Below are 50969 nucleotides of genomic sequence, written 5' to 3' on the forward strand. Positions count from 1 at the left end.
GTGACGCAGCCAAGAAAGTTTGTAGGGTGGGATTTTAAAAGAAAGACATGATCAGAAGGCAGAAAAAGGAGCCTGAGGATGGTAGAATTAGAAATGCAGAAGGATGAGGGACTATGGTGTTCCTGATGAACACCTAGACAAAAAATCATGTGAAATTTTGGGAAGACTGAAAGTCTGACAGATTAAAAGTGTGAGATCACTGGAGTGGTACAATAAGAGAGAGGGAGGTGGAGGCAAGAGCCCCATTGGCAGGCCTGGCACTGATCCGTTTGATAAATATTTTGGTGCTTTTGTGCTAGATGTCTTCCTGGAAAAAGTGATATATAGTTGCTGCCTTTGTGGCATGAGGCTATTTTAAAGTTAGTTTAAGAGCTATTTTGGTTTTGTGCATTACTTTGGGGGCAACGTCGTAGACATATTAGGGAGGGTAGAATGCAGATACAGAGTTTATTTTTGTGTATGGTGTTAAAGGATATTCTAATATCAGTTTTTACATGCAGCTGTCTTGTTTTCTCAGCACCATTTATTGAACAGATAGATTGTATTTTTTCTATTAGATAGTTGTTGTTGTTGTTTTTCCAGAGCTTTTGGCCGTTTTATTTTATTTTTGGGTTTATTTATTTTTACTTGGAGGACAATTGCTTACAGTTTTGAATTGGTTTCTACCAAACATTGGGCTTCCCTTGTTGCTCAGCTAGTAAAGAATCTGCCTGAAATGCTAGAGACCTGGGTTTGATCCCTGGGTTGGGAAGATGCCCTGGAGAAGGGAAAGGCTACCCTTTCAACAGAAAATTGGATTAAAGATTTACTGAACATGGCCCCTCCCATGAGAACAAGACAGTTTCCCCCATGGTCAGTCTCTCCCATGAGGAAGCTTCCATAAGCCTCTTATTCTTATCCATCAGAGGGCAGACAGAATGAAAATCACAATCACAGAAAACTAATCAAACTGATCACACAGACCAAAACCTCGTCTAATTCAATGAAACTATGAGCCATGCTGTGTAGGGCCACTCAGGACAGATGGGTCATGATGGAGAGTTCTGACAAAGTGTGGTCCACTGGAGAAGGGAATGGCAAATCAGTTCATATTCTTGCCTTGAGAACCGCATGAACAGTATGAAGAGGCAAAAAGATATGACTCTGAAAGATTAACTCCCCAGGTCAGTAGGTGCCCAATATGCTACTGGAGAAAAGTAGAGAAAAAACTCCAGAAAGAATGAAGACAGAGCCAAAGCAAAAACAACACCCAGTTGTGGATGTGACTGGTGATGGAAGTAAAGTCCAATGCTGTAAAGAACAATATTGCATAGGTACCTGGAATGTTAGGTCCATGAATTAAGGCAAATTGGAAGTGGTCAAACAGGAGATGGCAAGAGTGAACATCAACATTTTAGGAATCAGCAAACTAAAATGGACAGGAATGGGTGAATTTAATTCAGATGACCATTATATCCACTACTTTGGGCAAGAATTCCTTAGAAGAAATGGAGTAGCCCTCATAGTCAATGAAAGAGCCCAAAATGCAGTACTTGGATGCAATTTCAAAAATGATAGATGATCTCTCTTCATTTCCAAGGCAAACCATTCAATATCACAGTAATCCAAGTCTATGCCCCAACCAGTAATGTGAAGAAGGTGATGCTGAACAGCTCTATGAAGACCCAAAAGAGCTTCTAGAACTAACACCGAAAAAAGATATCCTTTTCATCTTAGGGAACTGGAATGCAAAAGTAGGAAGTCAAGAAACACCTGGAGTAACAGGCAAGTTTGGCTTTGGAGTACAAGATGAAGCAGGGCAAAGGCTAACAGAGTTTTGCCAAGAGATCAAACTGGTCATAGCAAACACCCTCTTCCTACAACACAGGAGACAACTCTACACATGGACATCACCCAGATGATCAATACCGAAATCAGAATGTGTATATTCTTTGCAGCTGAAGATGGAGAAGCTCTATCAGCAAAAACAAGACTGGGAGCTGACTGTGGCTCAGATCATGAACTCCTTATTGAAAAGTTCAGACTTAAATTGAAGAAAGTAGGGAAAAACACTAGACCATTCAGTATGACCTAAATCAAATCCCTTATGATTATACAGTGGAAATGACAAATAGATTCAGGGGACTAGATCTGATAGACAGAGTGCCTGAAGAACTATGGACAGAGGTTTGTGACGTTTTGCAGGAGACAGTGATCAAGACCATCACCAAGAAAAAGAAGTGCCCCAAACCAAAATAGCTGTTTGAGGAGGCCTTACAAATCACTGTGAAAAGAAAAGAAGCAAAAGGCAAAGGAAAAAAGGAAAGATATACCCCTCTGAATGCAGAGTTCCAAAGAATAGAAAGGAGAGATAAGGAAGCCTTCCTCATGATCAGTACATAGAAATGACTGATGCTGGGAAAGACTGAAGGCAGGAGAAGGGGATGACAGTGGAATAGATGGTTGAATGGCATCACTGACTCGATGGACATGAGTTTGAACAACCTCCGGGGTTTGATGGTGGACAGGGAAGCCTGGTGTGCTGCAGTCCATGGAGTCTCAAAGAGTCGGACATGACTGAGCAACTGAACTAAACTGAACTGAACTACCAAACACTAATCATCCATAGGTTTACCCATATCCCCTCCCACTTGAACATCTGTCCCACCACACTCCTCTAGGTTGTTATCAAGCCCCAGTTTGAGTTCCCTGAGTCATACAGCAAATTCTTGTTGGTTATCCATTTTATATATGGTAATGTATGTTTTCATGTTCCTTTTTCATACCTCCCAACCTCTCCTTCTCCCTCAACCAGCCATGTCCATAATTCTGTTCTCTATGTGTGTGCCATTGGATAGTCTTATGTGCCATCTATGTTTTAGGTTAATTGACCATAGGGAGGTGAGTTTATCTTTGGGCTTTCTTTCCTGTTCCATTGATCTGTATTTCTGTTTTTGGTTAACACCATATACAAAAATAAACTCAAAATGAATTAAAGGGCCACATGTAGAGCTGGATGCTATAAATCTCTTAGAGGAAACACAGAAATAACACTCTTTGGCATAAATTGCAACAATTGATTTTAGGAGCAGTCTCCTCCTGTAATGGAAATAAAAATAGACAAATGAGACCTAATTAAACTCAAAAAGTTTTGCACAGTGAAGGAACCATAAACAGATTGAAAAGAAATCCCACAGAAGGGGAGAAAATATTTGCAAATGATGAGACTGACAAGGGTTTAATCTGTAAAATTTACAAATGGATCATGAGGCTCAATACAAAAAAACACAAACCCAACTAAAAATACATAGAAGACCTATAGACATTTCTCCAAAGAAGACATAGAGATAGACAAGAGGCACATCTAAAGATTCCTAACATTGCTAATTATTAGAGAAATGCAAGTCAAATGTAATATCAAATACATTGTCAAATATCAATAAGATATTACCTCACACCAATCAGAGTGGCCATCATCAAAAAATCTACAAACAATAAATTCTGGAGAAGGTGTTCACTTTTGGCAAAATGTGAATTGGTAAGCCACCATGGGGAATCTCCAAAGTATGGAGATTCCTTAAAAAACTAAAAATAGAGCTATCATATAATCTAGCAATCTACTCCTTAGAATATATCCAGAGAAAAAGATGGTTCAAAAGATTCCATGTACCCCAGGCTTCATTGTAGTGCTGTTTACAATAGCCAGGACATGGAAGTAACTTACCTACATGTCCCCTGAGAGATGAATGGATAAAGAAGATGTGATACTTATATACAATGGAATATTTCTCAGCCATTAAGAAGAGTGAAATAATGCCATTTACAGCAACATTGGTGGACCTAGAGAGTATCACGAGAAAGATAAATATATGATATAGCTTATATGTGAAATCTGAAAATCTGATACAAATGAAATTACTTACAAAACAGAAACAGATTCACAGAGTTAAAAAAAGAATTTTTGATTACCGGGGGTAAGGTTAAGTTGAGGAGAGAGAGAGATTGGGAGTTTGGGATTGACATGTATATACTACTGTATGTAAAATAGAAAACCAACAAGGACACTGTATAGCACAGGGAATTCTGCACAATATTCTGTAATATCCTAAATGGGAAAAGAGTTTGAAAAAGAATGAAAGTGAAAGTGAAGTCGCTCAGTCGTGTCCGACTCTTTGCGACCCCCTGGACCGTAGCCCACCAGGCTTCTCCGTCCATGGGATTCTCCAGGCAAGAACAACTGGAGTGGGCTACCATTTCTTTCTCCAGGGGATCTTCCCAACCCAGGGATCAAACCTGGGTCTCCCGCATTGGAGGCAGACGCTTTAACCTCTGAGCCACCAGGGAAGCCCAGCTGTATGTAAAATGTGCAACTGAATCATTTTTCTGTACACTTGAAACTAACACAATATTGTAAATCAGTTATGGTCCAGTACAAAATTAAATTAAAAAAGACACAGAGACAAGGTAGGGAGCATCTGTATCCAGGAGATGATGATGGATGCTGAACTGAGGCAGCATCACTAACAGTGAGATGGGGAGAGACAAAGACGAGATGGGGAGATGTCTGTGACAGGACCTGTTAACTGATGGGAGGCAAAATGTGCGGAAATTGGCAGGTCAAGGTTTGGCTTCCTGGTCTCCAAGGTTTGGCTTCCTGGTCTCCAATATGAATGCCTGGGTGGTAAGATATTTCTTTCTCTGAGAAAAATAAGTTCAGAAGAAGGTGTGGGTGAAGATAATATTTATGTTTTATGGAATTGTTTCATTGCCTCATAAAAATTGACAAACCTTTATCCAAAAAGCTCTCTAAACTACCCACATTTTAAATATTGTCTTAAAATGTGTGTTTGTGAGTATGTATGTATGTGTGACGTTCATGGTGTGGAGCAAAGGTTGGAGATGGAATTGGCATTCAATAGCAGGATTTCCTCTGATGACCTTATCCCTTGACTTTAGATTCTCTGGAATCTGGAGAGCCCTGTTTTCCTTTCTAGGAAAAAAAGTTTGATTAAGGGTCCAAATATATTTGAGAAACTGCTGTGTATGAATTTACATTTGGAGAAAAGCACAGGATTTTTGTTGCTACTTCCAAGTTCAATCAGATATTCAAATTATGGAATGAGTGATGGCGCTACTTGCATATCACAACATTCCTACTTTTCAGTTTCTCATATGACTCTGTCACAATTTTGTGTAAATGCCCTCCCTTATTTCCTATACTGTGTGAGGACAGATAGCAGGACACACAGTATTTAGCACTTTGCTTATATTCCCCTTGAGGTCAGACATACCACAAATTAATGTGTGGGTCATCACATAGTTTAGTAAGGAAAATAGAGCACTGAGATCATAATTCATATAGTTGTTTTGCCAAAAAATGTTACTTGAATTGAGGTATAATGGGCTATTGTAGTACTAAAGCTATAGGACCACTTAATGTTGCATTTACAATCTTTCACAAAGACTACATATTTTTCATGTGTCAGTCCTATGTGGTGAGCAAGGCCACCACACGACAACCCTGAGATTTTGCTTTGCTAAACTCCAGTGATGCCATTAATACATGATTTAAATGGATCCCTTTGGAGTCATATATGTGATGGTCCTAGATAAAAATTGAGATTATAAGGAAACAGAAGACAGAAATAGAGGGAAATGGAGTCAATCCAAGGGATGAAGCCATGCTCAGAAGTAGTGGGCAATGGTAGGAAAGCTCACTGGAAATGCAGACAAGGATTTGTCAGGAAATCCAGCATGGAAAATGACTGCAACTATGCCTGCAGAAGGGAGAATGGATGTTGATGAGATGAACACAAATCTTATCTACAGCGGGGAAGGAAGGGAAAGACAGTAGGAGTTTGGTGTCCAGGAAACTGTCTGTATATCAATTTCTTTGTCACCATAATTTTGTGCAACAATAGTGTTGACTGTGATCACTATGAAATCAATTTATTGAGTGGTATTATCTCTTTATCATCTGAGCCATATCTCTCTGGTATATAAGCATGGAAGAATATTGTTCTTCCATGTCTATAATGAACTGTGTTCCAGAGTTCTATCTGATTGGGTACCAATGTCTCTTACTTACTCACAACACACTCCAATTCCATTGTGTGTGTGTTTGTGTGTGTGTGTGTGTGTGTGTGTGTGTGTTAGTCGCTCAGTTGTGTCCAGCTTTTTGCAACCCCATAGACTATAGCCTGCCAGACTCCTCTGTCCATGAAATTCTCCAGGCAAAAATACTGGAGTAGGTAGCCATTCCCTTCTCCAGAGGATTTTCCTGACCCAGGGATTGAACCCCGGTCTCCCTCATTGCAGGCAGATTCTCTACTGTCTGAGCCATCAGGGAAGCCCAAATTCCATTAGTATTATCAATTTTGGCTCTCTTGTTTGGTTTGATGGTTAAATCCCAATCCTATTCATTTTAAGATACGCTTATACTTGAGTTGGATTTCCCGGTAGCTCAGACTGTAAAGAATCTGCCTGCAATGCAGGAGACCTGGGTTCGATCCCTGGGTCAGTAAGATCCCCTGGAGAAGGGAAAGGCTACCCACTCTAGTATTCTGGCCTGGAGAATTCCATGGACAGAGGAGCCTGGCAGGCTACAGTCCATGGGGTCGCAAACAGTCGGACATGACTGAGTGACTAGCACTTCATACTTTAATTGCAGCTTTCCTCTTTCTCTTCCTCTAATTCAAGCCAGACTTATGCCATTGACTTTAAGTAGGGGAGGATGGAGTATAATACCTCAGTCTCAATATCTTCTCTCTTTTCCTAGAGGTATTCTGCTTGGGTCTTGGTGAGGATGAATAGGAGAGGCCTCCTCATGAGCCTGTCCTACTATTGTGTAGTTTCAGATGTCACTCAGTGGTAGGTGTTCCAAATGTTCCCTAGCAGTTTCTTTGATGGATCCTATAAAGCTCTTCTCTTTACACAGTTTCTTGACATGGGAGATCCCAGGTGGATTAAGCCTGGTCACAATCTACAATTCTACTCAATAAGAAACTCTATACTCCTTGATGTATCAAACATGCACAAAATACTTGATGCCTTCCACCTTCTCTCTCCTGTCCATTTCGTCCATGTCAGAGCATCAGGAGCCCTTCCAGAGGCTCAGCAATGTTGATGTTAGTGGATTACCCTCCTGACTTATGTGGCTTCCTGAGATTTACACTTCATTCAGGAGTGTCTTTTCAGAACACTGCACTTCTCCAGAAGAACAACCTCTTTCTTTCTTGCCTTATCTTCTTGTATTGGGTGGTGTTTAGAGTAGTAGAATTAGTGGGTGGTTGTCATGTTTGGCTTAGTACCTCTCACTTTCTGTAAGGAGATGTGGCTTGCAGTATTCTAAGCTTGTAAGCTGGTGTACATGATAATTTTTGTTCTCTGTTTTGGGCCTGTATAGTTGATTTTTGGAAACGATATCCTGATGGGTAGCAAATACTCCCTTGTTCTTGTAGTAAAGGTCATACTGAGTGCAAAACCTTGTGCTCCTAGAAATCTGGATATGAATGGAAGATCAGTGGTATGCATAGTGAGGATTTTACTTGCTTGTAGACTTGATAAGTATCATGAGAGATACAATTACTGAATGAAACCTCAGACCCCTTTGAAAACTTATAATTATTTGTGTCTTGTGATTTGTTTAATATCTGTCTTTCTGTGAGACTCTAACTTCCATGAAGACTTAGGGTAGTATTTTCATTCGCCATTCTACTCACAGCATTTAGCTGCAAAGTGTTGATAAATCATAGGAATTTAATATCCTGATGGGCAATTTGCCCTCAGTGCTGAGATACCTGAATTTAGGGTATGGCAGTACAAACCTTCTCGGCATGAGAGCTGCTATGAATTGAACACTAAGTATGTGCAGAAATGAGGCCGAGAACTGCCATTATCTTAAGATTCATACAACACTTGCGGGAGACCTGGGTTTGATCTGTGGGTTGGGAAGATCCCTTGGAGAAGGGAACGGCTACTCACTCCAGTATTCTGGCCTGGAGAATTCCATGGACAGATGAGTCTGGCAGGCTATAGTGCATGGGGTTGCAAAGAGCTGGGCATGACTGAGCGACTTTCACTTTCTCTTTTCCGATGGTGGACATTAGTATTTTCACAGATTTTTGCAGATGAGAAAATTAAAGCATAGTTTCTGTTGCTTTTATATCAATCTCTAATTACAAAGAACTGTTTTAAAGTTTTATTTTTTATCAGTTCATTATGTAGAGAGAATTTAAACTATAAAATAGCTCTGAAATATTTACAGAAAATTTACAATTGTACTACAGATTAAATCTCTTTGGACCACATATTACTTTTCCCAATTTCTACTCCTTTGCTCTGCTCTACTTCAGAATTAAAATCTTGAAAGAATTGTGTGCATACAGTTTCTGGATTTATTCACTTCCTGTTTTTCTTTAGCAAGATTTCTCTTATTATGGTCACTAATAACTGTATTGTTATATTCATTAGCCACATTTTAGCATTAATCAGAAATGCTTGACTGCTCCTTCCTACTTGAATCATTCTTATCTTTTCTTGATCTCACACACTTGAGTTTCTCATTTGTATTCATAAGCTCTTTCTGTTTCCCCCCCTGGCAATTTATGCTTTTCTATTCAATATCAAAACTATTTGTGTCATTTGGAAATTGATAACATTTCTTAAATTGTTTATTACTGAATAACAAGGTTTATTACTGAATTTGCAAAGAAGCAATACAAAAGGCTTACAGAATATGGACGTAAATAGATAAGTGGGCTCAGTACAACATACCTTCATGGTTCCTGGGAGTGGGCCAGAAGTTTTGCAGTCCATGAAGCTGCTTTGAAGGGAGTAATCTACCAGGTCACAGGGGCTCAGAGCTTCCGGTTTCCTTCAGTTTTCTTAAGGACACATTAAGGACAGGGTCCACTTACTACCACATAAGGAAATTCCTTGCTGTGCAACAGATCATCATTACATACTTCGCTGTTTGAATTTGCTTTGCTGAGGCAACTTGGAGAAGATAGAAGTACATTTCACAGAATCTGTATGGTTTGGGTAGAGTTGGTGACAAGAGACATTTGCTTGAAAGTTCAAAGATCTAAAAAGAGCTGCCATAACTATTTGAAGCTGAGGTGATAGGAGGCAATAAGAAAGATGGAAATGGGCTGGTGTCCTTACTCTTCCCTACTCCGTGTCCAACTCCTCTTCTTTAGTGCTGGCTTTGCCGACCCATCATGATCCCAGACCCACAATGAGATACTTGGCAAAAGTCTTACAGGGGTGGTAGCAGAGCAGAGGCAAAGACTTCTATAGCAAACAGCAAACTTCTACAGTTCCTGGCCTTGCTTAACTTCCAACATCCAACACCAAGAGCTAACTCCAGTGTTTCAGGGAGGTTTGTTACTAATATTTATATTAAGGTTTTTTTTTTCTTTTTTTTCTGATTCTACAGTTCTTTGTTCAGTTCTTTGGTGTCCCAGTTAACCTCTATAATAAATTCTCAATTCCATAATGTTAACAGTGGTTCTGATACCCAGATGGAACACCGACTAATACTGTTATTGGTTGTTTCAGTAATTTGATTTATGGACCAAACTAGTTGAAGACTTGGTGGCTAAAACAACTACCTATTTATCTCCTCCATTGCTGGGGTCCAGCCCCAGCAGGATCCAGGGGAACTCTCAGGATGAACAGCATCAGTGAGAGAGATGACATGGGTCTTATAATGGACTGGGACCTAGTGGTCCGGGGTAAAAAATAAAAATAAAAAATGAAGAGAAAGAATAAGAGAGAGAGAAAGAGGCTTATATTCCTTGGTTTACACAGAAAGCCAATAAAGCCCCTGACACAGGACTTGCTCTGTTCACGGAGGCCTCAGGTGCCCTCTCAGTGGGGTGAAGACGCAGAGCGCCTTCCCGATCGGGTCTTAGAAGCCCAGGCAAAAAAGTGAACTCAGAGGGCCTCTGTGCTCCAGGGATTCAGCCTGAAAAAAGGGAAAGAGAAAGAGAAAGAAAGATACAGAGACCAGAGCTCTGGTGAAGTGGGATCTGCAGCTTTATTTTCAAAAGGAATTTTTATACTCTGAGTTACACATTTCTCAAAGTAAAAGATACAGAGTCAGCTCAACATTCCATCAATTTCACCTTTATCGAAACCAGGACATTTTCAGTACACCTTTTCATAAACAAAGGTCTTCTGTTATGTCTGGCCCTGTGGCCGGTTAACATTTCATGACTCTTTTCTGATAAAGGTTGATCAGACAGAAAACTTGTTTTCCCTTAAAGTGTTTTTTCTTTATTTCTCACAGCCTCAGAAAGTACTAAATAATGTTACATTCTCATGGAGCAGAGGTGCAGTGGGTCACAACAAAGAAAGAACTTATTAGCTCAAAGGTCTGATGTGGTTAATACCAAGGCTACTACTTGTTTTTCTTACATTCCAACTACATTAACTAATGCACTCCCAGGTGCACAATGGATAAGGGATATGAGAACTTGGCAGCAAGCATTGGCCCAATAATGAAGCCCTTTGCCAGTACTATTCTAATAATTTTTCATCCCTCAAAGGGCTCTGCACTCATTAGGACTTTTAGAATGCTTAGGCTTCCCCTGCCTTTCATGGTTGGGGAGCTGTGAGCAATTATGTGCATTAGTTGCAAGGGTATGGATAAACCTGCCAAGCAAGCTAAAATGCTAACAGAGGGGTTGGAATTGAAATACTCCTTTCAAGCCCAGGAGACCTAAGTTGATTTTTTTCAGAGAAAGTTGGCCGGGGATAGCCCTCTGTTAATGTCAGCATTTCATGCAAAGATGGGCTTGATAAAGGACAGAAATGGTATGGATCTAACAGAAGCAGAAGATATCAAGAAGAGGTGGCAAGAGTACACAGAAGAACTGTACAAAAAAGATCTTCACGACCCAGATGGTGTGATCACTCACCTAGAGCCAGACATTCTGGAATGTGAAGTCAAGCAGGCCTTAGAAAGCATCACTACAAACAAAGCTAGTGGAGATGATGGAATTCCAGTGGAGCTATTTCAAATCCTGAAAGATGATGCTGTGAAAGTGCTGCACTCAATATGCCAGCAAATTGGGAAAACTCAGCAGTGGCCACAGGACTGGAAAAGGTCAGTTTTCATTCCAATCCCAAAGAAAGGCAATGCCAAAGAATGCTCATACTACCACACAATTGCACTCATTTCACATGCTAGTAAAGTAATGCTCAAAATTCTCCAAGCCAGGCTTCAGCAATATGTGAACCGTGAACTTCCAGATGTTCAAGCTGGTTTTAGAAAAGGCAGAGGAACCAGAGATTAAATTGCCAACATCTGCTGGATCGTGGAAAAAGCAAGAGAGTTCCAGAAAAACATCTATTTCTGCTTTCTTGACTATGCCAAAGCCTTTGACTGTGTGGATCACAATAAACTGTGGGAAATTATGAAAGAGATGGGACTACCAGACCACCTGACCTGCCTCTTCAGAAACCTGTATGTAGATCGGGAAGCAACAGTTAGAACTGGACATGGAACAACACACTGGTTCCAAATAGGAAAAGGAGTACGTCAAGGCTGTATATTATCACCCTGCTTATTTAACCTATATGCAGAGTACATCATGAGAAATGCTGGGCTGGAAGAAACACAAGCTGGAATCAAGATTGCCGGGAGAAATATCAATCACCTCAGATATGCAGATGACACCACCCTTATGGCAGAAAGTGAAGAGGAACTCAAAAGCCTCTTGATGAAAGTGAAAGTGGAGGGTGAAAAAGTCGGCTTAAAGCTCAACATTCAGAAAACGAAGATCATGGCATCCGGTCCCATCACTTCATGGGAAATAGATGGAGAAACAGTAGAAATAGTGTCAGACTTTCTTTTTTTGGGCTCCAAAATCACTGCAGATGGTGACTGCAGCCAAGAAATTAAAAGACACTTACTCCTTGGAAGGAAAGTTATGTCCAACCTAGATAGCATATTCAAAAGCAGAGACATTACTTTGCCAACAAAGGTTTGTCTAGTCAAGGCTATGGTTTTTCCTGTGGTCATGTATGGATGTGAGAGTTGGACTGTGAAGAAGGCTGAGCACCAAAGAATTGATGCTTTTGAACTGTGGTGTTGGAGAAGACTCTTGAGAGTCCCTTGGACTGCAAGGAGATCCAACCAGTCCATTCTGAAGGAGATCAGCCCTGGGATTTCTTTGGAAGGACTGATGCTAAAGCTGAAACTCCAGTACTTTGGCCACCTCATGCGAAGAGTTGACTCATTGGAAAAGACTCTGATGCTGGGAGGGATTGGGGGCAGGAGGAGAAGGGGATGACAGAGGATGAGATGGCTGGATGGCATCACTGACTCGATGGACGTGAGTCTGAGTGAACTCCAGGAGTTGGTGATGGACAGGGAGGCCTGGTGTGCTGCGATTCATGGGGTCGCGAAGAGTCGGACACGACTGAGTGACTGAACTGAACTGAACTGAACTGAATGTCAGAAGAGTTGGTGAAAGGCATAATATAGTAAACAGTAGACAGACAGACTTTGGTTTCAGGGTAGATGCTCGAGCAGATCCAGGGAGTCCCTTGAATCCTGATCTGCCTTGCCTGTCAGGTCTCTTCCGCATGACCTTGTCATGGGTGGGATCTCCTGTGCTGGCTCCTGGCACTCCATAATTGTGTTGGCTTACTGATCTTAAAGGGGATGTTCTTTTGCTAGTTATGCTTGAAGTCTAATGACTGCAAATAGAATAATCTTGAGGTATGACTGGGAAGCAGGGATAGTTAGGCCTCTTTCATTCTCTGTATAGTCTTGGAAACTCTGCAGTGATCTCTGTCACTATAACTGAATTTTGTAAATGACAGAGTTATCAAGAAGACAAAGAATGTAGTGTCCATCATTTCTGCTGCTTTCTAATTTTTAAATAAGTCATTGGGACCATCTTATACCCTAATGTGGGAGGCAACTACATAAGGCCATGGACAATAGGAGCTGTGGCTCTTTGGAAAATCCTTTTGGAGACTAGCAACCATACTTTACTGTTAAATCTGCAGCAGTCCCGACTCACTTCATAGTTCCTTTGAGCTGTGCTATTCTGAGTTCCATTTTATTGTAGTGGCATCAGACACTATGGTTTGGGTCTCACCATTTACCCATGCTGTATTAGGTCGCTCTGACCTGTAACATCAGCCAACACCAGGTAGCATGCATTATAACATGGGAAAGTGGTTCCCTCAGCTCTGGCTGAGCAGCTGAGATGGTAAATGGATACCATCTCTTGGTCCTACAAGCTTGGACTGACCTCTCCAGGTGGGTCGTTAGCCTGTGACACTGCCAACTGCCCATCTGTAGGGGCAGCAGCCAGTTGGATGGCTGCTGTGGTGGGTTTTCTCTTCAGGAATCCTGTAGTCATTTGAACCTTTGTGGTTGATAATGGGCTACTCTTCCCCACTTAGGGCTGCCTCTCTTCCTTTACTGGGGTAGCTTAGAATTTTTTCCTGTATCTAGATTTCCTACCAGATAATGATGGCCCCAAGGTTTCATTTCTATACCTGGTACATTTTATAAATAAACTATTAGATCAAAACAATGTTATAGGAATGTAATGGAAATCCCATGTAGAGCCTTTATACTGCAGATTTTCTCACTACGTTATCGTGTACTATAGTCAGGGCTAGCTTTGTGGGATGAGACTAGTACATTTGCATGGTGTCTCATGCTTAGAAGGTCCAAGTACTTGGTTTAATGCTTTGCTCTTACCATCTTAAAATCCTTATAAATTATTGAGCAGGAGCTCTTCATTTTCATTTTTTACTGAGTCTATAAATTTTGTAGCTTATTCAGAATATAAAAATGGTAATCATTTTGTTGTTTTTCTGATTCTTACCAATTTATAATCAGTTACTGATATAGTTCTGGAAATAGATCTAAATCAAAGCCTGACCTGTAAGTGGAGAACCTTCAACTAAGACCCATCAGAGCAAAGCTGTTGCCCCAGAGAATCAGGGAGAGTACTAACCAGGCTGGTAGGCTTTGCCTTCATGGCTATTGGGTTGATAGGTTGGAAGGACATAGGGAAAGTCTGGCTGTTTTACATTATTTCTGTCCACTGTTAGAGAATTTCAGGCTTTTATTCCCCTCCCTGTAAAAAGTCAGTTGTCTTACTCCAGCCCCTTTGGAGAAGAAAAAGGCAACTCACTCCAGTAATTTTGTCTGGAAGAATCCTATGGACAGAGGAGCCTGGCAGACTACTATAGTCCATGGGGTCGCAAAGAGTCGGATATGACTGAGCAACCAACACTTCCAGTTTCAACCCCTTTCCTACATTTTCTCCATGTTTACCTCTATGTATATAGCTTTCAGCAATGCTTGAGTAGGTGCCAGCCCACCAGAGGAACTAATTGTGCTAATAGACCTTCTACCTAAATAGCACAGTCACCAAATGCCCTACTACACAGCTTATTTTCCAATGAATGCTATGAGTAAAACCAACATTTCCAGTTATCAGGCATCCCCCATTATTTCCTTTCCTCTAGCTTCTTTAATATTATCTTCCATATCAATGAAGTACAGTAAACATGTCCTTATTTACATTGTATATATTGTTGGAGAAGACTCTTGAGAGTCCCTTGGACTGCAAGGAGATCCAACCAGTCCATCCTAAAGGAAATCAGTCCTGAATATTCATTGGAAGGACTGATGCTGAAACTCCAGTACTTTGGCCACTGATGGGAAAGACTAATTCATTTGAAAAGACCCTGATGCTGGGAAAGATTGAAGGCAGGAGGAGAAGGGGACAACAGAGGATGAGATGGTTGGATGGCATCACCGATTGAATGGACCTGTGTTTGAGTAAAAGCCAGAAGTTGGTGATGGACAAGGAGGCCTGGCGTGCTGCAGTCCATGGGGTCGCAAAGAGTCGGACACAACTGAGCAACTGAACTGATACAAGTGTATAATCAAAGACCTTCAGTGAATACAATAAAATCAATTTATACTAAAAAATACTGAGAACAAATTCATTTCTCGAAAATATTGTTTATTTGCCTTCTTACATTTGTATTTTGACCACTCCAATAGACAGTTTTAACTTCTTGATGAAATTTGAATTTTTATAGAGAACTTTTGTGTCAGATAATATGTAACCAGGTATGAATATGAAAAGATCTTTATAACCTTTTGATAAATTAATAAATACAAATTGTTTAATTTAATATTGATTTATAATTTTTCAAATATCTCTTCATGTTTATATTTAGTCAAAGGGTTCCTTGTAAAACTCTTAAAATTATTTTCACACATGATAAATTTAAAAATTCTGAAACATCCTTTAATTTTGTTGTTGATATATTCTTAAAACCCTGTTCTAGGTCTTCTAGGATTTCTTTTCTTGTTTAAGATACAAATGGTGATGCTTAAAATCAGACTAACAATTACCACAGAGCCAGCCACTAACAACACCAAGATAGAAATGCTGAGTCCGGACTTAGGAGGATTTTTATCAGGACTAGTATCTGGATGAATTTCATCAGGAATGTAATCTTCTTGAACAAACAAAGCTACTTGCACAATGTTGGATACTTTTGATGCCAAATTGCTTTTATCCACACTTTGAACGGCAATGAATATGTGGGTTTCATTTCCTTCTGAGATATTTCCTGGTTTGAATGTGAAGGTTTCCTTGGAGTTGGCCTCTTTTGGTAACAGAGCAGTAGTGTTTACTTGCAGAGCATCATCAAAATTATCCCTTAGATCCAGGATGCTTTCACTTATTCTTATGATATACTCTTGAACTAAGAAAAAAAGTTATATGTAGTTTAGAAACTAGAGCATATTATATGAAATCTTTTTTCATTCTCCTCCAAAATGCTGTTAGTCATGCCAAAGTTATGCTCACATCCAGAGCCTTATTTATTTTTCCATAAAAGCTGAATTCTGATTTTTAAACTCTGCAAATGATACATGGCAGGTTATAATGTGCCACATGATGATTCATAACACAAGATTATAAAATTAATACTTTGCTGAGCTATTAATTATAAATTATTTTCCTCTCACACACCCTTAGACACTTGCTTTTGCAACAAGCAACTTTCACTTAATCAACAGTGCATGACACATAGTCCTTACCTTTTCCAACATCAAAATCATCTCCTGGTGCTGTCCATGTTAGATTGATCTCATCCTTATGTGATGTGGCTTCAAGATCTGTGATTTGACTTGGCGGGAAGAGGTCAAGGAATGAGGGAGACTGTGGAACATTGGAAACCACAAATGCACCTCCTGTTGCTATTCGGGTGAAACTCTCCACGTTTGTCTGAGAGTCCTCATCATTTTCTGGTCTTGGTGGATTCCCTTCAATGTTGCCTGCATTACAAATTCCTGGTATTTAATGGACAAATCTACACTAATATTTTCAGAACTCAATGAATTGTATTTTTTTATCCTAAATTTCCCCCTCCTTTTTTTTTTTCCCATATTCACAGTTTCATTTTATTAGTTTTGGTGACAAGATCATAAGGATTCAGTTGGTAGAAGAATTCTTGCTTTAGCATCCTGACCAGAGTATTGTAGGGTAGAACTGGATAATAAATTGCTTTGGAATTAAGACTGTCCTGAATGGGAATATTGCTATATAGTTAATATATGCTTTAAAAATAAAGGAGTTGGTTTATTTCTTAAATTACCTTTAAGATGGGAATAAATCTGGGGGAATTTATACTGGTTCCCTTTCAGTCACTTGTGTCAGGTTTCACACTTCCTCCCTGTTGCAAGTGCTAATGAATAATATTCAGATTGTATTGCAACAGAAAGCCCGTATAAGGGTGACATAAGGGACAAAACAAAGGAAAGCCAATAAAAATGCATTCTTAATATTTTTCATTGCTTTTCTCTACACATTTTTCCCTTTGACTAAATAAAAACTTTGCAAATAAAGGTATATGTAATCAGGTGGATAAATTCTACCATTGGTTTCTAGTTAAGTACATAACATATTAGCCTCTTTACTTCATCCTGAGCTGAAAATGTGGCAAATTTTTGTTGATATAGGTCATTTGCTCCAAACAAATGTAATAATGGCTGGCTTTCATTGAAATGTCTATACCAAAGACACTGTACCAAAGCTTAGGTTAATTTGGAGGCAAACTGTCATATGACTGAGAATTCATTCCAGAAATGGGAGAAGCTATACTCTGAAGTTATAAAATATTTGTAGCCTTAATCATACCAACTCACAATTATTCAAGCCACCATTGACTTCAGATATTATGAAGTACTCACCATCTACTACCCAGCCTGGTATGTATGCAGCTCTATTCAGTGGATGCCTTAAGTTCCATGTGACAGTGTTTTCTCCTCCATGAGCCCGTACTTTTAAGTTATATGGGCCATTTTCTTTATAAGTTGTAAAGTATCTAGAGTACACTCCATCATTCTTGAAAGAATCAGCACCTTGTTATGGAAGTGAAGGAATAAATTACTAAGGTAAAGAAAAATTAAAACTTAAGTATTTTCTAAGTCAAGCATATGGGCTTTATAAGCATATTGCTTTTATTGATCTCCCTATTTTGTGATTGACCCCTTGGGGAATATTTCCATTTTGCTCTGCCAACCAGTATCTTGTTGGATGTATATCCTTGTGGTACTGTGTTTGTGTGTGTACATATGCATATGCATACTAAGTCGCTTCAGTCCTGTCAGACTCTGCAACCCTGCAGACTCTAGCCCACCAATGTCCTCTGTCTGTGGGATTCTTCAGGAAAGAATACTGGAGTGGGTTGCCATGCCCTCCTCCAGGAGATCTTCCTGATCCAGGAATCAAACCTGAGCCTCTTATGTCTCCTGCATTGGCAGGTGGCCTTTTTACCACTGGTGTCATCTGGGAAGCCTGTGTGTGTGTGTGTGTGTGTGTATTATTTTTGTCGTGATTGTTTTCAGTCACTAAATTGTGTCTGACTTTTTGTGACCCCATGAACTGAAGCACGCCAAGCTTCCTTGTCCTCTGCTATCTCCCAGATCAGATCAGATCAGTCTCTCAGTCGTGTCCAACTCTTTGCGACCCCATGAATCGCAGCATGCCAGGCCTCCCTGTCCATCACCAACTCCCGGAGTTCACTCAGACTCACGTCCATCGAGTCAGTGATGCCATCCAGCCATCTCATCCTCTGTTGACCCCTTCTCCTCTTGCCCCCATTATCTCCCAGAGTTTGCTGAAATTCATGTCCATTGAGTCAATGGTGCTATCTAACCATCTAATCCTCAGCCCTCTTCTCCTTTTGCCTTCAGTCTTTCCTAGCATCAGGGTCTTTTCCAATGAATCAGCTCTTTGCATCACGTGACCAAAGTATTAGAGCTTCAGCAACAGTCCTTCCAATGAATATCCAGGGCTTATTTCCTTTAGGATTGAATGGTTTAATATCCTCTCAAGAGTCTTCTCCAGCACCACAGTGCAAAAGCATCAATTCTTTGGCGCTCAGCCTTCTTTATGGTCCAACTTTTACATCTGTACATGACTACTGGAAAAACCATAGCTTTGACTATTCAGACATTTGTCAGAAAAGTGATGTCTCTGCTTTTTATTATGCTATCTAGGTTTGTCATAGCTTTTCTTCCAAGAAGCAAGAGTCTTTTAATTTCATGGCTGCTATCACTGCAGTGATTTTGGAGACCAAGAAAATAAAATCTTTCACTGCTTCCATTTTTTCCCTTTCTATTTGTAATAATATATTATTACATAGACATACTGGTATATATATTGATACCTATGCATGTGTACTTAATGCCTTCATCTTATGAACTCATATACAGATTATTATAGCATTCTTCTTACCATTTCTCAGCTAGATAGTCTGTTTGCAGCTCATGCTTTAAGCCAATTATGTTGTCTCTCTCTCTCCAAATCAAAGGATGCCCACTAAAGAAATATTATCTTTGCATAAGATTTAATTCTCATTGCTATCACCTACAAATTACTTATTTTAACTTATCTTCAATGTCTCATTTTTCATTTTAATCCTAACCTCTTACACTATGATCGATTAATTTTCTGGTCTAACAGTGGAAAACTCCATCTGTTTTTAGAATAAACGTTTAGGAGAGCTCAGGAATACTGTATCATAAGGAGATTTCTTCATATCACCAGTACTAGAGAGTTTTGTTAACTTGCAAACACATTTCTCAGGAGGGTTAAGACTCTGAGAGAGATTCTTAAAATGAAATCCTTAGACCAACAGCATCTGTGTTTCTCTGGGTCATATAAGGAACGAAACTTTTTCCGGCGTTCCCATTCTGTGTTACAAAACAAGCTCTTCAGGAGTTTCGCTTCAAGGAGTTAAAATCTGAGAACCCCTGCTCCAAGTCATTGTTAATTACCAATGCTTTCTTAGGTAAAGTCATTCTTAAGCACCTATGCTTTCTTGGGTAAAGGTGTCCCAAATTATTTGAGTTTTATTTGAGAAATTTTATTTCTCCTTGAGAAATGAAACAAGATACAGGAGTTTTAACGTAGCATGGAAGGGGTTGGGAGAAAGAGAGTCATGGGATAATTTAAGAAAATATTGTCATATTAGATAAAGGCACTGATAAACCAAAGACTTTTGCCTTCTAAACTTCTCACAGGGCCAACTCTAGTTGATGATAGGTTATAAGCTGGCTGATTTAACTACATTGAAAAGAAACTAATTGAAAATTCTGACAACTTAGACGTTTACTGAGATAGTAATTTCTTTACTAAATGACCTCTCTAAAGAAGTGTTAGTTCCCAGAATAATTCAGAGTTGGGAAAAGGTTTTAAAGTACAGTACCACTCACCCATACAGACCAAGGAGATAGAGAGTGGTCAACACTCTATTTTGATACCTCCCAGTCAGATCTGGTATCTGATGATGACCCAGTGATGTCCCCTTCTCTCTGATGGCAGATCAAGCTTCCTTTGGTCTCAGTCCCCAAGATTATATGTGAACTTTTTATCCAGCTGTTGGGAATTTCTCACGGCTGGCATCCCCTCCCTGCCAGGGACCCAAATTGTACTGCTTCATTCCATACTACTACTTGTGTTTCACTGTCTCTGGCCAGACTTTCTTGGTTATATACCCCTAAGAAACACTTATTCAGAATTCTTGATGCTGTCCTCAATCTCAGCAATGATACTTTCCTATCTATTGGAAGACATTGGTTGTCTAAATGAAAGAAAGAACAGTAATGACAGTAAATAAAGTTGAGTGCTCTACCATGTGTAAGACACTTGTAAATCACTTTGGAGTTGTTACCTGGATAGAATTTCACCCTGGTCCAGTTGTTCATCCACAAACTGCATCAATTTTCTGATGCCTGTCCCTCAGCCCCACACTTCCTCAGGGACTCATAACATATCCTGAGTTATGAAAATTTAGACTTGTTCAGAGAAACCTGTGATTTACCTGCACCATTATCCAAAAGTTCCAAAACTTCTGTTTCTCCAAATTTCGATTCAATGAAAGCAGTCACGTTGGCTCCAAGAATGGGTAAATACCCTTGTAGAATTTCTGCATAAACAATCAGTGGGCTGGGATAGCTGTTTGTATCTTTATTCATTTTAGCATTCACTGTGATTGGAGGCACAGAAGAGTTTGCTGCCCGAGAATTTACTGTTATAGTCAATGTTTCTGAGCTTGCTTTTGCTTGAATATTGTAAGTCCACACACCCACCTAAAAATTCAATAAAATTGGAATAAGTATCCAACAGCAAGCTATTTTCTGTTTTCACACTATCTAACTCTAAACTATTAAGTATGTTACTGAATAAACATTGAGTTTATAGAGCTTTAAGAGTTTTGAGGGTAAAGAGGTAAGAGTTGAGGTAGTTTGGAAAGAATATCCTATTATCATGCCTGGTATCCAAAGTTTATGAAATCTCCACTGGTTAAAATAAGTTTTGGAAAGTTTGCCTTGATCTTGGACTTATCCTTAGATCTCAGAGTCTACAGACTCTATAACCTGGTGAAAAATGAAAGTGAAAGTCGCTCAGTCATGTCCGACTCTTTGCGACCCCATGGACAATAGTCCGTGGAATTCTCTAGGCCACAATATTGGAGTGGGTAGCCTTTCCCTTCTCTAGGGAATCTTCCCAACCCAGGGATCGAACCCAGGTCTCCTGCATTGCAGGCAGATTCTTTACCAGTTGAGCCACAAGAGAAGACTAAGAACATTGGAGTGGGTAGCCTATGCCTTCTCCAGCAGATCTTCCTGAGCCAGGAATCAAACTGGGGTCTCCTGCATTGTAGTCATATTCTTTATCAACTGAGTTATCAGGGAAGCTCCCCTATGATCTGGTATAAGAAATAGCTTTGTAGCTATCTACACAGCAAGCTGCACAGACTTACTACATTGTCCCCTCAAAGTTATCCTTAGCCATCTTAATTTTTTCCTTTCTCTTCCTTTCTTCTAATGCTTAAGTTCTTTTTTTTTCCCCTCTGTCACCAAAATTTTCAGGACCATACAGTCATATCAAGTACATTCTACTTTATCTTAATTTTGAAATGATGTATTGGCATCCATATTTATGATATCAAATTATGTATTTTCACCTGTAAAATTTGCGAGGAGGTCTAAAAATTAATTGCTTACCTTTGTAGCTCCTTTAATACTGAGATAGGCCATTTTGGAAGCTGAATCCACTATGAAAGTCCCCATTGATATTCCATTGGGATCAAAGAGGTAAATAGAGGGAAGTTGTTGTTTCCATGTGATGAGAAAGAACGTGTCCTTTCCCACAGTGCTATCAATTATTACAGTGCCATTCATCCAGTCATTACTGTTGAGTTTTAATCCCTTACTTTCAAGCTGTTTAAATATATAAAAAATCAATAACTGTAGAAGAGAGTAATTTTATGCTTTTCTTCTGTTTTACATATTTTAAAATTTCTGTCTTGAGAACAAACTTAAATATGGCATACCACTTTAGGCTTGCAATCTCTTTGAAAGCTAATTGGGATGACAGTTGTCAGTCAGAAAGTGTGGAAATATAGCTACTGAGGAGAGAACAGGGTATAATAAAAGCATTACAGCAGAACAGTAGGATTTACAGCTGGAGATATGGCCCTGTTATTATCTTCCCAGCTGTCTTGGTGAGCACCTACTCTAGGATTTAGCACTGAAGTGCTAAACTACCTCTCAGAAAATTAGTTCTGTGTGTGTATGTGTGTGTATTGCCCTCTGTTTACCATTTTTCTTGACTTAAAATAAGGTGCTCAGTCACTCAGTTGTTTCTGACTCTTTGTGACCCCATGGACTATAGCCCTACAGGCTCCTAGTCCATGGAATTCTCCAGATAAGAATACTGGAATGGATTGCCATTTCCTCCTCCAGGGGATCTTCCCCACCCAGGGATCCACCCAGCATCTCCTAAATTGGCAGGCAGATTATTTACCACTGAGCCACCTGGTGATGATATAGAACTCAAAACTTGTAACAACCAGATGATTTTTCTTGGTTAGGTCTAAATTCAAACATAAACACTCAAGGACTAGGAACTCTGACCTGAAGAGATTGCTGGGAGGCATCGATGTTCCCTGATGCAAGGGCTGCAAAAGCATCAATAAGGCCGTTGTTCTGGCCTTCATCTGAAGCATAAATATATTTTCCTCCTAAAATATAAATACATTAACTAGGTTGCTTTTCAGAAAATAAGTGCTTTTCACATTTTAGTGATTAAGGCAATGTCAGGGTAAACAAAACCATAGTTTCAGTATGTATTATAAAAATAAACCCAAATCAGGTAGGTATAAAGATTATCTCTGAAATGTTACCTTAAAAATGTCATAACTGGGAGGTAAGCTACCTTTAAACTCCACTAATAGAAATCTTTCTGGTTTAAATGCATCAACTAACTAAAGAATGTGAAAGGTGATGTTATAATTTCATGAACTAAAGCTCACAGGATCACATAACCTTTAGGAGAATTATTCACTTTAATGATTATTTAAGATACAGTTCTAACCATATCAGCTTTCAAGTTTTCCTGCCAGAGTGGGTCAGAATCAGAAAGGTTAAAGAGATTTCATATTGAAGCAAAGAGATTTCATATTGAAGCATTCTGACAAAATTTGGCAATGAGCAGATAAAAAAATGATAAGCAATAGAGACAAGTTTAAAAACAATATTTTTGGAGGGATATTTAGGACAGAAATACTTTACAATGGCTATAAAATTACTTCAAAATGATGGGAGTTTGTACAATTAAGCATTAAAAAGCAAGTGTTTGTATGATAACATTAGAGGTCAATTCAATACAATAATTGATTTTTATAATGTTATAAATTATGTATTCTCTACTATGTTTAAGAAGGCACTGAACACATGTAGTCCATTTTCTTCACATGTCTCTGTCTGTAAGATAGTAGTTATTTTACATTTGATCTAGAAACCTTGTTATTACTATATTTATAGCCTGAGCTTCTGTTAAACCCACCCCTTAACTTCCAGTCTATTCTCTAGTCTCATGTATTTCTCACTATTTTTCAATGTGGCTTGCATTGTCACCCCAACATGCTTTATATTCTCTGTCATTCTTTTTTCTTCCAGAGAAAGCAAACAAATTGATAAATGTCTAGCTCCTCATCTCTCATGCCTTGTTTCCCTGACTCTATTCAAAGCTGAGAGAATCAATGACTCCATCTGCTCACATGGTGTTTGACACCTATGTATGTCTCTTGTCATGGAGGAGTGTTATCCGACTATGCTTTTCTGATTAGCAGTGTTTTTTGTCTCTCGGGACTGTTGGCACCTTGAGATCATTTCTGGTTTAACTCTGATCCCGAGCTCCTGGCAAAGCACCTGCAGAGTAGGAGCTTAAGAGAACTTGTTGAATTGTCAGCCTCTACATTTATATATTGCTATCAAAGGATGTATGTCATATTTTACCTGTTGCAGTGCTCATCTCTTTGACTGCTTCAGCAGCATCTGGTCCAAGAGCAATAAAATGAATGATGGCTCCACTTTGTTCCACTTTCTCAATACAAGACTTTGCAGTGCTGTCCTCCCCGTCCGTCAGCAGCACTATTTCAGATCCATCTATTTGGAAGCCAGCGTTTCTAATTGCCTACAAATATAATCAGAGCATTATTACAGGTGATCTTAGGTCAACTAGGCCTGGGAGAGATTAGGATAAAATGGACATAGAAAATAGTGTGCAGAAAAGAGGAGACAGCTTCATTTTTAAATCAAAGGATCTGTAATCACAATGCTAGGGGAATTTAAACAGGACTTTTTATTTTCTCTCCACCCACTGTAGGAAATATTTGCTCAGATGAAGTTATGTGGGAGTAGGGGTATGGAAAATCCTACTTGAGTTCAATGACTATGATATCACATTCTGTGGCACTCAGGAAAATCAGACACCAAGCATATAATGGCATTAAATATTTTTCTGCTTCTTTGGTTCTGTATGCAGCTAGATGCATTAAGAGTTCACCTCAACATTTTTAAAGACGCTGTTGGTTCCAAATTAGGGTATCCTCAGTATGCTAATAAACAAAAGATATGGAAAGTTCTACACAGGTTAAAAATCTTGTTATATAATTTTTAATTAATCTCTAATAGTCACAAGCACATAACTAAGCATATTAATGGTGCTAGGAGAATATATGACTTACTGAGAATGCGTCCTATTTATGATTTGAACCATTTCCTATAAAGCTAAACAGTTTGAAACACAGAGTTTTGAATCTAGGCACCCATAAGAAAGGATAAAGAGAATTTATCCCAGGAAGGCAACTGTATTTCATCTTCTTTGACAGCTTTATTGGAAGTGGCTTCTTGATACATCATTTTGAGAAACCGAGTCCAGTCCAAGAGGAAAAAAAATGATAGGCTATCAGTGGCTTTCCTGAACTTGTAGTGGAGATGTGTATATGTTTACAAAGAAGGGTTTACAATGTAAAAATTCTTACTAATGCTGGTGTCAGGATACAATGTGACCAGTCTTGTTTCAATTTTTGCAGGTGTTGAGGCAAAGAATGACGGTTATATATAATTTTCAGTTCAGTCAGTTCAGTCGCTCAGTTGTGTCAGACTCTTTGTGACCCCATGGACTACAGCATACCAGGCTTCCCTGTCCATCATTAACTCTCGGAGCTTGCTCAATTCATGTCCATCGAGTCGGTGATATCATCCAACCATCTCATCCTCTGTAGACCACTTCTCCTCCCGCCTTCAATCTTTCCCAGCATCAGGGTCTTTTCAGTTCTTCACATCAGGGGGCCTAAGTGTTAGAGCTTCAGCATCAGCATCAGTTCTTCCAATTAATATTCAGGACAGATTTCTTTTAGGATTGACTGGTTTCATCTTCTTGCAGTCCAAGGGACTTCAAAGCATCAATTCTTCAGTGCTCAACTTTATAGTCCAACTATCCCATCCATACATGACTACTGGAAAACCATAGCTTTGACTAGATGGACCTTCTTTGGGAAAGTAATGTCTCTGCTTTTTAATATGCTGTCTAGGTTGGTTATAGCTTTTCTTTGAAGGAGCAAGTGTCTTCTAATTTCATGGCTGTAGTCACCATCTGCAGTGATTTTCAGTTCAGTCAGTTCAGTTCAGTCGCTCAGTCATGTCCAACTCTTTGTGACCCCATGAATCGCAGCACACCAGGCCTCCCTGTCCATCACCAACTCCTGGAGATCACTCAAACTCACGTCCATCGAGTCGGTGATGCCATCCAGCCATCTCATCCTCTGTCGTCCTCTTCTCCTCCCGCCTCCAATCTCTCCCAGCATCAGAGTCTTTTCCAATGAGTCAACTCTTCGCATGAGATGGCCAAAGTACTGGAGTTTCAGCTTTAGCATCATTCCTTCCAAAGAACACCCAGGGCTGATCTCCTTTAGAATGGACTGGTTGGGTCTCCTTGCAGTCCAAGGGACTCAAGAGTCTTCTCCAACACCACAGTTTAAAAGCATCAATTCTTCAGTGCTCAGCTTTCTTCACAGTCCAACTTGCAGTTATTTTGGAGCCCCCCCAAATAAAGTCTCTCACTCTTTCCATTGTTCCCCTATCTATTTGCCATGCAGCGATGGGACCAGATGCCATGATCTTAGTTTTCTGAATGTATATTTTTAATATATGTGAAATATGGCTCAATGTATACTAGAACTAAATTAAAATTTAGGAAATGTTTTCATGAATTATAGCATTTATACAGCATCCCCATCACACCCCCCCCTACACATTCGGGAACAAATGAAGATTTAAAGATGAAGCAGAGTTCTCTGTCCTTCATGTCTCCCTTGTATTATTTTATTCACTGAACACTTGCAGTGTGTTATTCACTGTACTGACTGATGGGGATTCAGCAGGAACTACATGGATTTTGTATTCATGGAAATAATTACATTTAAAGATATTTATTGGGAGTTGGGTGAGAGACTGGGGAAACATAGAGATGATTGGCAAAGGCAAAACTAATATAATCAATAAAGAGAAACTATAATATTAAACTGCTACCATTTACTGAAATTTGCTGTGAGTTAAATGTGTTTTACACATTTTGTAATTTAATCCAACTCCAAACTCTCAACCTGTCCCTAGATTACTACTCTACTACCAGTCTTAATCCTTACATTTTATTTGATATAGGGTAACCAGAGGCATCTTCCCAAAATATGAATTAATTATGTCTTTTGTGCTTAAAGCCCTTCTGTTGTGTTTAAAATACAAACCTCATCATATTTTTTGAGGGTTTGAAGAATATAGCCATTTTCTACCTGGCAATTACATTTCATTCCCCCTACTTACCAAATCCCAGTGTCACTGGCTTCTGTCATTTCTTAAATAATTCAGTTTTTTGTTCACCTCATTCCCAAGGGACTTTGCCCTTTTCATTCTACCTGAATGGCTGGCTCCTTCTCATCCTTCAAATCTTAGCTTAACCATCACCCTTCAGATAGATCCCCTCTTCTAAAGTAGGCTTTGTCCCTCTTTTCCCTCTTACTTAACCACATCACATTTGTTTGGTCACTTCACAAGACTATCTCTACAACCTTCAGTTAAAAAAAATTGATAGATTTATCTGTATATTATCTGTTCCCAATAAATTAACATGTGAGATTTGCTTCTTACATGAATACATGTTAATAAATTAAAATATATTATGGTTACTCCCTACAATAAATATGTATTGAATAAATTAAACATGAACAACCCTACAGGCTAACATTCATACTCAATTTTATTGATGAGGTAATTAAAAGCTAGTGAGGTGAAGAATGCTTAGGGTAAGAAATCTGGTAAGTGATTATTGGAGTATGAACCCAGACTTCATGTTAGAAAACTATACTAAAATGCCATTAATTCATAAAACAGGGACATTCGATAGAGTTGGAAGTAGCAGGAAAAGCTGCATGAAGGAGCAAGGATTTTGAAGAATGGATAGAATTTTGGCATGCAAATACAGAAAAGAAGCATTTTACATAGGGGCTTGGAGAACAATGTGTGCTGTAAATTGGTTGATGCATAGAGTATTGGTAAGGGAGAACTGAAAAAAAAAAGCTGGCAAGAGAGGTGAGGGCAAGCTTATCATAGAATGAGAAGCTGTTAAATAACATCACACTGAGAAATTCAGACTTTATCTTATGGACTGTGAAGGGACATGTTTTCTATGCAGGAAAATGATGCAACTGATATTAATTTTGAGCTCAAGGTGACCATTTGGATAAAAATAAGATTTGTAATAATAATTAATGTGAATTATATGTTTACTATGTAGTATAATGACTATTGTCCTAAGTACAAACATTTATTATTTTGCTTAAGTCTCATAATAATCCTATAAGTGAAGTGTTCTTATTTTCCTATATTTTATACATAAGGCTAATTTCCAAGGAGGCTGAAGACTGTGCCTAGATCACATGGCTAGTAAGTAGTATAGTCAGTACTCTGATGATGTCACAACTCATGTTATGACCAGTATTCCTTACCCTAAGTATGATTAACAGTTTTTGCTACATCTGGAACTTGGACAGATAAACATTAGTTTCCCTAACTGAATATAACAGAAGCTAAAATGAGGATTGCTCTGAAGGAGAATCATACCATATAACTTGCTTCATTGCTTAAAATTGGATGACTCTTGCTACTCAAGCCCTCTTATTTAATTAACATTCCTTGAGCACTGACTGCTGCATGGTAATAAGACAAAGTCTCTGACCTCATTGGGCTTATACTACAGTGAAACTGTAATAGTCATTTATTTACCCATTACTTTGCTCATCAATTTCTTTTAATAAAAAGATGGGCAAGTGAATTTCTCTATATGATTAGTTTTCTACTTTTTAGAATTAGTTATGTTAAAATTAGGGAGCAAGTATGAGGAGCATCACTTAACATAAAAATGTTCTAGTAATAAACAAAGTATATTTGAAGTATGGTTTTCACCTGAAATCCTGATTCAATTCCACTGCAGATGGAAGTTCCTCCACTAGCAACTGTAGGTAAACTTTCCAAGAGCTTTCTTCGTTCACTGCTGCTTATGATTTGGATTAGATTACTTTTGATGGAGGCAGAACTATCAAAGTGCACCATCCCCACCCAAGATCCATTTTCGACAGTCTGCAGCAGGAAATGTTGGGCCGCTTGGTTCATTCGATTTAGACGATTAGAAACCTGAATAAAAATGGGTAATAAAAACAAGTAATTTTTGACCAGAAAGTAATAGAAGATCACATAAAATGAGTGAACAGACTTTGTTGTTAAAGGTTTTCTATCAATAGTAATTGATGTTATTAAAGAAAGCAAATTTTTTCAATTGATAAAATTAAAAATACAGTTCTGTTTATTATGTAATACATGGTGGTTTGATTGCTAAGTTGTGTCCGACTCTTTTGCAACTCCATGAACTGTAGCCTGCCAGGCTCTTCTGCCCATGGGATTCTCCAGGAAAGAATACTGGAGTGGTTTACCATTTCCTTCTCCAGGGAATCTTCCTAACCCAGGGACTGAACCCGCATCTCTTGTATTGCAGGTGGTCTCCTGCATTACAGGTGGATTCTTTACCCACTGAGCCACCTGGGAAGCCTTATGTAATACATATGTATAGTATATTAAGGAACACAGGTTTTTAACTAGAGCTGATTCTTGGCTTCTAAGCACCTAAATTAGAGGTATAGAGTAAGGTGGAGATTGGGTTGGAATTGGGGGGGTGATGACTCAAATGTTAGAGACTGCTTGATTACTCCCGGGATCCTCTGTTCCAGTTGTATCAAGATGAAACTACTCCCCAGGTCCTATAATATCAATATCAAACCAGACCATCATGGACTCCAACTAGAGAATGAAATCTCTCCATCCTCTGGCCACCTGACTAACCAAAAGATGAAATTTATTCTAAATTCCACCTTGCCCATTTCTGCTTCTACACCTAACCACACCCCACCACATTTCCACTAATGGATTAACTGTAATTGGTTCTCTGGTAACCCATTAGGATTCAAGTCCTTATTTTCTAGGTGAATACCCTAGGGTGTACACCTTTTCATGCATTGGTCTTTTCCAGTCCCTCAATACCAATTGACCTGTGGCACCTGTTCCCAACACATGCCCAAGTTTCCCTCTGAACTGCTTAGAAGCAAATTACAGAGAGGAACTTCTTCTATAATATATCCCCATCTTAGCGGGTTGTGTCTACCATTTTGCTTTACCTTTAAACTTGACTATACCTGCACCCTGTCTAGGGAAAACTGCTCATCTTCTTTCCCAGTTAAGAATCTCATCTCTCCCCAGGGACTCTTCCTAAAACATTGTTATGTGGTGAGGTCTAGCACTCTGATGTGCTTTCTGAAACCCTGTAGTGCTGTGGATTATTTCAGCTAGCTGTATCATCCTCTGCCATTTCCACTAACTCATCAACCCCCATTTGTTGAATACGTTATTCCTGATCTTCAGCATGCTTTATTCTGCCTCAAATGTGCCATCCTTTTGACACATTCCATCTGCTCATTTATAGTCCATTCATTTCAACAATTATTTATTGAATGCCTACATGTGATAAACCATATTCTAGACAAAAGGACACAAAGATGAAAAAGACTACTTCAAGTCCTAGGAGACCTGGTTCCTAGATAAGATGGTTTCAAGTCCGAGAGGTATTCATAGAATAGTGGGAGAAAAATGTGTAATTTCAATATAATATATAGTAATAAGGGGAACCCTGATGACTCAACAGGTAAAGAATTTGCCTGCAATGCATGAGACACAGGAGACATGGGTTCAATCCCTGGATCAAGAAGATCCCCTGGAGGAGAAAATGGCACTCCAGTATTCTTGCCTGGAAAATCCCATGGATGGAGGAGCCTACAGTTCATGGGGTCACAAAGAATCGGACATGACTGAGTGACTAAACACACACCCAGGTCACTGTGAAAGAACTACAGAAGTGCCCTTAGCCCAGCCTTGAAAACCAGCTCATGTCCTGGACAAAGTGGATACCTACGCCAAATATTGAAATATAATTAAGTATTAATTCATGATGGGGAAGAGAGTGAGATCTTTCTTTATTCATCTGTGAACTTTTCAAGGATATGGATCTCTATTCCTAAAGCCTAGTACAAGCCTAGTACCATTCTCTTAATGTAGTAGGAGGAATGAATGACTGAATCTGGCCATATCTTCTTGATAGTGATGCTTTTTGTCTGTGTATTTGAGCATAAGGAGGTCATTCCTATAGAGAGTTTAAATAAGAGAAACATGTTAAGAATCCTCCTGGTTGATCTTGTTCTTTGATTTGGAATGTAGTTTGGAAGCTCTGAATTCACTCTTTCTTCATGCCTGTCAAGTATTTTCAATAGGTAAAGGGAGTAAGATTAGGAAATAATTACACATTTCAATCTCCAGTTCTGATCCTGCAACAAAAGCTTTACTAAAGACTTAAAAGTTCTCCTCAATAAACTATCCATTTTCTGGGAAAGAAAATTCTTGGATTGGGTCCTTCTAACTCTTATTACCATCCTTCTTTCATGATAATGTTCATTGCCCCTCTTGAGGTCAAGATCACAGGAGGTGACAGTACTTAGGCCACCATGCATTTTAGAAGAACCCAGGTGCAGGTAGCAGTCAGAATGTTCTTAGACATTCAATCACTGCCCTGTCCCTACATCCAGGAAAAATGGGCCCATGAACTCACCGCCATGCTTCCAGACTTATCGAGAACTAAGCACACAATTCTTTCGCTGATCTTTAGCAAGGAGAAGACAGGTGGAGGGGGTGGTGCCAACATAGCTGTTGTGTTTTTAAAATCCGCAGAATTGCTGATCACCTCCCATGTGCTTCTGTAATTGCACATTTTGTTTTGTAGAGTCGGAGCTTCTTGGTTATGGTTTTTTTCATTACAGAATTCAGTGACCTAAAAGGTTAATATTATAAAATGAAAAAAAATTGTATGGGGTGCATTTAAAAACTCACCAACAGATCTGAAAAAATTAAAAACCTTTTCTTTAAAAATGCTTATTGAATGAAATATGATTTAAGGGAGGAAACGTCTTAGTAAGGCAGATTTTCAATAATAATAAGTAACACTACTTGAGTGCTTACTATGTGCCAGCCAATGTTCAAAGAATTCTATAATAATACATGTAATCCCTCAGGTCACCTGCATAGATAATTTATAAACATGATAGCAAGTCCTCTGATTGTAAATGTATCAACACAAACTGAAGTAATGATAGTTTGGTATACTTACAGAATCAATACCTTGCATAAACATTATGGATGTCTTTTCAGTTTGATCTTTATCAGGGAAGAATTGACAATTTTTTTCATACAGTTTTGTCTTGGAATCAATTCTGCATTCCCTATTTGTTACACAGCTGCCTCCTTCACACATATACACTCTATTTAAGCCAGTAATACTCGTGGAACACCTGAAAATATGTGACAGTTAGTCTTTGAGGGAATCTAATTGTTAAAATTTTTATAAAATATTAAGTGGTCTTCTTGTCAAGGTTGTTAATAACGGTCTTTATCAAGATTTTTATTCTTATTTGTATACCACACACATCCTATTTTGACAGCAAAGTTTAAGGGTTCCCACCAGGCAGCTTATTTGTTCTACAAGAAATTTTTGAGGGAAATTTGAAGTAGAATCTCCTGTCTATGCAAAGGGTGAGTCCACTGGAATTAAATCTTCTGTTGTCCCACTTATAGTAGTGACTGTAGGCTCCCTTTTTCCAAACATCTCTCCCAGTAACCTTGTGATGGTAAATATGTTGAAGGAATCTGGAAAAGGCATCTCATGAAATCATTTACTCTTGGTACCACTTTAGCCTAAGACTTTTTGTGTATTCCTCACTCAAAGAAATTTTCTTCAAAAGAATGAAATGTTGCATAGCTCCAAGTGTTTATTCAAGGAGCATTTTTATGCAAAGTGAAATGTGGCTAGAAGGAAAGACTAGGGTTCTGCCAAGGCCAGTAAAAAATAGTAGAGGAATTTTAGACATGTGTCTTATTGCATGGAATTTGCAGCAAGTGCCAGTGATTGCACCAAATATGTTGTAATGTTAGTGTAGCTTATCTTTTCAGTGTGTTCCAGTCCAAATTAAAGAAGCAAAGACTAGATTTTAGTCAGTAGTTTTGTAAGTCTTCTAAATATGTCTATGCCTCTATTGCCCCCAAACTCAGTAAACTTACGTTACCTATGTTTAACAACTTATAACTCAGTTGGTAAAGAATCCGCCTGCAATGCAGGAAACCCTGGTTCAATTCCTGAATCAGGAAGATCCACTGGAGAAGGGATAGCCTACCCACTATAGTCTTCTTGGGCTTCCCTTGTGGCTCAGCTGATAAAGAATCTGCCTGCAATGCGGGAGATCTGGGTTAGGTCCCTAGGTTGGAAAGATCCCCTGGAGAAGGGAAAGGCTACCCACTCCAGTATTCTGGACTGGAGAATTCCATGGACAAGTCAGACATGACTGAGCAACTTTCACTTTCACATGTTAACAACCATGATGAATATTCTGTAGCAGAGACTAGGCTTTTAGGAGAGTATGACCTAAACAAAGAGCTTCCCAGGTGGCACTAGTGGTAAAGAACCCGCCTGCCAAAGCAGGAGACGTAAGAGACACGGATTCGATCCCTGGATTGGGATGATCCCCTAGAGAAAGAAGGGCACAATACATTCCAGTATTTTCCCCTGGAGAATCCCATGGACAGAAGAGCCTGGCAAGCTACCGTCCATAGTTTGGCAAAGGGTCAGACACGACTGAAGTGACTTAGCATGCATGCATAATCTAAACAAATGTTATCAAAATAATAATCTTTGAAATATGCGTCCTAAAGCTTGGTGCTATGGTGCTGAGGAAGAATCTTCACTGAAATTTGTGAAAATTTCAAATTTCATTTGAAATTTCACATTTTTTAATAAGTCCCCATCCCGAAGCAGGGCATCTAAGATTGATTAAGCAGCTGGCACCCAATTTTACATTTATTACCCCACATATTCTGTTCTCTTGATCTCATAAGCAAGAGGATTGTCTATGTTAAGTGTGATGCTTCACAGGTATTGTAACACAAACTTTATTAATCTCAAGAAATTTCTCCTTGGCTCTTTGAAGCTGGTTGATTTCCTACTCAGCTGGCATTCTCCACTACTTGTTTTTTCATTCTTTTGTAGTGTAAATAATTTTTACCTCCTAGAACATAGTACAACCCTTCACATAGAGCATTTACTTAGCACAAATGAGTTCCAGCAGCTATGGTAGAGAGGTATAAAAATAAATCAACTTGACTGCCAGATGGTCTTGAATCTATGTGTATTTTAAATAGACAAGCAGTTTCTTTCAGGTACATTTTCTTAAAAAACCAAAAAGTTCTGTTTTGTGATATGGCATTCATTACCTGTGTTGGGACAATAATGAAAGAAAGGCTTTTAAAGGAATCAGTCTAAGGAAAATAAGTTACTGCCAGCAGTAATTTAAAAATGTAAATAGTCATGCCTTGTTGCTTCAATTTTCCTTGACTTTGCTCTGTAGAAAGGCTCATCATCATTGTACTCATCAAATACTCCCCAGCGGAGATGGGCCCACTCATGAACAAGCAGTCTACCTGTGGGAAAATATTTCAAATCCATGATTATATTTTAAGTGACATAACTTGTCCCTCATATTTTAATAAAAAATTTTAAATCCAGAATATTTAAATAGTTGCTAGCATTTGTATTTTGTTTATAAAACACATATTATATTACATTTCATTGGATTAATTATATCATTTCAGCATATTATTTTTTATTCCACATCTGTTAAGTCAACAAACCATTTACTATGTATATGCTAAGGGCAGAACAGTTTGAACTCTGAGTTTTGGTTCTTGGGGGTCAAAAAGTCTTAGATATTACCGTGGTTTTTTAGCCCTACAAAAGTTACTTCTACCACAGAATAAACATATATAAAACACGTCTATGGTATTGAAATTTCATGAAGGTGCAACTTTTAACTGCATAATTGCGTATAAAACTGAATAATTTAAAAATGTCTACATATGCTTGTTAAGGGTTGATAATGAAAAAAAGGTTGAAAAACACTGCTGTAGACAAAATATAATTTGAGGATATCTAAAAGGCAACGCCAAAGAGCGCTCAAACTACCGCACGATTGCACTCATCTCACACGCTAGTAAAGTAATGCTCAAAATTCTCTAAGCCAAGCTTCAGCAATCTGTGAACCGTGAACTTCCTGATGTTCAAGCTGGTTTTAGAAAAGGCAGAGGAACCAGAGATCAAATTGCCAACATCTGCTGGATCATGGAAAAAGCAAGAGAGTTCCAGAAAAACATCTATTTCTGCTTTATTGACTATGCCAAAGCCTTTGACTGTGTGGATCACAATAAACTGTGGAAAATTCTGCAAGAGATGGGAATACCAGACCACCTGACCTGCCTCATGAGAAATTTGTATGCAAGTCAGGAAGCAACAGTTAGAACTGGTCATGGAACAACAGACTGGTTCCAAATGGGAAAAGGAGTACACAAGGCTGTATATTGTCACCCTGTTTATTTAACTTATATGCAGAGTACCTCATGAGAAACGCTGGACGGGAAGAAACACAAGCTGGAATCAAGATTGCTGGGAGAAATCTCAATAACCTCAGATATGCAGATGACACCACCCTTATGGCAGAAAGTGAAGAGGAACTAAAAAGCCTCTTGATGAAGGTGAAAGAGGAGAGTGAAAAAGTTGGCTTAAAACTCAACATTCAGAAAACGAAGATCATGGCATCCGGTCCCATGAGTTCATGGGAAATAGATGGGGAAACAGTGGAAACAGTGTCAGACTTTATTTTTGAGGGCTCCAAAATCACTACAGATGGTGACTGCAGCCATGAAATTAAAAGACGCTTACTCCTTGGAAGGAAAGTTATGACCAACCTAGATAGCATATTCAAAAGCAGAGACATTACTTTGCCAACAAAGGTTTGTCTAGTCAAGGCTATGGTTTTTCCTGTGGTCATGTATGGATGTGAGAGTTGGACTGTGAAGAAGGCTGAGCACCGAAGAATTGATGCTTTTGAACTGTGGTGTTGGAGAAGACTCTTGAGAGTCCCTTGGACTGCAAGGAGATCCAACCAGTCCATTCTGAAGGAGATCAGCCCTGGGATTTCTTTGGAAGGACTGATGCTAAAGCTGAAACTCCAGTACTTTGGCCACCTCATGCGAAGAGTTGACTCATTGGAAAAGACTCTGATGCTGGGAGGGATTGGGGGCAGGAGGAGAAGGGGACGACAGAGGATGAGATGGCTGGATGGCATCACTGACTCAATGGACATGAATCTGAGTAAACCAGGAGTTGGTGATGGACAGGGAGGCCTGGCATGCTGCAGTCCCTGGGGTCGCAAAGAATCGGACATGACTGAGTGACTGAACTGAACTGAATAAGGTGATTAATTTACAGTAGTTAGCACATATAAGCATTAATTAAATGAAAACAATTATTTTAAATTATATATATTCAGCACTGTACTAGATATTAGCAAATACAGATATGAGTAAGATAGAGTCCTTGAGTAGGATAAGGTTCTAGAGAGTGAGTCAGAACTAAACTTTTTTTCCCTAAGAGTTTCAGGATTAATAGAAGCATAAAGGTTAAATCCAAGCTTGAAATGCACAAAGAAGAATAAGTACATTTTTGTTTTAGCAATATTAGGAAAAACTTTAGTGGAAATTGAAATGGAGAAGTAGAATTTGAAAATGTAGTCTGGTCCACTACAATATGTGTTTCTCCAACTATAGTGACCTCATGAGACATGAAAATAGGAGGAAAATAGCACCAGTATAAAGAAGTCATGTTTCTTCTTTCAGCCTCTGCTAATCATGTGTGTTCCTCATACCAGCAGTGTCCGCATCACTTGGGAGCTGACAAGACACATAGAATGTTGTGCCTACTCTAGACCTAATGACTCAGAATTTGGTTATTATTAATAACAAGACCCCTAAATTACTACTCTACACATTAAAGTTTAAAAACATTGTTTTTAGGTTTCTTAGCCAAATGGTGCTAATGAGTGAGCATGAATTATTTATATCCTTCAGTGTGGGAAGAAAAAGCTCTCATATCGACTGTGATAGAAATTTGGTGAATTTTAAGAAAATTCATATCTGCCTGCATCTCTGGTTCCTTTTTTAGGAACAGTCCACGTCAGATTGACTTTCTTTTCAGCTCATGGCTGGTTGCCTGGCTCCCATGGTTTCCTCAATTTGTTGAAAGAATAGAATTCAGGTACTCTGACCACACATGGGCTGTGGTGTGCTGTGCTTAGTCGCTCAGTGGTATCCAACTCTTTGTGACCCCATGGACTGTAGCCTGCCAGGCTCCTCTGTCCATGGGGATTCTCCAGACAAGAATACTGGAGTGAGTTGCCATGTCCTCCTCCAGGGGATCTTCCCAACCCAGGGATTTAACCCAGGTCTCCCATATTGCAGGTGGATTCTTTACTGTCTGAATCACCAGGGAACCCCAAGAATACTGGAGTGGGTAGCCTATCCCTTCTCCAGGGCACCACATATACAAAAGGGTAATTATGTGAGGTGATGATATGTTAATTAGCTCAACCATGGTAACAATTTTACTATGTATGTGTATGTGAAATCATTGTGTTATACATCTTAATTATATATAATTGTTATTAAAAAGCAGTTCCTCTGACTTAGAATTCCATTCCTATCTCAATTATTGGCTCAGCTCCTACTATCCCTGTTCTTACTCCAATAGTATTTCACTGTGTGTGTGTGTGTGTGTGTGTGTGTGTGTGTGTACTAGTGTCTGCTTTGGAGGCAGCTTCTAGACACACTGAACTGCTGCTTGAGGGTCCAGAAACTCTTTCCAGGGAACTATTGTTTTGCTGTTATCATTTTTATTACAAATTGCATAGATTTTGAAGTTTCTTCATCTTATTTCCTCCCAAAGCCCTGTGGTTTTTAAGGCATTGTTTTCCAGAATTTGAGTTTTCCCACAAATGTATGTATCCCCCGATATGTATCACTTTATGGGAGAAATATTTGTCTAAGAAAGAGGGGGAAACTGTCAGTTATGGGATGAGGCAAGCTGAGGAGTGTCGGAAAAGAATAAGAGCTCCAGTGGGGGCATTATTTTTAAAACTGAAAAAAATAAATAAATAAAATAAAACTGAAGAAAATCTTCGTCTTCTAAGACAGGTGGAGATGGAAGGAGATGTATGTGGACATGAGTTTGGAAGTAGAAAGGTAGAAGGTAGGGGCTTCTACTTTCTCAATCAAGGCATTCATTAACTTATAAGGTGGAAAAGATTGGTTATTGGTCTTAAGAAAAGTGATAGATATTTAGAACAACTGTTAGGGGGAATGAGCAAGATGAGAGGAAGCAAGTCCAATCATTGTTGAGTAGATTTGAGAGCTTCATTGACCTTGTGAAACGTGTTTTTTAAAACAATACCAATTAGTTTTATAATTTTCTTTCACAATCTTGGAAAGATACTACAAGAGTCAAAAGAAACTGCCTAGAAATCCAGTATGGAGAAATGGCAGGTTGAATAAAACATAAGGATAAAAATGGTAAGAGAGTGGTGCTATTTACGCTAGTAGGTGACATGACTGACTTTGCTGGACACGCCAAGTAGAAAAGAAACTATATCTAGACAGGCACAAGGGACTAAAGGTGCCAAATACAACAAACATGGTCAGATCAAATTAAGGGGGAGAGGTAAGGCTGGGATGGGATGGATGATGGGGCTTTAGAATAGAGGTGGAGAACAAGTCCAGAAAGTGTCGAGGACAAGGATTGACTTGTTTGACAAAGATAAAAGACTAAATAATGTTCATTGAAGGGGCAGTGCAAGAGAAAAAGGTGGCTCTGGGGAGTGCAAATTTAAGAAGTCTTTTATTGATTAGTGATGAGTTGGACACTGCTTTGACAGTGATTTTCATTTTCATCTGAAATATAATGTGCTTTAGTTCATTTCAAACAGTGATCTTAACTCTTAGATTGAACTAGATGAAGTTGTCATTTTCATAGGTAAAAATGATCACTTATAAGCAAGTTCATCCGGTTCAAAGAATGGGTTGAATAATAATGTCAGCAGCTACCAGCCTATTCGTGTTTTCTCTTGGCCAGGAACTGTCATCTTGGCCCTTTTGATATTGCCTTGCATCTGCCTTTCATGGAGGTGGCATGTGATTAATATCCAGCAATGGAGAACTGAAAAATTAAAATCTAAAATGTGTTCCTAAAGCAAAAAATTTATCATGGCTGTCCCATATTCAAATTTCTGTAGAAACCATACTGAGTACACTTAACAAGAATTATCTAGTTTAATGTTTCCAACAATTCTATAAGGCAGGAGCAGCTCCTCTATTCATCATTTTTAAAGGAAATAAGTACAGAAAGTCTTGGTCATTTGTCCAAGGTCACACATAGAGGAGTGACCTTGGAGTTGGGATTTAAGCCTACGAGGCTTGTATACTGAACATGGATATAAATCTACATGTTGGAATCATTGCAAAATATTTGTTTTAACCAAAATTCATACCTGATGGTCCAAATTCATTTTGCTTGTTTCCAAGTACAAAGTCAGGAGTGAAATGAATATATTCTCCTTTTTCTTCACAGGCTGTGAATTGCTTAGTATATGGTTCATCTCTACCTGGGAGTGTAGGTGGAGCAACTCTAACATCAGCCTGAGAACATTTAAAAAGGTGTTTAAAAGATCAGAATAGAAATTATAACATTTGTCTGAAAAATTCTGAAATGATTAATTAACATCAAATTTGAGAAGCAGCAGAGAAAATATTTTTAAGAAATGCCTTTTGATTCTTACATGTTCGTAGCTTTCATGTTTTGGCCTCTTGTGTTGAGTGATGCTCTTCCAGTTCTCTGGAATTAATATTGATACATTTTTGAAAAAAAATCTCTTTTCCGTGGCTTCAAACAGGTAAGTAGATGCATCAATCACCATGTTCTGTTATTATAGGAAAAAAGAGAAGTTAGGCTGGCCAAGGGACAGTAGACTAAATGAACAGGCATTCATCACAGGCATTTTCTCACCTTTAGTCATTACAAAAAGAGCAACTGGCTGGTGAGTAGGGTTTTGGATTCAAAAATCAAAATCTGTCATCGTCAGTTCAGAATTATGACTTAATTTGCACATTTAACAGCTTTCAGTCTTCTATAATCCTACATCAAAAGGCAAATACTTATGTTTACATTTTGAGGAATTGATTAATATGATAAAGGGCATGGACTTTGGAAGCAGCTAGACTTGGTTTTAATGCCAGCTTAAGCCTCTTGCTATTAAAATTTGACTGGTTTATGTGACTGCTTTGAATCTCAGCCTTCTTATTTATTTCATATACTCTTACAACCTATCTGTAAGGATAGCATAAACATGAAATGAGTTATAAATAAGTATTCTACACAAGGTAGTCATAAAACTCATTGATACCATCACTATTATAATTACTAGTAAGGAACAGCCTTACCTGATGCAAATTGAGAAAAACAGTTTATATGGATGGGTCATAGAAGAAGTTTTCACTACCTCCCAGGAGAGGCAGTTGGGTTGGGATCACAGGGAGTGGAGTAATGGAAAAGTTCATAGGAGAGGCAGAGCCTTTTTAGGCAGAGCTTCTTGCTCTGCCATAAAGGTGAAAATAATATACATTATATTATTAGTATCTTTATATTATTAGTATCCCAAACCCAAAAATGTTAGGATTAATAAGAGAAATAGTTCCTCAAAAGAGCTTATTATCTAGTGGAGGAAATAGATGGTTGAAAGGTTCTTTGGTGATTTATTCTACATGATCAAATCCACTGAAAAATTGAGGAATACTGGGTTCTGGATGATGATGTTACCCTATTCATGTTGCTGGCAAACAGCACAGTCTACAGTATTTTTTATTTGAAAATATCTCCTCCTTTTCAATTCTTCCTGACCTAAGACCAGAATATAACTCTTCTTCAGAAATTCCAAGGATTTCTTCCTTTTTCTCTGGAAGATGGTCTAGTGTGCTCTTAGTGTACTGAAGAGATCATTAAAGTGATTAGGCTCTGAGCAGGGATCAGCCAGAAGCCAGAGTACAGAGAACTGAAGACCAGAGGACTGGCTGGTGGTGTGACAAGGTCTTTACAGAGCTCCCAAAGTAGGTTGGAAGTTACTTTTCAATTGATTATAATTATATTTTTCCAAGTATTCAAGCAAAAACCCATGAAGTTTCTGACTTCTACTTTCCCTCAACCCTTCTCTATCCTACACATCTAAACTATCAGCAAATTTCTCCATAATACTCTCAGAAAATGTCCAGGGTCACAGCACATTAATGATCTCTCCCGCAATATCTCCATTCCTATTCACCATCACTTTTCATCTGCTGCAGCTTCCTACTAATGTCCCTTGACACCTCTATGCTCACAACTTATATAAGATGGGTGATAAGTGGAAGCCCTGTAGAGAGTGTCCTCAACGCTGCCATCAGAGTGATCTCAGAATAAGCAAGCTAGAGCACACCCGACCTCTGCTCAGATCCTTCTGTGGATTTCATCTCACTCGAAGTAAAAGCCCAAATCTTTCCAGTGGTCTGGGCCCTGTGACCTCTCCAACTTCAGCTCTCCTCAGTCTTCTTCCTGCTCATTCACAGTTGTTTCCTTGGTCACATCAAACATGCTGTCACCTCCATGCCACTGCAACTGCTGTCCCCTCCCCAGATTTTCAGTGAGTCTTCCCTCACAAATCTCAGGCCTCTGCCCAGATATCACATCTAGTGAGACATTTTCTGACCACCCTGCATGGAAGAGTAACCCACATTCTCTCCCTACCCCAGCTCTGCAAAGACTGCCTGTTTCCCTTTGCTGATTTATTTTACTACATAGCAACTTACTACTACAGACTTGTTTACATTGATTTTATATTATTATCTGTATCATCTGAAGAGAGTATATACTGAAAGAGATCAGGAGCTTTAAGAAAATTCACTGCTTTCTCACCTGGAATGCCATAAGCAAGCATTTAATAAATCATTGTTTAAAGAACAGACAAGTCCAATGGCTAATTTACAGATAGGAAACAGAGGAGGATCACATGTGCTGATGACCAGCAAGCAAACTGGGTTCTGAGCCAGGAATCAGTCAGAAGCTAGGGTACAGAAAACTGAAGATCCAGAGGACTGGCTAGGAGTGTGGAAGAGGACTTAAGAGATGTCCTAAATTAGACCGAAGATTACTTCATCACTGGCCTAAAGCAGATGAAATAATTTTCTACCTAAGTATGTTCCCTAAGAATGTCTCTCCTCTCTCTTTGTTTTGGATCTCAATTTAGATCTCAATCAGTTGTTTTCTGCTTAAAGTGATGACTCTCTATGTCCCTTTGAGTGTATCTGGCATATAGTAAATTGAATTGCAGTACAGTTTGGGAAAATAAGATCACTGCATACAGTTTTGTGGGCTGCGAAATGTACAAGTCCACAGGATTCAATTTATTTTGTAGTCTTGTAATGCTATATAGCTGTCTTGGGTAGTGGTGTGTTTATAAAGTCATGGAGGGATTTCAAATACCCTATATCAGGTGACTTTGATACCTTGGGGCCTGCTGGAGTGGCTAATAATGGTTCTCAGAGGCTTCCATGCAGAATTTTATAATATTACATCTAAATTCCTTCTCAGAATTCCTATAATATCCTAGTTGGATCAAAGAAGATTAAGATATTAATGTTTCAAAAAAAGAGTACTCTTAAACCCAAAAGACACATGAATAAAAGGAATAAGGAAAGTTGACAATTGAAACTCAGGTCATAAATTATGAATCAATTCAACATATCTTACTATGGTCAGATAGTATCCCAAGAATAAGAGTCTGTTCACCCTTTACAAAAAGTGGTTTTTGTTATCTTGTATAAACTGGATCTCAAATCCAGATCTAGCAGCCTTCAAAACCCATGTGCAGGATCTCAGCTCTGATTGTACTATTTAACTTGACCTTGGGAAAATTATTTCCTTTTCCAAATCCCAGTTTTCCCTTCTATATAGTGTGGATGAGAGTATTTCACAAGGTTGTCTGAAAATATCAATGTAAGGACTTTGTAGAAGACTCAGAGAATGCCAGAAAACATTCTTCTAATCTAAGAATGTCTGCTAAACATTGAACTTTTACATTCAATAGAGAACCATTTTAACAAATGTTTTGCCCCTACAAACAATTCTTCCAAATACTGTTTCCTGAGCTTCAGTTAGTTTTGATACTGATCAACCAGATACTAAAAAGCTATCATTCACAATCAATTATATTAACTGCTACTCAAGCCTGTGTTCATCAGTAAATTAATCTTTGTATTTTCCTGGAATTCAAAATGTACCAGTAAGTAAATACTGCTGTGCTTAAGATTATACAGAATGAATGATAAATGGCAGCTACAATATCACCTGCTCACGATTCAGGTCAAGCTCATCAGCTTCTGATGGATAAAAACACCCATGGAGAAAGCAGAAAGTGAGAATTTAAGGAAACAATAGTTAAGGAGTTAAATATAAGGAGTTAGTAAATGTTGAGGTGAGTGACAGGGAGAATTAATTTACATGGCTGTAACACCAGTCTCTTTATTACATGGAACGTTAATGTTGGATGAAACAATAGATATAAGAGTCTTTGGTTCACTCCTGGAAACTTTCTCTTGTCTACCCACTCTTCCGAGTGAACTCAGTTACTCTCATGGCTTGAAATCTCATCTACACACTGATGACTCCCAAGTTTTTATCTCTCCCTAGATTTCCTCCTTGAATTCAGATTCATATCTCCATCCATATGGATATCTAATGGGCTTCCCAGGTGGCGCTAGTGGTAAAGAACCCGCCTGTCAATACAGGAGACATAAAAGACTCAGGTTAGATCCCTGGGTGGGGAAGACCCCTAGAGAAAGAAATGGCAAAAGCATCTCAAATTCAAAATTTTGCAAACTAACTTCTGATCTCCCAGCCACGAAATTTTCTCCTCTTAAGTCTTTCCCTTCTCAATCAATAATAATACCACCCTTCCAAGTGTTCAGACCAAAACCCTTGAAGTCTTCTGTGACTTTTATTTTTCCCTCTTCCCTTCCCCTACCCCACACATCTAAATCATTAGCAAACTTGTCTATGATAAGCTCATGGCAAAGAACACGTTCAGGATCACACCACATTAATGGTGTCTACCACAATATCCCCGTTCATAGTCACTGTCGTTTCTCATTTCCAGCAGCTCCCTACACAGTGTCCCTCAATACTTCTGTGTTCTAACAGAACTTATACAAGATGAGTGACATGGGAAAACCCTCTACAGTGTTTCCTCAACACTGCAGACAGAATGACTCCAGAACAAGCACAAGCGAGCACACCTCTCCTTGTCTATGGATTCTGATTTCTCTCAGAGTGAAAGTCCAAATCTTTCCAGTGTCCTGGGCCCTGCTACCTCTCCACCTGCAGCTCTCCCCCGCTCTTCCTCCTGCTCATTCCCAGTTGTTTCCTTGGTCACATCAAGCATATTGTCATCTCCATGCTGCTGCACCTAGTGTCCACTCCCAAGGTTTCCAGTGGGCTCTCCCCTCACTCATCTCAGGTCTCCACCCAGATGTTACATCTAGTGAGACATTCCCTGACTACCCTGCATGAAACAGTAACCTGCATTCTCCCCTTACCCTAGCCCCACCATCACTGCCTATCCCCTCTGCCGGTTTATTTTACTGCATAGCAACTTACTACCATGAACCTGCTATGCATTGACATGTTTTTATTATCTGTATCATCTGAAGAAAATATATACTTCATGAGATCAAGAGTTTTTAAAAAATCCACTGCGCTCTCTCCTATAATGCCATAGCAAGCATTCAGTAAATCATTGTTTAAAGAACATACAAGTCTAGTTGCTAACTTACAGATGGAGAAACGGAGGATGAGGGAGGCCCCATGCCTTGTCTTTGATCTTATGGTGGGACAGGGTAGAACCTTGTCTGGAACCTTCAATTTCCACTGCCCATTCCAGCATTATTTTATTTTCTTTTTTTACTGCACCTTGGTGCTTTTAAACTTCCTGGAGTACTGAGAAGTTTCCATTGTGGTTATTAACTACTATATACATATATATTTTCTCATCAATTCAAACAGAAGAAATCCCATTACTTTCTTTTTTTTTTTTTTTTAAATTTTATTTTATTTTTAAACTTTACATAACTGTATTAGTTTTGCCAAATATCAAAATGAATCCGCCACAGGTATACATGTGTTCCCCATCCTGAACCCTCCTCCCTCCTCCCTCCCCATTCCATCCCTCTGGGTCGTCCCAGTGCACCAGCCCCAAGCATCCAGTATCATGCATCGAACCTGGACTGGCAACTCATTTCATACATGATATTTTACATGTTTCAATGCCATTCTCCCAAATCTTCCCACCCTCTCCCTCTCCCACAGATTCCATAAGACTGTTCTATACATCAGTGTCTCTTTTGCTGTCTCGTACACAGGGTTATTGTTACCATCTTTCTAAATTCCATATATATGCGTTAGTATACTGTATTGGTGTTTTTCTTTCTGACTTACTTCACTCTGTATAATAGGCTCCAGTTTCATCCACCTCATTAGAACTGATTCAAATGTATTCTTTTTAATGGCTGAATAATACTCCATTGTGTATATGTACCACAGCTTTCTTATCCATTCATCTGCTGATGGACATCTAGGTTGCTTCCATGTCCTGGCTATTATTAACAGTGCTGCGATGAACATTGGGGTACTCGTGTCTCTTTCCCTTCTGGTTTCCTCAGTGTGTATGCCCAGCAGTGGGATTGCTGGATCATAAGGCAGGTCTATTTCCAGTTTTTTAAGGAATCTCCACACTGTTCTCCATAGTGGCTGTACTAGTTTGCATTCCCACCAACAGTGTAAGAGGGTTCCCTTTTCTCCACATCCTCTCCAGCATTTATTACTTGTAGACTTTTGGATCGCAGCCATTCTGACTGGCGTGAAAAGATGCTCAACATCACTCATTATCAGAGAAATGCAAATCAAAACCACTATGAGGTACCATTACTTTCTTACCTGTATCTTTTCAATTAGTGTTTCATCTTCTGGCACAGCGGGGTCTATAGCAATGATAATGCCCTCGTAGCCATTGTTATTCAGCCGAACAAGGGAAGTATTGGACCCCTGCAGCAGGTATAGCAGTAAGAGGAAGACAAAACTTCTGAATAACCCCATTTTTCCTCTTGAGTTGGTCCAGGCCCCAGTGTTGTTCAAGGGGCATTTCTTTCACCTTTAATCTCTCCACATATATATATACATACTCCTGAACATTATCAATGTTGGCTAGTCATGGGACTTTGACTGTATAAAGGTCAAAGTTACATATTTTAAGAAAATACTTGACTTCAGATTACACAATTGTTTTATTGTATGTTACTGTAAAATGACCTGAATCATAGATGAGTTCAGAACTTTTTATAAAATACATTGCACATATTCCTTTTGGGACATATTTTCTATGCTTTCTAATTCTGGCTAATTTCCTCAGTATAGACATATACTTTGTATTTTCTAAAGAGTGCAATGTGAAAATAAATAAAATTTCATCATGATATTAATAGAAACAAAAATGCTAATTTTGTTAATCAGTTTTACAGTGATTTAACTATTATTTAGATTATTTACTAACAGTAAAAATAATATAAAAGAATGTTAAGATTGCTAAATGTAAATAATGTCAAATTAGGTAAGATGGCTTTGAAAATTAAATTAAGTATTTTAAAGTCTGATAAGTTAAGGGAAATTTAATTAAGTTATTAGAGCAAATTTTTTAAAGACTTGTCCAGTAAAGAATGAATAGAATTTGTTTTTAATCAATTATATAAAAAAAAGAATGGTATGTGTTGGTTATTATTGAGACAGAGTGAATCATCTTAATAGTTAATATTTATTCAGTACTTACCAGGGCAGAGATTCTTCACTTACTCCTTACTGCAACTCTGTAACATAAGTATGAATATTATTTTCATTTTATACTTGGGGAAACTAAGGCACACAATTTTAGTACCTTGCCAAGATCACATAGCTAGTGAATGGCAAAGTCAGTATTTGAACCCAATATTCTTACTCCAGAGTTTTATCATACTCCACAATAAGGCAATATTGTCTTATAAGGCAAATAATATAATGTTTTTTTAATGGAAAAAGGGGGTCAGGATAGGAATTATAATGATGAGTTAAGTATATCTAGTCTTAAAGAAAAGGAACCAGGACTCATCAGAAATCCAGAAGGGAACTAAAAATAAAATAATAAAAAATATCTTTAAATTAAGAGCTTAAGTAGGAGGATACCTGTGCTACATTCTGAACAAGCAAAAGATTTTTATCAAGATGGAAGTTTTATCATATGTGTTCAGATTCTGACCTCCTAGGTAGCATCTTACACCCTCCTTCCATTCATTCAGGAATATTATGGAATAACTTTACATTCATATAATTAATATTTTATGCAAGATACAGGGTGGAGCTGCTATATTAGCCACTGCAGGTGAATTGTGATTACTTGGAGGGATTAGAGTGCTGCTGTTGCTGCTGCTGCTAAGTCGCTTCAGTCGTGTCCAACTCTATGCGACCCCATAAGATGGCACCCACCAGGCTCCCCTGTCCCTGGGATTCTCCAGGCAAGAACACTGGAGTGGGTTGCCATTTCCTTCTCCAATGCAGGAAAGTAAAAAGTGAAAGGGAAGTCGCTCAGTTGTGTCCACTCTTCGCGACCCCATGGACTGCAGCCTACCAGGCTCCTCCATCCATGGGGTTTTCCAGCCAAGAGTACTGGAGTGGGATGCCATTGCCTTGACAAATATATACTAGGCAGTCTTTCTTGGTTTCCTCACTGACCTCACTTCCTACTTCCCCCTGCCTCTCCCTGAACTCCAGCTTAGGGGCTTCAAGCACACTGAGCAAGGTCTCATCCCATAGAATGCTCAAGAAATTGTTTTTAACTGATGGACTGACTGAACTAGTGAAGGACTACCATTTTAACCCCAAATAAAAACATATCACAGTGCATAAACAGAAACTTGTTTGAGGTCTCTGAAATGTTGGGGAAACATGGGAGCTCAAATCCTCCCTAACGTTTGGGGAATATATAGGTTATTTTCAGGAGAGGCCCTTGCTCCCTCAATAAAATCAGGAAACTCTTGGCTAGAATGTTGGAAAAGAGATCCTTCATCTTTGCCAGAGGTGTTAGGAGAAGCTCCCTTCAAGTACTAGATACATGATGCCCCATGAAAATAGACAAATATTTATCACATTCTCCTTTTACTTGTTTCTGGAAGCCCAGAAAGGAGTGATGCTTTGTAGAGCTTGAAAAGGGACCACCATGGAAAGGAAGATGATTGTATGCCCTGACTTATTTTTCCATATATTTCCTTTGCTGAATTTCTAATGCTAGTCGTAAAGAGGGAATGATAATTGTAAAGATGGTATCTCAGAGCTATCCCCTTCTATAACTAGTCCTCCTCTTCCAGATTCCTAGTTGGTTGGTCCAACTTCAAAGGTCTCCATCAACTCAACCTCATGTGGGCTTTAGGGGCAGAGACTGGCTGGTCAAAAATCAGAAAAGGCCATGATAAATGGGTCTAAATCAAATCATGCTTAGGGAAAGAGGCTAACTTATAGGGCACTTCGAAGGGTTGGATTTCCTTGTCTATTACTGAACCAAGGAGCTTAGAAAAAATTTAGTTGTTACCCAATATAACAAAGAGTTGGACACGACTTAGCCACTGAGCAACAACAACAACAGATCAAAACTTATGATTTCACAGCTATTACTGTTACAGTGATACCAAGTACTGTTTTTTGTTGTTTTTTTTTTTTCAAGTGAGTTGATTTAAAGCTATATTAAGAAAATAGTAGAATGGGTACATGAACATGGTAACAAAGAGTCTGGCATGACTAAGTGACTTCACTTTTCACTTTCAGGTTGATATATGCAATATTAAAATTGTTAAAAATTTTCAAATATAGTTACTATGAATTGTTTTTATATAATACTTTTATTATGCATGAAAAACTTTATTCAGCTTCAAAATACAGGGTTTTATTAAATTTAGTTTTCACATAATAACCCAAAGAGAAAATCGTTGGTAGAATTTGATTAATAATAGATTCCAATGGGTAACAGTATCTATTATATAGTATCAACGTTTGAGTGAGCATTTAGAAAACTTACATTTACTGTGTTAATAATTCCCTATTCTACTCTCTTTCTGTCCCAAGTAGGCATTTTATTGGCTGCCATAAATCATGGTGAATTGACATTTGAATGAGTAACACTGTTTTCCAAGAGCCATAAAGCAAGCAAACAAACATGTTTCTCCTTGCTATTTTACATTTATCAAAAAAAGCAGAAGTCTCTTACACTCTTCACAGGGGGAATCAATATGCCAAGTTAAGAAAATGAGACATTAATTTTATGTTCTTTTTTTCTTTTTAACATTCCATCCCAGATTCTCCTCTTTTTTGGGAATTTAGGTGAGTAACACTGAATTCTCCAGGGAGAGTCAGATTTCTGATTGCCATAGTCACACAGGATCTTTTGTCAAGGGATTTTTAAATCATGAGTCAGTCACACTGTAAAACAGTAACAGCCAGTTTCTTTCCTTATGAACAGAGGATTTGGATTGGCATTATTGAGGCAGGCGTACAGTCTATGATTTCACTTTTGATTTCCTTGAAGGAATGATGTTTGTAATATCTTCATTTTTAAAAAATGAAAAGAGTTTCTTTCTGAATTGTAAAACTGAGTTACTCCCCCTTAAGAAATTTCCTGAAGGTAATGAGTTCTCCACTAATAACACAGAATTTAGGGTATAAATAGGTTGGAATTCCTCCTTTGATATTGTTTCTTCCTCCTCCTTTTGTGGATCTTCCTATCCGCACTGTGTATATTCTGTTCTAGATTACTTGTGCTAAGCACACGTTGGTCAGAATCCTTTCCTGCCTTCTAGAGCCAGATCTGGAAATCAATCTCTCTTTCTCTACCGCTAGCACACAATTTATGAGAGGTTGTGGTTCCCTCCGTACCTAATTAGATAAGTACCTGCTTTTCAAACTATGTTTTGGAGATAGTAGAGGGAGTATGTTTCTGAGTTCTAGATCTGGAGAGAAGCATTAGAAATCCCAACTGTTTCTTCAGGTCAAATCATATTTCTTAGTCCAGTTTTGCCATTGATCTAGCCAATATTTTGATTTTCTAATTCCTAAACCTGTTTCCAAATTAGTTCCAACTTCTGAAAAGGAAATGGCTGGGGGTTTTGTGTATGTGTCTGTGATTTAAAAGCCCAAAGTAAAAAATAAATAAATAAATAAATAAATAAATAAACAAATAAAAGCCCAAAGTATTAGTTAAATAGGAAACAGTATAAAATCAAATATTTATAGTTTCTTGGAATATCCCACCAATAAGGGTTTCCTATTGGCCCTTCTTCCTACTTAGTGACCAGCTTTCCCCTTTCTTTTCTCATTCTCTGCTTATTCTCACTTATTTCTTTCACAACTGTTAAATGCCTGGAACTGCAAATACTTTTCTGTTTTTTACAAAGTAGTACTTTAGCTCTCTCCTGCTGCTGCTCCGAAACTTGCACATTTAAGCCTGTTAAAGATGAATGAGTGAGTGATAGTCACTCACTCAGTCATGTCCGACTCTTTGCAACCCAATGGACTGTAGCTTGCTAGGCTCCTCTGTCCATGGGATTCTCCAGGTAAGAACACTGGAGTGGGTTGCCATGTAAGAGCTATATAGTGTTATATAAACGAAACGAAGTCTACTTTCCAACAGGTTCTTCATGTGGGGATAGACAGCCAGAAAGTGAAAGTGAAGCTGCTCAGTCCTGTCCGACTCTTTTCAACACCATGGACTGTAGCTTGCCAGGCTCCTCTGTCCATGGAATTTTCCAGGCAAGGGTACTGGAGTGGTTTGCCATTTCCTTCTCCAGGGGATCTTCCCGACCCAGCGATCGAACCCTCTCCCACATTGCAGGCAGACGCTTTACCATCTGAGTTACCAGGGAAGCCCTTAGACAGTCAGAGGTGGCTTCATTTTCTCTCATTGTTAGAGGAACTAGACCTTGTTCAACTAGCCTCTATAGTGCTAGCCATATGGTATAAAACCCTATTTTCAAAGATTTTAAATTTCATAATCAAGCAGTTAGGCAGCCTTCTTACCAAATCCTTAGTCACCAGATTTTCTGGCTCCAGTTCCTTTTGCACACCAGTTGTCTTACGTACAATGTCATCTTTCCCTTCTCTAATTCTTCAAGAGAATATCGTTACCTCAGATTGGCACAAGGCTTGACTTGCTATTTAGAATATATCAGAATCTGGTCAATTTACAATTTCAATTTTATCTTTTAATACCACCAGTAATAAATATTTCTCTCGCATACTTTGTGAAAAATCACCTTTACTTTCCACTCTGGTATCCTTGACCACATTCATTTTTCTAATTATTCAATATCTAGCTTAAATTCTGCTTCCTATGAAGGTTTC

General features: G+C 38.7%; 1 protein-coding gene and 1 non-coding gene across 2 annotated transcripts; both read right to left on the reverse strand.

Moving 5' to 3' along the window:
- Positions 1–4251: 4251 nt before the first annotated feature.
- Positions 4252–4323, reverse strand: TRNAW-CCA (transfer RNA tryptophan (anticodon CCA)). The gene has a single exon. It is a non-coding gene; the product is annotated as a tRNA-Trp (tRNA).
- Positions 4324–15304: 10981 nt separating this feature from the next.
- CLCA4 (chloride channel accessory 4) lies at positions 15305–45653 on the reverse strand. The gene is made up of 14 exons (XM_055586907.1): positions 45495–45653; positions 39256–39396; positions 38968–39115; positions 33907–34015; positions 31656–31836; positions 31101–31319; positions 28358–28585; positions 23852–24029; positions 22469–22575; positions 21557–21772; positions 20371–20638; positions 17234–17404; positions 16082–16318; positions 15305–15744 (listed from the first exon to the last, which is right to left on the reverse strand). The coding sequence occupies exons 1-14, from the start codon at positions 45651–45653 to the stop codon at positions 15305–15307; spliced, it is 2802 nt and encodes a 933-aa protein (XP_055442882.1).
- Positions 45654–50969: the final 5316 nt, after the last annotated feature.

Source organism: Bubalus kerabau, chromosome 6 (assembly GCF_029407905.1).
Source record: "Bubalus kerabau isolate K-KA32 ecotype Philippines breed swamp buffalo chromosome 6, PCC_UOA_SB_1v2, whole genome shotgun sequence".
NCBI lineage: Eukaryota > Metazoa > Chordata > Mammalia > Artiodactyla > Bovidae > Bubalus > Bubalus kerabau.

Bases quoted from the DNA above. Each gene is read 5' to 3' on its own strand.
- CLCA4 (XM_055586907.1), bottom strand. From the start codon at position 45,653: ATGGGGTTATTCAGAAGTTTTGTCTTCCTCTTACTGCTATACCTGCTG. The intron at 39,397-45,494 runs GTAAGAAAGTAA...CTATAATAACAG, and splicing joins CACTAATTGAAAAGATACAG to AACATGGTGATTGATGCATC. The intron at 20,639-21,556 runs GTAAGCAATTAA...TTGAATTTTTAG, and splicing joins GTATTAAAGGAGCTACAAAG to GTGGGTGTGTGGACTTACAA.